The following is a 68,256-nucleotide window of genomic DNA, read 5'->3' on the forward strand; positions in this document are numbered from 1 at the left end:
TGATCTTACTTCCTGAAGCCTCAGGCTCTATCCAGCTCTCCAGTTCCAGAGAACAGACTTAGCCATGCCTCAGCCCTGCCTTCCTCTCCTGGCGACCACCCAGTGCCCCTTGGGAACACATTTGTTCAGACTTTGGTCGCCCCCTCGCATCCTGACCCCACCTCCGGAACCCCTGTCCTTGGTGGTGGAGGTGGGGTACCTCCGGCGCCAGACGCTCTCCCCAGGACAGCTGCAGCCTGGGGTGAGAGGGGGCGCTCCGAATGCATTCTCTCCGGTCACTTCCTCGCAGCTGGGCATGGGGCTATCAGGAAGGCCAAGACCCCATCCGCGGAGGCACGGAGGGCACAGCCACCTCCCCATATCCGATGCTGGGAAATGCTTCCCACACGTTCCAGCCCACCCCCGGACAGCTGCCCCCATTCAGGTTCGGGGTTGGAGAGGCAAGGGTAGGGCAGGCTGGGAAAGGCGGTCACCGGCTCCCTGCAGAGAAGGTTCAGCCTCCTTCCAAAAGGTTCAAGCCTTCCATCAGAAAGTTTCTGCCGCCTGCACACCCCCGCCCCCGCCGCCCCCGCCTGGGATTCCCTAAAAACCCCCAACCCCCCGCCCCAATCCCTTTCGCCTCTTCAGGCGCCCAAAAGAAATCCGGAATTCCGCAGTGGGCAGAAGAGGAGGGAAGGGGCGGCAGGTCGCGAGTGCCGGGGACTTAGGTTATCTGCAGACTTAGAGCCTCCAGAAGGGTCATGACCCCCAGGACCCCATCCCACCCCGCCCCCTCCTTCCTTCCTCCCCTGTCGCGCGGCCCCTTTAAGCTCAGAGCCGACCGGTCCTCAGTGGCTGCGAGCCGGCGACAGTGTGTGTGAGTGTGCGGGGAGGGGGCGGGCGCAGTGTCTCCATGGCGACGCGGCGGTGACGTCGCCGGCCGGGGGGCGTGGGCGTCCCGGCCCCGGAGTGCGATATTAACCCGGGAGGCGGCGGCGGGGAGGGGAGAGGCTCTGAGAGGCGAGGCCGGGTGAAGCGGCGAGGGCGGCCCGACGGGCGCGGGACGGGACGGGGCAGCGCGGGCGCCGGGAGCTGCGGCCCGGAGTCGGGGCGCCTCGCCCCGGGCCCCCCAGCATGAAGACCCCGGCGGACACAGGTGGGGGCGGGGGCAGCACGTGTGGGGGAGACTTGTTGCCCCGGGAAACCAGGCTGAGAAACTTTGGGGGGGGCTGAAGGTTGCCGGGGGAGCCTAAGTGATCCCCAGTTCCGGGGGACCCCCAGGCACTCGAGACCTGTTGCTTCTCGCGGCGCGAGCGAGGGGTGTTGCATGGGACCCCCAATTCCAGGCTCCGAGCGGAGTGGCGTGGGTGCTGCGAGTCCCGGTCCGCTCCCTGCTTGGATTCCCCCGAACTGGGCTCTCACCCACTCCCATGATCCACGGGGGTGGCGGGGTCCCTCCCCGCCGCTCTGTCACGTTGCACTCGGGGGACCGGGACGTGCGCGGGGTGTGGGGGGGGCTGTCCACGGGGCCCGCTATTCCCGGTTTCGCGCTGCGCGGTCCGGCCGGTGACCTTCACCGCGGCGCGTGTCCCGCACTGCTTCAGAGGGGGATACGGGCTGGCCTCTCGGAGGACGGCGTGAGTGGGGAGCCCCGGACTCGGGGTCCGGGCTGCGCCGCCCCTCCCCCGCCCGGCTTCTCGCTCCCCCGCCCGCGCCGAGTCGCAAAGTTCCAAAGCGCAGCCCGAACGTTCGAAAAAGGAACTTTTTGTTTCCGACCTTAGAACGCGCGGCTTTAAGGTGGCTCCGGGGAGACCTGGTTATCCTCCTCCCGCGCCGCCGGGGGCCCGGGGTGGAGGAGGGTGGGGAAGATGGGGGGGACGCGGAGGCTCCCCCCTCCCTCCCCAGCTCTTCTCTTTCAACGGGCCGTCTTTTCCCTCCGCCCCCTTCTTCCCCGCCAACTTGCTCCTCCTTAAGGGGCCAAGGTTCCCCTCCCCCCCACGCGGGTCGGCGGGCGGGGGGCAGCGGAATTAACCCCCTCCCACTCGGACTTTCCCCCCTCCCCTCCCCCGCTGCCCCCGGGCTCGCGCGGGCTGGACTTTGCGCCGGAGCGCGCCGGGGGGAGGGGTCCCAGCCGCCCCCTGCCCGTCTACCCCGTCGGAATCCGGCCCGGGGCGGGGACGGGGGAGGGGAAGGGGGCCGGGCGCCGCTGTTCAAACTTGTTTCCTTCCCCCGGCGGCGGCCGCGGCTGGGGCTCCTGTGTGCGGGTGTGTGCCCCGACCGGCCCACCCACCCCGCCCCCCCGCTCGGCGGGTGGGGGCGGCTCTTAAAGGGCTCCGAGCCGGGCTCCGGCGGCGCCTGGGGATCGGGGCCGAGGAGGGGGGGCTGGGGAGGTGGGGCCGGGGTGCGGAGTGCTGTAGGGTCAGTCACGTGCGTCCCACAGACTCTCCAGCTCCCACCGGCTCCGGGGCCGGGGGGCCTGGCGGGGTGGGCTGCGGGAGCCTCCCCTCGCCCGAGGAGGGGGCCGAGGCACCCAGACAACCCCGCCTCGTCTCCCCTCCCTCTACGGGTCTGTGCCTGGTGGGACCGGCTGGGCCGCTCCCCCAACCCTGTCTCGGGGCCGAGCCGGGTGTGGGTTCTCCGAGTGGGGGAATGGGCGGGGGGGGGGGCGCCTAGAACGGCCTCCGCGCCGGCTGTCTGTCCGTGTGTCCGTAGGCCAGACTGCTGGCCGGCCCCGCGCCCCTCCATCCGATTCTCCATCCCGGCCCGTCTCCTCGGCCGCGGCTGCTTCCCACTTCCTGTTTTCTTCCCGGCTCTGGCGCCACCGAGGGCTGCCTGGAGTGGGGGAGGTGGTGGGCCCCCCAGGAGGCCCGAGTGCTCTTCCTCCCATCACTCCTCCCTTCCGACCCCCCGGAGTCCCTGACAAAAAGTTTGGCCGGTCACGTGAATTTGGTGGGGTGCCCAGGACTTGGGCTGTTTCCCCCCACCCCCAGGTTTCCGCAGTCTGGGAGAATCCTGTCCTGGCCCTGCCCCCGTGGGAGCCAGGTGTGCCTGCTGGGATCCCCTTACCCCCCAAGCTAGCCCTTCCTGTCTGCTGCGCCTCTCCGCCCTGCCCTATCAGCTGCTCTCCCTGCTTCTCAGGCCCGCACCCCCTCCAAGCTCTCTTCTCTTGGTCCAGGCCTGGTGACTCCCGGTTTAAACACGTGGACCCATGCACAGCACACTCACACATGTTCCCTTTGCCCGTGCCTGGCTCCTGGCTTCAGGGCCTGGGGAACAGAGCCCCATTGAGACGCCCTGACGTCACTCCCTCCTTTTCCTTCTCCCCCCAAAGCCAGGAACAGGCCCTCGTGTATGCTGTGTCCGATGAGGGAAGCCTGCACTGGGGTGGCCCCGGGAGTGGGGAGGCTCCCTGCAGCGGTGGCCGCGGGGGACCTGGCCTCTGAGGGACTTGCTCGAGGAGGGGACATCTGAGGCCTGGGACAGCCCCCCGGAATGCTGCTCCAGGCCTGTGCGGAGCCCCCCACCTCCCTTCCAGTTCCCTTTGTGTTGCGCATAGTCGCTCTCACTCCTTCTCTTCTGCAAAGTTTATTTTTAGCCGCCTGCTCCCCCGCTCCCAGGACTGTCGCTGCACACACGTTGCCTGGTTACCGGGACAAGGAGGCTGGGGCGGGTGGGCTGGGAAGGCTGGCTTTAATTTGGGGGGGAGGGTGGAAGTCAGTCCACCCCCCCAACCCCAAACTGATGTCTCAGGGGCTGGGTCCCCCGCCCCTCCGGGACCTGAGAGGCAGATCGGGAGGTAGGTGGGAGGATCGCGGAGCTTACTGCTTTGAAGAGGACCAGGAGCTTTGGGAGGGGCCCTGAGGGTCCCTTGGCTTCCCGACCATCCCTGGACCCCAAAGCCCACCCTGAGGCCTCTGTTTTCTTGACAGGAGTCAGAGGGGGTGAACCTGCATTCCCAGGAGTGGAATGGGCCACATGGGTCCGTGGAAGGCGCTCTCCCCGGCTGTCACATCCAGGACAGTGCTGGGGAGCTGTTGTAATGTGGCATCCTGGGCCCATGTCCTGGAGCCCACAGGCTGCTCTGAGGCGGTGTGCAGGAGGCCACCAGGGGAGGCTGTCCTAGGCCAGGATGAGGGTGTCCCATCCTGGGCGCAGAGCCTGCTTTGGACTTAGAGGGCGCCGGTTTTCCCCATTGCCCTCGTCCCCAAGGGGACAGACCCATTCCCTGAATGCCAGAAGACCAGGTTGCTTCTGGGGTGAGGCGCAGGGGTACCCTCGCCCCTCTGCCCAAGACTGGGGACCCGCCTGGCTTGCTGACCAGTTCAGTCTTCTCCCTCTAGCGGCATCGTGCCCCTGCCCCGCTCCCCCTTCTCTTCCTCCCTCTCTCCTCCCACCCCTCCATTACCGGCTGCCTGGTGCTGAATTATTGATGGCCCCTGATTACCCGGGGGTTTGGGAAATGACAACAACCGCAGCCCCCTCATCCCCCCCCCCACCCGGCTGCCCACCCCCTCCCGGGACCAGCCAGCCCACCACCAACCTCTACCCAAGGTTAATGCTGGGGCGGGCAGGCAGGTGGGTCTGGAGGAAGCTGAGCTTGAGAAGACAGAAGGGTGGGAGGCAGGGTGACAAGAGTCGGGGGGCCTGTTGAGCCTCACCTCGAGGTGGGGCCGGGGTGCCTGGGCCTGGGGAGCCCAAAGGGTCCAGAGCTGCAGGGGGGCGGAGTGGGGGCTCTCAGACAGTCTGGGTTTCACTCTCCAGGGAAGACAGAAGCTTCTGTGTGTGCAGGCGCTGACCTCATCCGCAACCAGCCACCCCACCCCTCCTGGTCCTTTTAAGAAAAAAAAAAAAAGCTCTCGGGTCGGTCTTGGGGTGGGGGTGAAGGCTCTGTGAGCCTCTGGAGAGAGCTGGTTTCAGGCTCATGCTCTGAGGAAGGGGATCAGAGAAACTGAAGGGGCGGGTGGCTGGCCCTGAGTGCTATTGGGGAGCCTGGGGAGTCACCCCAACTGGCCACACGTGCCCCTTCCTGCCCCTCCCCCCACTGGCAGCCCTGCCCGTCGGCCTGGCTTGGTGCCTGGCCCCCTGGCACTGGCCCCGGGACCCGCCGCCGACGGTTTCCTGTTTCTCCTGGTGTCCCTGGAGCCGGCTCCAGCTTCCCCTCCCCCCTGCTCCTGTCTAGCCCCCCTCACACACACAGACACCCACTGTCTTCCTCTCACCCAGGTCCTGACTTGGCAGAGGGGAGACGGATTTCCCTCTGGGGAAGGGTGGGGTAGGGAGTGGACCCTGTGATGGGGATCCAGGGATACCCCCCCCCACCCTGCCAGCCAGTTTGGGCATCCTGACCCCGGCCGCTCCCCGGCCTCCTCTGCCCCCCAGGCTTCGCCTTCCCCGACTGGGCCTATAAGCCCGAGTCCTCGCCGGGCTCCAGGCAGATCCAGCTGTGGCACTTTATCCTGGAGCTGCTGCGCAAGGAGGAGTACCAGGGGGTCATCGCCTGGCAGGGGGACTACGGGGAGTTCGTCATCAAGGACCCGGATGAGGTGGCTCGGCTCTGGGGCGTCCGCAAGTGCAAGCCCCAGATGAACTACGACAAGCTGAGCCGGGCCCTGCGGTGAGCAGGGCAGAGGCCCCCTGGGCAGATGTGGGTGGCCCCAATGGCCGGTGCTGGGCTGCATGTGGACCCCCTGACCCATGGAGCTCCTGAGCCTGACTCCTGGTTCTGCTGTCGCCCCTTTCTGAGCCTGTTGATCACATGGCAGCCATGTTGCGAAGAAGGGAAGGGAGGAGAGAAGTCGGTCCTGGCGAGCCTCCAGCCTGATCTCTAGCATGCGGGGTCCCTGATACCTCATGCGGGCCCACCAGTTTGGGGAGCCATGCTGCCTGTCCATCTGGTCTGGAGGCGGGGTCACTCGTGTCCCAGGTGACTGATGATCTCTCCATGTCCCCTTGTGCCTGCAGCTATTACTATAACAAACGCATCCTGCACAAGACCAAGGGCAAACGGTTCACCTACAAGTTCAACTTCAACAAACTGGTGCTGGTCAATTACCCCTTCATCGATGTGGGTTTGGCTGGTGAGTGGCCAGGGGGTGGGCCCAGCGGGGGGTGAAGGGGACCTGGATGTCCTGGGGAGGTGGAGGGTCTTGACCCAAGTCTCCCCCTCCTACCAGGCGGGGCGGTGCCCCAGAGTGCCCCACCTGTGCCCACGGGTGGCAGCCACTTCCGCTTCCCTCCCTCGACACCCTCCGAGGTGCTCTCCCCGACTGAGGACCCCCGCTCACCCCCTGCCTGCTCGTCATCCTCCTCGTCCCTCTTCTCGGCTGTGGTGGCGCGCCGCCTGGGCCGGGGCTCGGTCAGCGACTGCAGCGATGGCACTTCAGAACTGGAGGAGCCCTTGGGAGAGGACCCCCGGGCCCGCCCGCCAGGCCCCCCGGAACTGGGTGCCTTCCGAGGGCCTCCGCTGGCCCGCTTGCCCCATGACCCTGGCATCTTCCGCGTCTACCCCCGACCCCGGGGGGGTCCCGAGCCCCTCAGCCCCTTCCCTGTCTCGCCCCTGGCCGGGCCTGGCTCCTTGCTGCCCCCGCAGCTCTCGCCAGCTCTACCCATGACGCCCACCCACCTGGCCTACACCCCCTCGCCCACGCTGAGCCCCATGTACCCCAGCGGTGGTGGCGGCCCCAGTGGCTCAGGGGGGGGCTCCCACTTCTCCTTCAGCCCCGAGGACATGAAGCGGTACCTGCAGGCCCACACCCAAAGCGTCTACAACTACCACCTCAGCCCCCGCGCCTTCCTGCACTACCCGGGGCTGGTGGTGCCCCAGCCCCAGCGCCCTGACAAGTGCCCACTGCCGCCCCTGGCCCCAGACACCCCGCCGGTCCCTTCCTCGGCCTCCTCCTCTTCCTCCTCCTCTTCCTCCCCCTTCAAGTTTAAGCTGCAGCCGCCCCCATTGGGACGCCGGCAGCGGGCATCTGGGGAGAAGGCCCCAGCAAGCGCTGACAAAAGTGGGGGCAGCGGCTCAGGCGGGATGGCTGAGGGTGGGGGCACCCTGGCCCCACCGCCGCCTCCGCAGATCAAGGTGGAGCCTATCTCCGAAGGCGAGTCGGAGGAGGTGGAGGTGACTGACATCAGTGACGAGGACGAAGAGGACGGGGAGGTGTTCAAGACGCCCCGCGCCCCGCCTGCGCCCACAAAGCCGGAGCCCGGGGAGGCCCCTGGAGCTGCACAGTGCATGCCCCTCAAGCTGCGCTTTAAGCGGCGCTGGAGCGAAGACTGTCGCCTGGAGGGGGGCGGGGGCCCGGCCGGGGGCCTTGAGGATGAGGGCGAGGACAAGAAGGTGCGTGGGGAGGGGCCCGGGGAGACCGGGGGGCCCCTCACCCCAAGGCGAGTGAGCTCCGACCTCCAGCACGCTACAGCCCAGCTCTCTCTGGAGCATCGAGATTCCTGAGGGCTGTGGGCCAGGGGACCCCTGTTACACCCCTCCCCATGCTTCTTTTGCTGCCTTAACCCCCCCAATATCCCTGAGGTGAGGGCAGCCCTCTAGCCTCCTCCCTGCCCCCTCCTTTCCCATTCCCCCTTGTTTTGTATACAACTTTTCATTTTTTTTTTAAATGGTGTGGGTGGGTGGGTGCCCTGGGACAGGGGGGCTGTCTCTGTCCCTGGGTTTCTAAGCTCGGGGCAAAGTGGTGGTGGGGGGGGGAGGGGGGAGGGGGGAGATAAAGGGGCCCCCTCCATTCTGGGGAATTTATATTGAACCGAGGCTCTGGCCTCAATGCCCAGGAACTTTTTTAATTACAATCTCTTAGGAAGTAAAGCCTTGTTCCCCCTTCTTGGTCCTCTGCCTCCTGCCCCCACACCCTACACCCCTCCCCAGTTCTTCCCTGTCCATCATCACCCTACTGCCCTTAGCCCCAATCCTGCCTTCCCCTGCCCCTCCAGGGGCCATGAGTGCCTGGGTTTCTCATATCCCACAAGGTCACAGCAGGGGAGGGGGGACATTTTATGATGAACCAAAAATTCCGTGGGGGGGGTTGGAGGAGGGGGAGGGTGCCACCCGGAGGCCACAAGTCTACAAGTGCCTGCTATCCCTCCCCCACTCCCAGCCCAGTGCGACCCCATCACCCCCAGCTGCTCCTAGGACTTAGCCCATAGACAGGCGGGTGGGGCGGTGGGGAGGGGGTACCCTGAAACCAAACTGGAAGCCCCCTCTGCCTCCCAGCTGGGGCCCCTGGGGTGGGGGTCTGTGGTCAAGCCTTATTCTGTATGGGGGATGGAGGGAGGGGTGGGAGTCGGGAGACTGCTGGAGAATGTATTCGAAACAATAAAAACTTTGGACCTTTGGGTGTTGCAGCCATTATAGGGGTGGGGTGGGCGAGGTCAGGGATAGCCTGGCCACCACTGGCTTCATGGCCTGAGGGCCCTGCCGAAGGGGTCAGATCTAGACCTGAGGACAGACTGGAGCCAGGGACACAACCCTCAGGGCCCCTAAATGTGGGCTCTCAGGCCTGCCTCGCCCCTCCTGGGGGATCTGCCGTCCTTGGAAGCACTCTCCTCGCCCGGCACCACTGTGCAGCCAAAGCCCTTGCTCTTCCAATTCCCTGAAATGCTTTCCCTCCCTGGCTGTGAATTCCCGGTCCTGAAAGTCACTTGCCATGGCTCTCTTTAGGGCTCTTTGGAATTAATGGGGCCTTGGTGCAGAGATGGTGCAGAGACCTTCACATGTTGGCTGGACCTAGAGGCCACCGACATGAGAAGGGGCTGGCTCAAGTGGGATCTGGAGAGGAGGGCTACGTGGCATACAGCCAACCAGGTCTGTGGGCCCCAAACAAAAAGTTCACCTACTGGGTGTCAGGCACTCAGGACTTGTAGGTGGTGGCGGACTTGTAGGTGGTGGCGTGCATTTGTTCCCGTCGCCATCCAGCAAGGGAGGAGCAGGCAGCTTGGTTCGATTCCTTCCACGGCCCAGAGCATTGTTGGGGAGACAGGGCATGTGGTGCCAGGGATCAAACCCAGACAAAGCAGGTGCGTTTCCACTTGAGCTATTCTTTGGCCTAAGCCCTTCACATGAAGCCTCTCTCTGAAGCCCACGTTCTTTCAACGACTCTAGAGTTTTCCTCCTCAAGCCAAGAGCATTGGCTATAAACCAGGATCTCGAGATTGTAGTCTGAGAGAAGAGCTCCTAAAGTTAGCAGCAGAGCTTGGAGATCACAAATCAGGAGTGAGAGCAACAGGAGGAATCCGGACCGCCTGTGGTGGTAGAGATAGCCCAACCCTTCTAGGGCAGGTGAGATGCCTGAGACCCTAAGAGGAGGAGTTTCTCCAAGGCTATACAGCAGCTTGGGCAGAGGAATGGGAATTTGGGGGCTCAGGGCATGTTGGATTGGCTTCCTGAAACCCGACCCTGCTCAATTGAAGGGGGGGGGAAGGAACTGGCAACTGCTACCCAGTCTGGCTTCATCCTCAAGTGTGCCAGCCCAGGGTGGGTGGTCCCAGATGAGGCTGGTTGGCAATGAAGAGAAGCTTGGGCTGGGGTACTGGCAGGAAACCCAGGCTCCTGTGGCAGCCTGTGGGCAACTGCTCCCTCTCCTGGGTGATGTAAGTCACTCCCTGGGGGTGGGGGCTGCTGGGCTATTTCTGGAAGTTGGGATGAGGCGCGTCTCCTGGCAACATGGATGCTGCTGAGTTGGTGGTGGTGTGATGGAGAAGGGGATGTCATCTTAGCTGGAGGAGGGGACCCTGACGCGCGTTCTGAGCCGCATCCCAGGCCTTTCATAGCACCACAAAGCAGGTTTCACGTGGATTTACAGGGGCTGGGGGCCAGGTCACGGGGAGGGGATTGGTGGCCCAGATTCTTGCAGAGTGGGATGTCACTGGCGGCATCTGGTCTTGCAAACCCCAGTATGCTCATTCTATTTTAAGGGCTCCCCAAAATGTATGGGAGGTTTCTGCAAGACTTTTTCAGTCCTTGCTTTTCACAGCCTCTGATGGGGAAGCAGACAGGCCTTTCTAGAGGTCTCAGGACACAAGTCAGTGATTCTATTAGAGACCCTCATCACCCCCCAGACTCCCCAGCACTCCCTGACCATCGAAGCACCTTCCCCATGCCTTTCAGCGATGTGCTCAGTCACCAGTCTCCCTCAGACCTTTCAACGACCACCCTCTGGTCGTCAATCATGATTTTCGGGTGTCCTTATCCCAGAAAAGACCCCTTTCACCTCTCCACGACTCCCCTGAGCACTCCATACCCCCCAGACGCTTCGGATACTTAGTGCTCCGTGGTAAACGTTCTCAGTCCCAACCAACAACCTAGGACTCCCTCAGGCTGTAGCCCGGATCCCTGGATCCCTCAATACTCCCATGGAAGTTGCCCACGTGCGACCCACTGCGCATGGCCCACGGGTTTTGGCCGTTAACTAACCGCCGCTATGTCACCCCGCTTCATTGTCCTGGTGGGCATCTTGGTCCACTTGGATACCCCAGATTTGAGGGCTTGACTCAGATTTTTACTTTATGCCTCTGAGTGGCCGTCAGAGGGCACCAGGCACCACTAGGTTCGAAAACTACGACTCCCAGAAACACCCGCTCCGAACTGTGTGCCATGTGGCCGCAATCGCCGAGCAAGGAGCGGAAGTGCAGTCGCGCTTTGCCTTCTGGATAATGTAGTCCGAGGAGCCTAGTGTTCCTGTCGGTCTTACCCTAGGCCCTGCGTCTTCTGGGCCCATCAGTCATCCCCACTTGCTGTGACTTAAAAGATCCCACTTTCAGACTTTTAAGAAAGGCAGTACAGACGAACCCAGGGTCAGGTTAAAGTGAAGTCTAGAAACTCCATTCCCATCAGGCTGCGAGGCAGATGAGCGCGAAGGGGAGGTTTCATTTTAATCCCAAGCACTTCCGGGCTTCCCCCACCCCGCCCCATTTAATTGATAAATGGACAACATAATGCGTGCACAAATCCCAAGCCTCCGCCTAGCGAACGCTACCCCACCTTTAACGCTCCAGGATCCCGTAATTTAGGAACTGGAGGACGCCGAAATTCGCAAGTGGATTCAATACCGCAATTCTATTTCCTTGTTGGACAATTTCGTTTCATTCATCTGGTGTAAACCACATTGCTAGAAAAGAAGAAATTGCCTCCCGAGGCTGTAGTGTTGTGAGACGCCGCCGGAAGTTTCCCAGATCATTCCCGGGGAGTGGGGGCGGCATTTCCTTCCCTATCTGTGTCACTTGCGACTTGAATGTTTGGATTTATTTTCCGGTGGTCCCCTGTGGCTCTTAAATCTGAGGGCCGTGAGGAAGGAACTGAAAAATACTTCAGTCTCCCCCCCGGGGACTTCTGTTTTCCACCTTGAGCGCACTCTCGCCACAGGTACCCTCGGACTTTACTTTCTGGCAAAACTCCGCCGTCTCGATTCACAAAGGGCCGCGATCCGGTCCGGGGTATTCCCTAGCACGCGTCGGACGCCGAGCAGTAACAACGGGTCGGGTTCCTCGGACTCCATTTCCCAGAAGACACTAGGGGCGTGCTCCGGAGCCGCCGCGCCGAAGCCTTGGTGTAGACTACATTTCCCGGCGGGGCTGCGGCCAGGCGTGCGAAGAAGGCGGTGCGCCAGCCTCGCTCCATTTCCTAGCCGAGCTCCAAAACTGCCGTAAAGGGGCCGGAGGCTCACACGGGGACTCCATTTCCCGGCGTGCCTTGAGAGCCGTTTCACACCCGCAATGCGGTGAGGGCGTGGCGACGACTCCATTTCCCGGCTTGCCTCGCGGCCCTACAATTGTCGTTCCACGGGCGCAGACTCAGTTTCCCAGCGTGCAGCCGGCACCGGTGGCCTACCACAGCCAATCGGCTAAGGGAGCGACCGAACTCCATTTCCCGGCGTGCCTAGGGCCCGGGGAGCCCGCGGACGAGTGGCTGCTACGCGGAAGCGCATCAAGGCGCCCGCTGTGGCCGCAGTGGAGTGAGCGGTCGCTCCCGATTCCGCTTCCCCAAGCGCTTCGGGGTCCAGTCGTTGCACAGCGGGCCGGTTCATTGACCAGGACTCCATTTCCCGACCTGCAGTGCGACTCGACGCCCCGCCCCACGAGCGCGTCCGCGGCCGTCGCGGACTTCATTTCCCGGAGTGCCACGCGGCTCTCCGTGCGGGCTGCGGGCGGCGACGGCGGCGCGCAGGGCAGGCGGACTGCATCTCCCGGCGTGCCCCGCGGCGGGCGCTGGGCCGCAGCCGGAGCCCGAGCCCGAGCGGCGCGGCCTGGGAAAGGCCGGAGCCCGGGGGAGGCGGCGGCAGCAGCGGCGGCGGGGGCAGCCCGAGCCCCGCGGCCTGGGCCTACGCTCGGCGCCATGAGCGGCGGCGGGCCTTCGGCGGGCGGCCCTGGGGGCTCGGGACGGGCGCGAACGAGTTCGTTCGCAGAGCCTGGTGGCGGAGGCGGCAGTGGCGGCGGCGGCGGCGGCGGTGGCGGCCCGGGGGGTTCGTCCTCCGGCCCAGTCGGTAGCAGCAGCGGCGGGAAGGCGTCGGTCGGAGCCATGGGTGGGGGAGTGGTGACCGCGGTCTCCGGGGGTGGCCCCAGCGGCAGCGGCGGAGGAGGCAGCGGCGGCCCTGGCGCGGGGACCAGCTTCCCGCCGCCTGGAGTGAAGCTGGGCCGTGAGTATAGCAGCGCCCGTGGTGGGGTGGGGTTCGGGGTCGCGAAGCCCCCCGGGCCATCGATGGGTTCCTTTGGCTTGCCCGGGTCGGCGCGCGAGGTCACTGTGCCTCCCCCAGACTGAGACCTGACTTTTTCCCCCTCTCAGAGATGAGATTGGGGCAGGGGGTGAGGGGGCGGGGGAGGGGGTGGCGGCGGAGCGGCGGCGCGGTGACGGTCGCTTGGAGTTTAGAATGACCGACCCTCCGAGAAACAGGGCACATGGGGTCGTGTCTTTCCCGAGAGACTGGATTTTTGAACCTTAGAACTAGGCATTTGCTGTTGTCATCCTTTGGAGTAGATGGTCAGGGCCATCCTAGGTTGGAGGGGGGGTCTTGAACTGTTTTGTTCTCAGGGAGAACTAGCATCAAGTCTCCACCCCCCCAAAGAAAAGTGGGGATCTGAATGTGCACCCCTTTAGAAGATGGGAGCTTGAAGAAGCAGGGGTTTGGATAACTGTGTGCCCAAAGAGCAAGGCCAGAAGGAGGAAAGGATTTCCACCATTCAGAGCCCCAAGTGGGCACCCTCTTTATCCATCCTGGGTAGCACTGGCCCGCCTGCCCTGGCCCTCCACCCTCCTCTTGGGAACAGATGGGTCCTGCTCTTAGGGACCAGGAGAGATTGGCATCCCCTTTCACACAGAGTCGCTGTACTTGAGGAAACGGGGTTTGCTGGGTCTCTTCTTGCAAAAGTGTAATTGAGGGGGCGGTTGTAGTTTTCCTAGGTCTTGGGTCTGAGGATACCATCCCCCTCTCCTTCACCTGAGGTTTGGTGACAGTGACCTGGAAATAGCTATGTGAATCATCTCTTTGCCAAGGAAGAGACCATGAGCCCCTTGAAGTGGGTTTGGCCCCTCAGCGACCTCTTCGGGAAACCTTTCCTCAGTTCCCTTAAAAGAAGAGAGGTCTCTGTCTCCCATGGAGGGCTTCAGGCTTTGCTGCCCTTTGGAGACTGAGGCTCCAGTAGAAGAACCTCAGGGGTAACCCTCTCCCAAAGTGGAAGTGGTTAGGCTAGGCTTTCCCCAATGAGAGCCGTCAGCCTAGGGATGGATTCGACCAGGTGACTTCTCAGACCTGGCGGGACTAGCAGTAGAAATTAGGGGTTACCAGCTTATGAGCAGGAAAGAGGTGGAGGTGCCAGTTTCCTTCCATATGGAGGAGGCTGGATTTAGGGTTCTGTGAAGGAATGACGGGCAAAGACATGGGGAGAGGGACATCTAGCAGACACCTCTCAAAGACAGGTAAGGGACATAGAGGCACCCTGGAGCTTCTGGTCAAGGGTCCCTTCTCCTGCACAGTGCCAAGATATGGTGGAGGCCAGAGGGGAAACGGCTGGTGTGTTCCATTTATTTCCCAGGTGACAGCGGGAAGGTGACCACGGTGGTAGCCACTGTAGGCCAAGGCCCAGAGCGCTCCCAGGAGGTGGCTTACACCGATATCAAAGTCATTGGCAATGGTTCCTTTGGGGTGGTGTACCAGGCCCGGCTGGCAGAAACCAGGGAGCTGGTGGCTATCAAGAAGGTCCTGCAGGACAAGAGGTTCAAGGTACTGTGGTGAAGGGAAATAGGGAAGTTTGGGGATGGGCATAGCATTGGAATATAAGCAGAGAGCTGAACTTGGGGTTCCCCAGGTAATCTGTGTGTGGGCCCAAAGAAGGGGAGACAGCAGGGAAGGAGCTGTGGAAGGGGGAACTGTGAGTCCTCCGAGAGGCCATAGCTGGGGGCATTTGCTCAGAGTGGGCGCTTATAGGCAGGTCCTGGTTCAGGTGACATAAGTGCTCATGGGAAGCTGCAGTCCAGAGATGAGCAGGCTCGATCCAGGCTGGAAGCTGGTGCTTTCCCCTCTGAAAATTCCGGTTCCTGCTGCCCATTGGAGAGACACAGTGGCTTCTGGTGGCGGATGACGAAGGTCGCCCTCTGCCCTGGGTGCCGAGCATGTGTGGGCTGAAATCCAACCTGCCCTGTCCTCTCCCAGCCACGTGCCAGGGGTGGGAGGAAGGGGCGGCCTTTCCTCATCCTTGCTGTCCTGGGAGCTTGTGCCCCTCTGTTTCAGCTGTGGGGGCCAAGAACTCCCAGGGGCTGCACAGCTGAATGTGGGGGTCCTGGAAACTTAGGCACCAGTCAAAGCTTTCTGAGCACACAGTGACCAAAACATTAATTCAGGTGTGTGACAAATCCAAGGTGATGTTGACAGTACCTGCCTATCTGTCCGTGTGCGTCTTCTTGGGGATCATGGTAGAAGAAGGTTCAGAGGCCCCCAGTTAGAGTTGGGTACAAGAGCTCTGAGGCCAGGCTGAGGGAGCCCAGGGTGGCAGTCAGACATGAATCCCTGAAGTTAGGGATCTGAGGAGGGGACTGAGAACTGAGGAAGCAAGTTGGGCGGGCAGGGATGCAGGTGAATGTGTCTTGTCCTGTGTGCCCCCAGGGAGGTAGGCCTCAGGGGCCCCATTGCTTTCCAAAGAAGCTGGGGAAGGGGCTCTCCACGCAGAATCATTGGGTTTTCCAGTGTTGATAGTCGATGGGAGGTTTTTAAAAAGCAGATGAAGAAAGCCTCTTGGCTTTAGCCACCTCGGCTCCCAGCTGGTGTGTGAGGACAATGGATTAGGGCTGAGGGGTTGGGGTCGCCCAGGGAGACTCGGGAAGAAGTAGCTTCCTGACTTTGTTAGCAGGAGTTAGGGATAGTGGTGCCGAGGAACAGAGGCCGGGGAGTCAGTGTGTGGTGGAGCTCTGCCTTTGCCTTCCCAGAACCGGGAGCTGCAGATCATGCGCAAACTGGACCACTGCAACATCGTCAGGCTGAGATACTTCTTCTACTCCAGCGGGGAGAAGGTGTGCTCCAGCTGGGGGGCCACCCCCTGGGTCCTTCCCCCACATTTCCCCCACACCTTTCCTCCCCGCCTGCTCCCTTTTTCTCACCACGCCTCACACCTCTCCTTCGCTTTGCTCTGCAGAAAGATGAGCTTTACCTGAATCTAGTGCTGGAGTACGTGCCTGAGACTGTGTACCGCGTGGCCCGCCACTTCACCAAGGCCAAGCTCACCATCCCGATCATCTACGTCAAGGTGGGCCAGCAGGCAGGCCTGGGGCCTGGGCCCTGCTTTCTGAGGGGACCCTCATCCTTGTTTGCTTTGGTCTCTTGCCCCTATTCACCCAGAGATAGAGTTTGCCACTCCCACAGGAGCCAAAACGAAGCCAGAAGGTGGGTTTCGTGGGTAGTGGGGAGTGCAGTGACCCCAGTCGTGTGGGTGTGGTCAACTCAGCCTTGAGGTGCTCAGTTTTAGCCTGGAGACTGCAGGGGGCACATTCTAAGATTGATCTCTTGGCAGAGCAGGTCGGAGGGGGCAGGGCAGGAGGCAAGCAAGTGTCCGCAGGGCCTGGAATGCCTCTTCTTTGTCTGTGCAGGCTTGTTCCCCACTGCCTGGTGCCATGGCCTGGGTGGTACAGACCCTCTGGAGGTGTTTGAATGAATGAGTGAATGAATGAATGATTCGTCCAGGCATGGTGGAGCACAGAGCAGACTGCTGCCCTGGGAGGAGGTGGGTGGGTTCAAGTTTGCTGGAGGCGGTGTGGGGAGCCCTAATCCACTGTCCTCCAACTATTCTCCTGCTGGCTTGAAGTGCTTGGTTTCTCAATGGCCTGGCCTCCACCAGTGATTGGGTGTTGGGGAACCTGGTAGGAGGGGCCTTTTTAGTTTGGTGGAGCCCTGGGTAGTGCCAGAGTTGGTGGTTGAGACCCAGGCCTTTCGCAGGAGCAGTTTGGCAGGGGAGATACGTGTGCCCAGAATATAAATCTAGCACCTGCCATACCATGAAAAGTCCTGAGGATTCTGGAAGCTGGAGGCCCCTAGCTAATCTGCTTTGGGGAACAAGAAGGTTCAGGGCAGCTGGAATGATAATATAGCGGGTAGGGCATTTGCCCTGTGCACTGTCAACCCAGATTCGATCCCTGGCATCCCAAATGGTCCCCCGAGCACCGCCAGGAGTAATTCCTGAGTGCAGAGCCAGGTGTAACCCTTGAGCATTGTCGATTGTGACCCAAAAAGCAAAAAAAAAAAAAAAAAAAGAAGGGTCAAGGAAGGTTTCCAAGAGAAGCTCTGGCACAGGGCGAGAACGTAGTATCTCTGGCCAAGGATAGGAGGGCACAGGCAGTAGCATCCCAGGAAATGAAGCTTGTGAGTGCTGGGGAAATCTCGCGCTTTCCCTATTGCCTGGTACTGGCATCAGCCCAGGATGCAGCTGAGAGGAAAACCTGAAGCTTCCTGTATGCTGGGCAGTTGTGTTCTCAGCAGTGAGAGGGAGAGTGGTGGGAAACCGAGGGGCTGACACTGGTGGCTGGGGTGAGACTGTGCCCTCCTGTGGCTGGTGACTTTGGTGGGGGCTGCAGGGTGTGGCAGGTGACGGAAGTGACGGAACCAGTGCATGGCTGGGAGATGGCTTGACCCAGCCCTCCTAGTGGCCCCAGCTCGTGCTGAAATTGGAGAAGTGAGGGATCTACAGGAGAGGAGCTGGCACTGTGCTTTGAGGGCAGTGGGTGGCACCCGGCTATAGTTCTCCTCTCCCCACCTGCCCAGGTGTACATGTACCAGCTCTTCCGGAGCCTGGCCTACATCCACTCCCAGGGCGTGTGTCACCGGGACATCAAGCCCCAGAATCTGCTGGTGGACCCTGACACGGCTGTCCTCAAGCTCTGTGATTTTGGCAGGTGGGCCTGTCTCAGCTGTGCCGGGTGGTTGACGGGGCGCTTCTGGTCCCCGCCTGGTCTTTACTCCTGCTCCTCTCTGCCCACAGTGCAAAGCAGTTGGTCCGGGGGGAGCCCAATGTCTCCTACATCTGTTCCCGCTACTACCGGGCCCCGGAGCTGATCTTCGGAGCCACCGATTACACCTCCTCCATCGGTCAGGGTTGTGGGAGGTGGCGGGGCGGCCAGTGGGGCCATTGGTGCGAGCTGAGCCAGCTGCTCACTCTGGTCAAAGTGGCACTCTGTCCTGGCTGGTTGGGCACCCACTCAGGCTTCTGCCCCGCAGCTGTCCTGGGCCTGAGGCCTCCGCCCTCTGTACACTGACAGGGAGGGGCTGGCAGTGACCTTGGAGGCCCATCTGAGGCACTGCCACCATGGGGGTGTGAACAGTTCACAACACCTGGCCCTTGCTGTTGGTGGGAATGACAGCGCCACCTCTACAACCTCAGGAGAGGGCTCGAACGGGAGAGGGAGAGAACTTTTAATGGCAGCTGGAAGCAAGTGTCAGTGCATGGTCTTGGGTGCGAGCTTGGGCTGGGGGAGTACTGAGGGAGGCCGCCCTGTAGACAGGACAGAGCACCCAGTCCCGCCTCCACCTGTTGGTCTTTCCTCTGAGTAAGGTGGAGTAAGGGTTATCGGGGTCACGGAACTGAAAAGTTTGATCCCTGGAACCAAGTCTGGGGCAGAGGAGCAGTTAGGTCCAGTGCTGTTTGTGACTGGAGCACGCCCAAGATTGGGACTCCAGCCCTCCAAGGGGCAGGGGAGGGGTCAGCAGAGGGGCTGGGCGCCTTGGCCCTGACACCCCATTTTCCCCTGCAGACGTGTGGTCGGCAGGTTGCGTCCTGGCCGAGCTGCTCTTGGGCCAGCCCATCTTCCCCGGGGACAGCGGGGTCGACCAGCTGGTGGAGATCATCAAGGTGAGGGCACGGCAGATCGGGGGTGGGGTGGGCACTGAGGGCTCCCCGCTGACACCTCTTTCTCACAGGTGCTGGGAACGCCAACCCGGGAGCAGATCCGAGAAATGAACCCCAACTACACGGAATTCAAGTTCCCCCAGATTAAAGCTCACCCCTGGTCGAAGGTGGGACTGGCCGCACGGCTCGGGCAGCTGGGCACAGTGGCACCAGGGCATTGTGGAGGGGCTCAGCTTGCAGTTTATGGAATTTGTTTCCCACTCACTGTCCCCCTCACCTGTGACTTCCTGTTTGGAGTGGGGTTGGGGAGCTCTTGGTGTACTTTGGAAACTGGATTTGTAGGAAGCAGGGTGTGCTGCAGCCATGAGGGAAGCCTCTCAACCTTGTGGCCCCCACTGCCCTCAGGTGTTCAAGTCCCGGACGCCGCCCGAGGCCATCGCGCTCTGCTCCAGCCTGCTGGAGTACACACCGTCTTCCAGGCTCTCCCCACTGGAAGCCTGTGCCCACAGCTTCTTCGATGAACTGCGAAGTCCTGGAACCCAGCTCCCCAACAACCGCCCTCTCCCCCCACTCTTCAATTTCAGTCCTGGTGGTGAGGACCCTGCTTTGGGAGCTGGGAAGTGGGACTTGGGTCGGGGAGAGGAGTGGGGAGCTTTGGGAAGACCAGGAAGTCAAGAGCTTGGGAGATGGGGCCCCTGCCAGGTTCAGGGATGCCCGAGTGGCTTCATGGACATGTCCTTGTCAGCCTGTACCAGGTGCACAGTGGTTTTTCACTGAGTGGCCAGGGCAATTGTTCACTCTCAAGCAGCCTTGCCAACATCTGGGGCCCATATGGTGTTGCTTTTTCCTTGCACTGGGACTGCAGGCACCTTGCCTTACACCCTTACCAGCTATGTCCCTTCTTGTCCCTAGAACTTGCCATCCAGCCATCTCTCAATGCCATTCTCGTCCCTCCTCACTTGAGGACCCAGGGGAGTACTACTACCCTCACCTCATCTTCACAAGGTACGTCAAAGCCATCTGCTGTGGTTAGAACCACATTTTCAGGGGTGTAGCCCTGAGTCCCTGCAGGTGTGGGAAAGTGGGAGGGCACAGGAAGGGCCTGCAGACCTGGGAGTGGCCCCTGAATTGGGCCTCATGTGTGACTAAACACATCTGAAGAGGGTGCACACAGAGCAGGGCTAAGGCACATGCCTTGCATGCTGCCGACCTTGGTTCAGTTCAAGGCACTACATGATCCCTGGAGCGTCCCCAGCACTGCTGGTGTTTAGGAATAGCACTGCAAGGCCTGAGCAGCTCCCTTTGTTTTACCTGAGCATTGGCCCGGTGGCCGCGTTGGCCGCGAAATCCTGGGAGGGGCTTCTGGTCCCTCCAGAACAAATGTTGGTCAGAAAAGCCAAGGATCTTGTTGGGCCCACACTGCCAGTTGGTTTGTTGCCTGAATGAAAGGGGCCTTTGCGGGTAAAAATGCTAATTTTTCTTGGGCTGGAGAGATAGTACAGTGGGTAGGGCACTTGCCTTGTGCGCTGCTGACCTGGATTCCATCCTTGGTATCCCACGTGCTCCCCTGAGCATGACCAGGAATGATTTCTGAGTGCAGAGCCAGGAGTAACCCCTGAGCACTGCTGGGTGTGGCTCAACCCCCCCCACCCACAAAAGAAACGGGGTTGGGTGGGAGCTGATTTCCTGTTTCTCTATGGTATGTCTGGAAATCAGGACTGTACTAGGCCTTCCCTTTCCTTGGCAGTGCTGGGGTTCCATCACCCCTCTTGGGTGGCCCCTTTTGGGTGCAGACAGTATGTGATGCACCTGGTTCTTCGCATTTTGGGGTCTGTACCCCACCTCATCCCTGACTTTAGTGACATCCTCCAATTCTGCTCTTGGGGGAAGGGGGGCGTCTTAAAGACCAGGCTGACCCCTATCCCTTCTTCTCATTCTAGCTTTAAGTGAGACTTCGCCCAGCTCCGACTGGCAGTCGCCGGATTCCACAGCATCCCTCTCTAACTCCTCCTGAGGGCCCTACCAGCCACCCTTCCATCCGGGAGCCCCCAGTGGGGCTGGGAAGGGGGGCCATAGCCCATCAAGCTCCTGCCCTTGGCTGGGCCCCTAGACTAGAGGGCAGAGGTAAATGAGTCCCTGTCCCCACCTCCAGTCCCCCCTCCCCAGCCTCACCCCTGGGTGGGCTTTTAAAGAGGATTTTAACTGGTTATGGGGAGGGAAGTGAAGGAAGGAAGACAGGGGTGGGGGGACCGAGGATCTCCTTCCCCTGGCCCCTTGCCTCCCCCCAGGTCTCCACCTCCTCCTCCCCTCCCCTTCCCAACCCTCCCTTCTCCTGTCCCATGTAAATAGAACCAGACCAGCCCCTCTTGTCTTCCCTTTCCCGGCCCCGGGTGTAAATAGATTGTTATAATTTTTTTCTTAAAGAAAACGTCCATTCGCACCTCCAGCCTTTCCCCATCCTACAGCTCTGCCCCCTTCTCCTGTCCTCTGCCCTTAGGGTCTCCTCTCTTCTCTCCCCACCCGGGAGGGCCGGGGGCGTGGGGGAAACTCCTGATGTCTTAGTTTCCACAGTAAGGTTTGCCTGTGTACAGACCTCCGTTCAATAAATTATTGGCATGAAAACCTGCTTCCCGGCTGGCTGCCTGTGTCTGTCGCACAGGGAGGGGACACCCCCTTGAGGGGGCTGGAGGCTCCTGGGTACTGGCTTGCTGTAGTGGAGTTAGCTCCATGAACCTGACATAAAGCAGCCACTGGCCTCCAGAGGGGTAGGCTCTGGCCTCCAGGGGCTGGGGAGCAGTGGCCACATCCACCACGTCAACATGAGCTGCCTGCTGCTTCAGGGGCCCAGGGACCTCCCCTGGACTGGAACCTTAGGTCCAAACTTCCATCTGGACAGATTCTTAGGTAGAGACAGGGGTGACCCGAGTCTTGGCAGACCCTCAAACCTGAAGTCCATGAATTCAGCCAGAGATTCACCTGGCCCATCTCTTGGTTGCAGAAGGTTAGTGCCCAGAGCTTGGCCTAACTGCAGATACGCGGGGCTGGGCAGAGGGACATGCCTTCATGTGGCATCTGCAGGCATAACGCTCAGATGTGCATGAAGGTCTGGGAGTGAGGAGCAGTCCTTGGGCTCTGTGGTACCCTTCGTCCCCACTGCTTCCATCTGGGCAGCCCTAAGCCAGGCTCCCCCCTCAGCCCACCTCCCAGCTCTGCTCAACCTCCTCCAGAGATGGTGTGGTCTGCTGCAGGGCCTTTTGCTTCTCGGAATAAATGTAGGATTTCTTCCTGTTGCCCATACCTCCAACCTTTCCAAGGCCTGCCTGTCCCCACATGCTATGACCCCACTCACGCCCTGCAGTCACAATCACTTACTGGGTTTCCACACCCTGGGAGTTGTGTGGCCTCTGCTAGCTCCCTGGAAGAGCTGTTCATTTCCTTTGGATCACAGTGTGATCTCACAAGCCCAAGTGGAGCATAATCCCTGCACTGGATGCCAGGCAAGTCTCCAAGTGAATAAAAACTCGTTCTTCCCTTAATGAGTCTGCCTGGATCATCCTCCTTACCACTCACTGACTGCTGCTGCTTTAGCAGTCAGTGTACTGGACTCAGACTGATAGTATAGTGAGTAGAATGCTTGGTTTAACCCAAGTTCGATTCCTGATATCCTATCTGGTCTGTGGAGCCCCAGCAGAAGTAATTCCTGAGCTCAGAGCCAGGAGTAAGGCCTGAGCACCATTGCATATGGACCCCAGATACATCTTCTCTGGAGCCTCTGACTTCCCACCACAGGTGGCCTGTGGTGGCTTCCTGCTCTCCTCATACCCTTGAGGAATTGGCTCTGCTTCTGGGGCTCTTGGGGCCTAGCACCCCCCTGGCATGAGAGGAAGGTCTCAGGGAAGGAGGCTGAGGGATCTAGGATATCTATTCATCGCCAGGTGTGCCCCCAAAACAAGAAAAAAAAGGGGAGGTACAAAAATTTCCATCAGTGGGCAAAGCCTACTTCTAGATGCCCAGAGCACAGGGAAGGGTAGGGGCAGGAGGGTAAGATGAAAAGGTGCCGGTAATGGTGCCCAGCACCAACCTGGCACTTGCTCGGGGCTCAGAAAATGGCTGACCTTGCAGAACCCAGAGGTGCTGAGCACAGATCATAGAACAGGATGACCTGAAACGGACCATGTGACACCCCAGAGCCACAGGTTCCCATCAGTTTCCCATCAGGGACTGGGGAAACCTCTGGGACAGAGCACATGCCAGGGCCAGAACCTGTTATGCAGTGAGCACTACAGTGGGTTGTCGGGGTAGTTAGCCTTCTCTCCAGAGGTACCCACACTTGCAGCTGCAACCAAACGCTTTTATTGCTGCTCTCCTGCTCTCTGGCTCACTCGAAGGCTGTGTCCAACTGCAGCAGCCCGCCCGCCTCGCTGGCCCCCAGCGCTGCCTGGCACAGCTGTAGCGTGTCCTCTAGTGCCAGCGGCTGTGAGGTCTCGATGATGGCAATGGTCTCCCCAAGCTCTGTGCACATGATTGTCTGCTGGGGCTCGGGGGGTGGGGGCGGTGCAGGGGGTGGGGAGCGGGGGTGCGGAGGGATTGGCAGAGTCCGGGTGCGAGAGTGGACACGCTGGTGCAGCCGCAGGCCGGCCAGGGCACGGAACCAGCGGCCGCAGGTACTGCAGTAGTAGGGACTCTTGTTGTAGAGGCCAGCGATGGGCAGGCGGGGCGCACGGGCGAAGGCCACAGGCCGCAGGTGCAGCCGGCGGTGCTGCTGCAGGTTGGAGCTCTGGGTGAAGCGCTTGCCGCAGTCCAGGCACTGGTAGGGCCGCACGCCCGTGTGCGTCAGCTGGTGGCGGCTGAGGTTGGCCAGAGAGGCGAAGGTCTTGCCGCATGAGTGGCACTGGAAGGGCCGCTCGCCCGTGTGCGTGCGCAGGTGGTTGTGCACGTGCACCAGCTTCTTAAAGCCCCGACCGCAGATGCCGCAGCGGTGCCGCCGCTCAGGGGGCCCGTGGACTGAGCGCCGGTGTCGGGAGAGCCGGGAGGCTGAGGCAAAGGACTTGGAGCACTGAGGGCAGGGCAGCTGCACAGGTGGGGCTGGGACTGGAGGTGGGGGTGGGGGTGCAGGCTCAGGGGGTGCTGGGGAGCCTGCCGTGGTGGTGGGGGGTACTCCACTCTTGCCAGAGTGAGTACGCCGGTGGTAGAGGAACTTGGTCATGTTGCTGAAGGTTTTGCCACAGCGGCAGCGGTGCAGCGGGTTGGCGGTGTGTGCCCGCCGATGCGCCACTAGCGTGAGCTCAGTACCAAATCCGCGGCCGCAGTCCACACACAGGTACCGGGCCTCGCCACGGTGCAGCCGCACGTGCTGCTCCAGGGAAGCGGCTTTCTTGAACACCTTGGAGCAGGCGGGGCACTCATGTGTGCCCCCCACGTGGGCCCGCCCGTGGGCCAACAGCCGGTTGGCAGAGCTGAAGCTACGCTGGCACTGGCCGCAGTGAAAGGGGTGGGTGGCCGTGGCGGGGCCCCTAGATGCCCGCCGGTGTCGCCGGCGTACCCCACTGGAGGTCCTGTGTTGGAGACAATCCCCACAGCCCGGGGCCTGGCCTGCAGTGGCCTTGTTCCCTCCTAAAGCATCATCGCCTACCTCCGTGGCTGCCTCCTCATCCCCTGTCTCTTCCTCCTCCTCATCTTCCTCCTCTTCCTCCAGCCCATTGCGCTCTTCTTTCTCTAGGGAGTCAAAGTGGGTGCCTTGGTGTTCTAGAAACTCCTCCGGGGTGGCACACAGGGCTGAACACTCAGGACATTCATAGGGCTCCATCTTTAGTTCAGGAGGTGCAGGGGGTGTTGGCGGTGGCAGGGGAAGGGGCCCTGGAGGCTCTGCCACCGGCACTGCCGGCAGATGCTGGGTTTGGCGATGGGCCATCCACAGTTCTGGAGAGGGGAACAGCTCCTGGCAGTCCCCGCACTGGTACTGGATCTGGCTGGTGGACTCCCGAAGGTGGGCATCCTGGTGAGCTAGCAGCTCAGTGGGGGAGAGGATGAGCTGGCTGCACTCACAGCATTGGAAAGGCCCATCCTCAAGGCTGCCAGGCTCTAGACTGGCCTCGTGTGTGGCCAGCGGAGCTGTGTCCAGTGTGGCAGGCACGTGCTGCTCCTGGTGGGAGAGGACATCCTCCAGTGTGTTGTAGAGGCTCCCGCACTCAGAGCACATGAACTGGTGGTGCTGGAAGAAGAGGGAGGAGGCCAGGGCCTCCCCAGGGGTCATTTCAGTCACCCCTGCGGACATCTCCATTATCTCTCCAAGGGGCAGGGTAGACACCTCCAGGGCTGCTGGGGACATCTGTGTGGGAATCTCGGTGCCCTCAGTTGCCACTTCAGCCATCATAGGGAGGGTGGCAGAGCCTGGGGAAAGAGAAAAGGTCTGGTGAGACAGCAGGAGCCCGAGGGGTATCCCTTGTCCCTCTTGCCTGCTGTCAGCAGGTCTGAAGTCAGTGCTCCCGCTGCAGTCTTCAATGAGTTGACATAGGCCAGACAGAGGCCTGTAGGAGTCAGCACCCTTCGGCCGGCCTCAAGGCTGCCACGGTTCCCCAGAGGGGGCAGGTCTGACCCCAATCCTCCCCCTCCAACACTTTCTTCCTACGCAAACACAGAGATACAGCAAAGTGTTCAAGAACCACCTGCCCTGGGCTCTGCAAGTCCCACCACTCACTTCCTCTCTCTGGAACCGTTTTTCACCTCTGAATTAGGAGCAGAAGCAATATCTGCAGCAGAGATACCTGGTCCTTGATCAAGGTTAGAGAGCCCAGGGGTTTGAAGTTTTCTAGCAAAGGCACTGTTGGACCGTAAGTCATGGACACCGCCTTCTGTTCTGTGCCATCCCCCACTTTAAAAAAAAAAAAAATAGAGGCTTCTCTCCTGGTCTAGAAACCATGTCCGCAGCATTTTCTGTCCTAGAGCCTTTCCTAACGCCTCTTCTTAAGAGGATGGCCACACGCCCCTTGGGGCACCTGTGCCATCTCCATCACAGCAAAAAGCAAAGGGTGGGACAGGGAACTGAATGTTGGGCCTTCACAGTATTGCCCCCAATTATTAGTGTTGGGGCTCAATTGGACCCAGCTCTCTTCATAAAGCAGGGGCTCCACATTTCTGGAAGCTAAGTACAGGTCTGTATCCCCAGTGTTAAGATGCCAGCAAGCAGCTGCGGTCCTATACAAACTCCCCCTCTCCTCCTCCACCACCACTCCCAACAGCATGCAGTTCCTAGGAACTGCAGTGACACTCCCTCCAGGAAGTCTGGCCCTGAGTGTCACTGTTCCTGGGCGCTTTCAACTTCTCCCACCAGATGGACTCTGCAGTTAAAGACACTTCTCCCAAATAACACCGCCCAGGGCCCTGCTGTCAGCCGGTGCTCAAGAAAACAGAGCAAATGATTCATCCAAAAAGTCCTGGGTCTTCACTGCCCTTAAACACCGACTTCAAGCCTATTTTTGAGTGGCAAGTTTTTATTCCTTGAAAAATCATCACGTAAAGGATCTTTCTGGAGAGACTCAACACAGATTGGCAGGGCTCAACCCTTTCTCCAGGGGTGTGTGTGTGTGTGTGTGTGTGTGTGTGTGTGTGTGATATCTTTACCGTGTGTGTGTGTGTGTGTGTGTGGTATCTTTACCATCTCGTGTGTGTGTGTGTGTGTGTGGTATCTTTACCATCTCACTCCGGACACCTCCCCGCTAGGGTGAGGTCCTGCGTCTGATGCAAGGCTCACAGCAGGGTCAGAAATGATGTTCAGATGTTCACACCACCTCGGGAAAGTGGTCCGGGAGAGCTGACTTCTCCGTCTGCGTTCCCAATCTTGGACTGTGTGAACTAGTCGGAGGTGAGTGCGGGGCTCTACATAAAGTAGATTAAGTCCTTTCGGAAGGAACCCACCTGAGGCCTGTTAGTTCAACTTCCCGGCTACACATCCCTTCTCTCAGGTTCCTCTTAAGTCTGCAGCCTGAGAGCTCACTGCGAGGCGGGCAGCGGGGCAGCGAGCTCCAGAGAGACGGTCGTGCGCAGCGCCGGAGTTCGTTCAATCCGTGCTCCCGGGCACGGGACGGAGGAGCGCTCCCCTTCCGCTCTGGCCCGAGCGCGGGCCCCAAAGCTCCTCGACCCCGGGGAGTTCCTCCCTTTCTTTCTCCCTCTGCCCTCTCGGTACGCCCAGCGCTCTCTTCCCCCGCCCGCCCCGCGGCGCCCTCACCCGTCTCTCTCACCTCTCACAGCCCCCGCCGCTCTTGACACAGACCCTCTGCTCCAGGCGTGTGGGACCCCTCACTATCCTCACCTCCCATTGGGCGGCGCCCTTCAGCGAGCTGGCCAATGGGAACCGGCAGCGAAGGGCACGCGCCCTTGCGCGTGCGCACTGGCAGCCAGGCGGGGCGCGGGGCGTTTCTCCACGCAAGCAACCGTGCCCCGTGGGCGGGGCTCCGAGAGGCGCCTGCGCACTTCTCCCAGGCCGCTCCAAGCTTCTCCCGTTGGAGAAAAGTGGGTGTCGCTGGGAAACAAGGACCTGTGGAGTGGGGCGGCGGGAGACCTTGACCGAGATCTTATTTCATAGCTGAAGAGACGACGCGTCTTCAGGAACACAGCTTGGGATACTTACTCATCTCTGAAGCTCACTTTTATTTTATTGGCGGGTGGGGAGTGTTGGGTCTCACCCGACCGTGTTCAGGGCTTCTTCCTGGCTCTGTGCTCAGAGCCAGGCGGGGCCTGGGATCGAACCCTTCAAGCGCCTTACCTGTCGCCCTCTCTCATGGGCCTCGGGGCCTCACTTTTACTCCTGTATGAAATGGATTTTGGATCTCTCAACTCTTCAAAGGCTGCGAGTGGCTGGGTTCAAACACGTACAAATTCAATATTCGAGAGCCTCATACCACGTAGTGCCCACTGTAACTCATTTAACAAGGACATAGTTCTAGTTTGTCAACTTGCTTTCTCTCTCCTGCTTTTCTATTGACTTAGTGATATTCATTTACTGGGTACTCAACAGTGTTTCTCCCCCCGGCACCAGGTTTCAGTCTGATAGCTGGTTGCTAAATTGCTTCGGCTCGTGACTCAGACAGCCGCGTCCCTGTTGTCCCACGTCCTGACCTGCTGAAACTATTCATCAGATGATTGTCATCTGTTTCACGGGTGGGGAAACAGGCCTAGAAAGAGGAAGAGACTCTTCTGAGGCTACTGCTGCACTAACATTGCTGCTGAACAAGTTCCAAGCAGGACCCTGGCCTCTCCCTACCCCAGGGATATATAAATCCGGGGGCGAGAACCGGTCTGGGAAGGAGACTTGTATCTGGACACGTGCAGATTCATTTAAGTAGGGGGCGGAGGCGGTGCGGACTACACCCAAGTCTTGCAAGGAAGGACTCCGGGAAACCACAGCCTCAAATATTCTTTTTTTGTTGTTGCTTTATTTTTTGTTTTTGGGCCACACCTGACAATGCTCAGGCTTACTCTGGCTCTGCACTCACTAGTTACTCATGGCGATGTTCAGGGTACCATAAGGGATGCCACAGATACAACCCAGGTTGGCCTTGTGTAAAACAAGCACCTTATATGCTATATAGTATCTCTCTCGCCCTCAAAATTCTTTTAATAGAGAATCTACCACTTTCAACACACTGAAATTCTCTGCTGCAGGTTCTAAGTGTGCTACTGTGGAGGACAGGGTAGTGTCAACTGAAATGGCCTCTGAACAAATTGAATGCTAGGAGAAGCGCAGTTGAGATGAAAGAGCCTATTCCAATTAGGAAGGAGGTAGCAGTTCCCAACGTAGGTGAGGGTTCTTTGAGGTGAGGCAGTAAGTTGGGGCAGGGGACGGTCTGGATCATTGAGATGGTGCGGCTGGGATAGTTTCCTGGATGCCATTAAAGGGAAGGGGTAGGGGAAGAGCGAGGCTATAGTGGGTAAAGTGCTTTGTACACAGCGTAGGTTCCAGTTCAATCCCACGAGCACAGCCGAGTGTGGCTCAAAATGCAATAAAAAATAAAAGGAAGTGGGAGTTTAACGGAGTCACGATCATACCGGGTGCTAGTTGGAGCCATTGGTATGGGCAGCCAAAGAGTATTGTGAGCATCTAAGTTGTGACAAGGAGGGTGCTGTAACTTATAAAATGAATAGTCCCAACAGGCCGTGACATTGGGCAACAAGGACGCGGTCGCACTTGCGTCACGGACAGGAAGCGGTAACCCGGCAGCGGAGGACCAGTTCCAGCCCAGACGCTGCGTCGCACAAGTTCTGCGCAGGCGCCGCACGGCCCGGCGAGACGCTACGGTTGGGGGCGGTCCCGGGAGGCCCAGAGGGGCGGGGCTTAGAGGCCGCTTCTGCGCGTGCGCGTGAGGGGCGTGGCGGTCGCACCTGCGCGAGTTGGGGGAAGGAGGAGGGGCGAGGTGACGCAGGCGTAATAATAGAGAAGGTGCCAGAAGATCCAAAACAAGTGGCTGCGGCCGTCGCCCAGGAGTCCTCGGACGCCGGGATCCGGTAAGGCTCCAGGGCGGCCTAAAGGTGACCGGTAGAGGGTCGCTGGGACCGCTTGACTGCGGGGGACCAGGCGGTACCGCCCGTACAGCGCGAGGAGGTCGGGTTCGGACAGTACCACCTGTGTAGAGCGAAGGGCTGCTTTGATCTGTCCCACTTCTAGGGGGCAGAGGGTCACCCTCAGACGGTACCACTTGGGTGGAGCCGAGGGGCTGGTCGGACGGTACCACTGGACCGAGAGCCAAGGGGCACGTCGGTACGGTGCTGCCCGAGTCAAAGGGCAGTTGGCACGGTGCCCCAGGATGGGCCCTGGGCTTGTTCGGGCAGAATCACATAGTCGGGTCGGGAGACTGGTATGTTCGGAACAGATCACCTGAGGAGGAGCGTTTGGGCCGCCCGAGGGCCCGAGGGGTCGGAGGACTAGCGGGGTTTGGCGTCCCGGCTGGTTACTAGGGGATCTCGGGCGATACCATCCGGTTCCGGGGGCGGGGGGCGCGGAGGGCGCCGGTATGGGAGTGGGCGATTGGGGCGGGCCGGCGCGGGGGCGCCTCTCCGGCCGCGGGGAGGCCCGGGCGCCCGCGCCGCTGACCGCTGCCCCGGTCCTCGGCCGGGTGGGTTCCAGGTCCTGGTTCCGAGCTTGTTCCGCCCCCTCGCCTGGTCATGGCGCAGTCCGGGTCGACCCCGGCCCCGAGCTGGGAGGAGGACGAGTGCCTGGACTACTACGGGATGCTGTCGCTCCACCGTATGTTCGAGGTGGTGGGCGGGCAGCTGACCGAGTGTGAACTGGAGTTGCTGGCCTTCCTGTTGGACGAGGCTCCCGGTGCCGCCGGCGGCCTGGCTCGCGCCCGAAGCGGCCTGGAACTGCTGCTGGAGCTGGAGCGCCGCGGGCAGTGCGACGAGAGCAACCCGCGGCTGCTGGGGCAGCTCCTGCGCGTGCTGGCCCGCCACGATCTGCTGCCGCACCTGGCGCGCAAGCGGCGCCGGCCAGGTACGTGTGCTGGCTGGGGGACCGACTTCCGGTGGGGGAGAGGGCTTACTGGTACCCAGTTGGCCCCAATCTGTGTCCAGATCAACACAGTGCCCTAGACAGCCAGGGCCCTATCCTGCTTCCCTTGCCCCGCTTGGGAAATCATTAAGAAACGCCAGAGGGAGGAGGACTGACTTGAAGGTGTCCTGGTGAACTTTAGGATTCAGCCACAGGCATAACGATCGAGCAGCCGCTGTTCTTGGCAGGCAGAGAGCTAAGCCCCTCATGTGAACTGTCGCCTTCTGTCCTCCCGGTAATCCCAGGCCCCACTGTGGGGGGAGAACAGTGGCTTCAGAGCGGCTAAGCAGCTTGTCACATGTCAGCACTGAATGAATCCCCAGGGCTGGGCCCTGGGGATGCAGACATGATGAGACTGACACCCGTGTGTTCTGTGGAGCTTAGGCTGGCTGGGGAAACCCAAGAGTAAAGCAGCTAAACAGGGAATTTGATTTCTCGATAGGGTGCTAAAGAGTTGAAGTGATGGGCTAGAGAGCAAGCCGGAGTGGGGGTGCTTCAGAGTGAAGGGCTCACCATTCAGGACCTTCCTGACAAGGGGTCGCTTCTGAGACTGCATGGGCGCTATTGCAAGATCTTAGGAAAGAAAATTCCCGACTAGGCAAAGACAAACTCTCTAGCCTAGCGGCAGGATTGAATTTGGCCTCTTCAGAGGCTAGTGTGGCTGGAGCAGGGGGGACAGAAGCCAGGGCAGAGTTAGGTGAGAAGCCAGGTCCTAGCAGCTTGCAGAAAAACCAGCTAGGAAGTGTGGGAGCCAGGATTCAGACCCAGCTGGGTTCTCTCCACATCTGTGCTCGTAGCCCTCCTGTGGTCCTAAACAGGTGAGGGGCTGTGAGGGCTGTAGGTCCAGGAGCCAGGCAGGCATGGGCCGACTTTGGGCTGGCAGCTTTTAGCTTGGGGAGGTGTGGAGTCCCTTTAGCTTCTTCCACCCACCCAGGGCAAGCCCATGAGAATTAATTAACCAGAAGGGCTAGAAAGAACAGGCAGAAGTTTGGGGTACCTGGGTCTGGAGGAGAGCCTGTGGAGAGGCCTATTTTCTCCTTGGGACCTCAGGAGAGCTTAGACCCTTGGCTCATGGCAGCATGGTCAGGCTCCTGACCACAATCCTTGTTAACAGTGACCCTAATGGAGCTGCTGTACACTGGGTTAGGTGCCCTGGGGGACAAGGACCTTTAGCTGGGGAGGCTCCAGTCATGCTCTGGACTGGGAGCGGGTTTCTGGGCCCTCCAGCTCTGTGGAGCAGGTGTTCTTCTCTGTGTGGGGTGCAAAGCTCTGAACGTGTTTTTTTCCTCCTTCTCCACTCTCCAGTTTCACCTGAACGCTACAGCTACGGCACCTCCAGCTCTTCTTCAAAGAGGACTGAGGGCAGCTGTCGGCGCCGGCGCCAATCAGGCAGTCCTCTGGATGCTCAGCAGGGCCAGTGGGAGACAGGTGGGCTCCAGGGGCTGAGGGCCCTCTCCTCTTCCAGCTTGAGCCTGCACAATGGGGTGCCCAGGCACTCGGTCTACGTCTTGCCATGTGTTTATGCTTGCTACAGAAGCTTGTGTCCAGATGTAACACATCATGTTGTTTCTTGTGGTTTTCTGTTTCATCTCACTGGCATGGCCTTGTGGGCGGCACGCTTCACCGGATGGCCCTTGTGGCTGGGTTTCTGGTGGTGTTCCGATGGAATAGCTCTCGCAGACTCCCTTCCGATGCTCTGCTCTTCCCCATGCTCAAATCTCACACCTACATACAGTCCCCTACATACAGTCAGTCCTTTCTATACTGTCAGTTCCCTATGTACGGTCAGTTCCTTATATATGGTCAGTTCGGTACAGTCAGTCCCCTTATATCACTCACCTACAGACACCTTCATACAGTCAGTTCCCTGTTTGCAGTGAGCTCCCTCCTTAGTAATCTCCATGCCAGTCCTCTACATAGTCCGCCACACAGTCTCCTACAGTCAGTACACTCCATATAGTTGGTCACTTCCATATAGCCAGTCCCTTACATACAAGCACTCCCCTACAGTCACTCCCCACCATACAGTCCGTTACCTCCGTACAGTCGGTCACCTATATAGGGTCCTCTACATACAGTCAGTCCCCTACATACAGCCTGTTCCCTATGGCCAGCCCTTTACATACAGCCAGTCATTTGAACATTTTACCCCTTTTGCTATGACTATCTCAAGCAGTCCTGGGGTCTTGCCACCTCTGTTTGACATGACTTGCAGCCCCCAGACCACTTAGCTTTGTCTTGGCGGCCTGTGCCTGAGTGTGAGTCTTCATTTCTCCTGACGATCGTCCTCATGTCTTGGAAAGGAACCACAGGGCCAGCCTCTGTCTCCCTGCCTCCCTGCCAGGGCCTACTCTGTGCCCAGCTGCTGCTCATATCCCCCCCCGCCTCCACCTTTTTCAGTCCTCAGCGTGGCTGTGCCAGCCATGTGTCCCAGTGCCACTGTGTTGCTGGGCATTCTGCTGGGAGGAGGTTCTGATTAGTTTTTCCTGGGGTGCTTTGGCTTCTTTCTGTTTGAGGTGGGACTTGAGTTTGGAGAGGGCTGAGGTATTCATTGGTTCCCAGAATGCTCTGTGCTGACTCTCAGTCCTGGGAAGTGGCTCAGGGGGCTGGGAGTGAGGTTTTCCTCTTGATTCGCTTGATTAAGTGGAGTCTGCTGTAGCTATTTTTTGGTCAGGGGGAAACACACCTGTGGTCCTCGGGCTCACTCCTGGCTCTGGGATGCTGGAGATTGAACCACAGTTGCAGTTGGCCACATGCAAGGCAAGCACTGTCCCCACTATATGATCGCACTGTCCTGAGATATCAGTTGTAGGCATTATTGCCAAACTCAGTTCCTTCTGTTGTCACTTAGCGACCTTCTTGTTTTTTCTTTCCTTTTTCTACCTCTAATGGGAGCTTCTTTCTGGAGGAGCTTTCTGTTTTTTTTTTTTTTTGGGGGGGGGTCACACCCAGCAATGCTCAGGGACTACTACTGGCTCTGCATTCAGAAATTACTCTGGTGGTGCTTGGAGTAACATGTGGAATGCCGGGGATCAAAAATTCAGGTCGGCCACGTTTAAGGCAAAAATCCTACCCACTGTATTACCTACCGCTCTGGCCCCAAATGTGTATTTTTTTTCTTTTTTATCTTTTTGGGTCACACCTGGCAATGCTCAGGGGTTACTCCTGGCTCATGCACTCAGGAATTGCTCCTGGCGGTGCTCGGGGAACCATATGGGATACTGGGAATCGAACCTGTGTTGGCCATGTTGGCCGCGTGCAAGGCAAACGCCTTACCCACTGTGCTATCGCTCCAGCCCCGCAAATGTGTATTTTTGTTTCTTTGCTGTGTGGTGTCAGTTTGTATTCTTCTGAGCTTCCCACTGGCTAAATTACCCTGGGTCTCTTTGATATGTCTCTGCATTGTTACTACAGGGGTGCATCATGTTCATGTGCCTGGGCTCCTGTGTGCTTGCCCTGCTCCCTGCCCTGGCAGCAGCTGTTTGGGGGGAGCCTGTTTTGTTTTGTTTTGGGGACACACCCAGTGATGTTTAGAGTTTACTCCAGGCTCTGAACTTAATGCTCATTTCTGCCAGTGCTCAGGGGACCATAGATAGGGTGGTGGGATTGAATCCTGGTCAGTTGTATGCAGGACAAGTGACTGATCCCTTGTATCAGTATCTAGTCCCAGGGAGGCTGATTTCTTTCAGAAGCAAGGCTCTTCCCCGTCCAGTTGTTGGGATGCTGCATGGGTATAGTTCCTGGACTTTTTCAATGAACTAAGAATTATAGCTCTGTTCATTTTGCAGGAGCTGGAGTGATAGTACAGAGGGTAGGACATTTGCCTTGCACACAGCCAAACTGGGTTCAATTCCTGGCACTCTGTATGGTCCCTCAAGCCCACCAAGAGTGATCCCTGAGTGTAGGGCCAAGAGTAAGCCGTGAGTACCACTGGGTGTGTCCCCTCAAAACCAGAAAATGTTTATTTTTTGGGGGGCCAGAGTGATAGTAGAGCAGGTAGGTCTCTTGCCTTACACACAGCTGACCCTGGCACCCCACATGGACCCCAGCACCTCAGGAGTAATTCCTGAGTCAGGAGTAACTCATGAGCATTGCCAGGTGTAGTCAATCCCCCTCTCCCCCACAAAAAAAAAACCCCAAAATTTTAATTTAAAAAAGTTTATTTTGAGAAGCTGGAGGTGAGTCCCTGGGTTTGATCCCAGTTCCAAAAATAATTGGTAAAAAAACCCCAAAAGGTAAAGATTTTAAAAGTACATATTTGTATTTTTCAATTCAAAATGAAACATATAAGGACTTGTTTTCTCTACCATTAAAATCTTCATTCTTAATTGAGATAGGAACGTATCTGTTTCCTTTTAGGATAAAAATAAAGAGCACCAGGCCTCTGCTGGTCCTTTCTACGGAATGAAATGATTTATCTGTAGTTCTTCCTGTCCTCAGTGTACACCCTACTTGAGGATTTAGTTAGAATGTTTCTTTAAGTTACTTAAAATAACTTACCCCAATTGTTTTTGCCCAAAATTTTGTCCACAGTTAGATATATTTGTTTCTGTTCCTGTTTGATTTTATGACTTGTTTCTTTGTTTCTTTAATGTTTTGAAAGTTTAAGAAGAACTGCAAGCTTCAGAAGTCAAAGCTAGGACAAGATGGCTAGGATAGAGGTTGAGACACTGGGATCAGTTCCTGGCACCAAACTTAGGGTTGCACCCATTCCCCCCCACCAAATATGGGGAGACCCCCCCGCCTTTCCCAATAATGGGTCCTTCACCCTTCCTCACCTTTATATCCTATAAAACTAAAGAATATAAAGGAGTTTTCTTAGAGGCATTAATTACACTGTTGTTCTGCCCCCCCACCTCCAAAAAAGCTAATCATTCCTAAATGTTCCTTTGCACCCAGCAAAATAGCAAATACACATGTGTTGCGTCTCCTTTGCAGTTGTGTGGATATTGCTGTGGACGTTGATCTTGACCTGCTTTATTTCACTGAACAGTCTTACCTGACTAATTACTGGATTCTCTTTGTCTGACCTATATTGTTTTCCAATCTGCAGGTTATGGACTATAAAAGTGGGGAGATAATAAGGCGTAAACAATGACTGTGGTTGTAAAACACACAGTGTCCCAGAGACTGTTGTCATGTCTGTCTCTGGGGACTGGGGTTTCTCTAGGGTCACTCTTGGCAGCGGGGCTGCAGCTGTGTACTGGGCTGTGTTCACCAGCCCTTACAGGGGCACCCCCTCCTGTGGACAGGCTTTGTGGGGCTCTGGCCTGAGACTAGACTCAGGGTCTTTCCTGGGGCTTTGCCTTGTTTATCTATCCTCTCTTTCCATTGGGGATGTGGGTCGGGTGGAGTGGGATGAGCCATACCCTGCAAAGCTCAGGGGTCGCTTCTGTCTCAGTGCTCAGGAGTCACTCCCAGATCTCTTGGGACCCACTGGTGCCAGGTCCAGGCCCCTGGGCATCTGTTTGGTGCTTCGTTTGTCATCCTGGTTCTCATGCACCCCATCTTTCTCCTCTCAGGCTCCCCACCAACGAAGCGACAGCGGCGGAGTCGGGGCCGGCCCAGTGGTGGTGCCAGGCGGCGGCGGCGAGGGAGCCCCGCTACCCCCCAGCAACAGCAGGAAACGAGCAGGCCAGCCTCCGAAGGCAAAGTGACCTGTGGTAGGTGTCTGGGGCCCTGGGAGAGCTTTATTGTGGTGACAGACTCAGCCCCAAGACCGCTCAGCCCTCCACTCAGCACAGTGCTGGCCTTACCCTTCCTCCTGCCATTTTGTTTATCTGTCTACTACACATAAGTGAAGGTCATGTTACCTCCTCCAGTAAGCCTTCCCTGACAACTTCCTGTTCCGAGTTGCATTTCATTATCTAGTAAACATTGCAGGGGTTACTTACTCAGCAGTTTTTCCTTCTGCAGTTTAGAATAATACAGAGTTAAAGCCAAGGATATCATGACAGCTGTCTGATTCACATCCTAGCACTGGTACTTAGCTGTGGTGTCTGACCCTGGGCAGGTGACTGATTGCCTCCGTGCCTCAGTTTCCACATTGTAAATTGAAACTAGAAATGGTGATTTCTGGCAGCATTGCTAGAAGAGAAAATGCTTTGACCCATAAAGTACACTTGAGCAGGCTCCCTCTCAGGGTTCCAGCTCTCGAACCTGCTAAGTGTGCTTGGGACAGGAACATTGGTGTGGGAGCTGCCCTTGGGGGCCATGATAGAGAGAAATGGCCTGAGGAGAGGATGTTGTGAGTGGTTGGTCTGCGTGGGTGTTTGATTTCATTTGGTCACGTGTTGTTCCAGTGGTTTACTGGGGAGTCAAGTGATCCAGTGTGTATGTGTGTGTGTTTGTGTGTGTATGTCTTTGTGTCTGTGGGGATTGAACCGGGGCTTTCTTTTTTGTAAGGCAGACATTTTATTTGTGAACCTCATTCCTGACTTCTGATACCTGTTTTATTATTTTGGAGAGAACTGGCAGTCTGATACTCATTTTTCTTTGGTGGCGGGCACTCTTAGTAGTGCTGTGGGATGTTCCCTGTTGTGGTACTCGCAGGATCATGGGTGCTGGGGATTAAACCTAGGTCCCCATATACACATTCTGCAGTTCACCTCTATGTTTAGTTTTTGGTGAAGGTTGCGGGGGGGGGGGGGGCGGGGGCTGCTTTTTAGGTCAAATTGGGCGATGCTAGGGGTTACTCCTCACCCTGCACTCAGGAATTATTCCTGTCAGTGCTCAGGTACTATATGGGATGCCAGGGATTGAACCCGGATTGTTAATGTGCAAAGCAAACTTCCTACCTGCTGTACTATCGCTCCAGTTCCTGCATTCACCTCTTGAATTGTCTCCTTACCCCATAAAAACTTTTGGTTTTGGGATCACACTCAAACGACTAAATGTAGAGCAGTGCTCTGGGTTGCTCCCTGCAGTCCTTGGGGTGCTATGCGGTGCTGAGGATTGAACCTGGGCCTTCAGCACACAGAGCATATACTCCAATACTACTTTGAGTCTCCCCCCTCCAGGCCTGCACTGGTAACTGATTTTACTTAATTTGGATTTTTGGGTAACATCTGGCTGTGTAAAGTCCGCCCTGCTCAGTACCAGGAGGCTGTTCTTGCCAGGTGCAGAAGATCACGTAGTGATGGCAAGGTCTGAAAGGTCTGAGCTCTGACCCAACCAGCTCGCTCACTCTCTTACCGAGTAACTACTTTTTTTTTTTTTGACCACACCCAGTTGTGTTAGGACTTACTCCTTCTCTGTGGTCATGGATCACTCTTGGTGATGCAGGGGATTTGTGGCACTGGGGATTGAACCTGGGTCAGCAGTATGCAGAACAAGTCCCTTACTATACTATCTTTCCACTCCCATAACTCTCTTATTACTATTTTTAGGAGGGCTTAGGTGTGCACCTGGCAGTGTTCCAGGGTCATTCCTGGCAGTGGAGCTGGGGATGAACCCTGGCCCTCCAGCGTACAGAGCAAGCCTTCCAACTTGCTGAGGATTCTGGAGCTCCCAGCAACAGTTTCTTTTTACTTTCCTTTTTTTTAAAAAAAATTTAATTTTACGTTTTTGCTCTTTTGGGGTCACACTCATCGATACTCAGGGGTTACTCTTGGCTTTGCACTCAGGAATTACTCCTGGCAGTGCTTGGGGGACCATATGGGAAGCTGGGGATTGAATGAGGTTGGTCACGTGCGAGGCAAATGCTTGTACTATTACTCTGGTGTCTTATTTTTTAAATTAATGTATCTTTTTTACTTAGTCACCATAAAAGTACAAATTTTTCTGACTTGGGTGAGAGGCATATAATGAATATTTCAACCCCTATCTCCTTAACAGTGTTCACTTAACCTCCACCACCCTGTCTACTTATCTCTACTACCTGGTAGTAGTTTTTAAAGGAACCCTGAACTGATCTCAAAAATCACCTGATGAGTTGTGATTTCAAAGTATGCCAAGGCCCTGGGCTCAAGTTCTTACTGTTGTGAGGCCCAGGTGACTGCTGGTGGGGTTGCAGGGGCTGAGGAAGCAGGAAGTCTGCACCTGCAGACAGTGAGAGGCTCTAGCAGTGGGGTGCATGCTCGGCGCTCACCTTCTGAATATTCCGCCTTTCCTTAGAGAGGAGCAGGCAAGGTGGACTCTCTCACACACCCACACTCTCAGGTACCACCTCCTCAGATTGAATGACACTGCTGAGAGCTGCACCCTGTCAGTTGTCGAGAATGGGGATTGCAGGTGGGAAGTTGGGAACGGGACGTCAGTTAGTTGCCAGAGGCCCTGTGCCTGGTGTGCTCGCTTGTTATCTGCTGAGCTTGCCTGTCCCCTGGAACCTGTCCTCTGTCTTTCTCAGTGCCCGAGTGACCCATGAGACTGGTGCTGCTATAGGGACAGATGTCAGAACCCCATGGGCTGTGGGGGCCCGTACCTGTGATTGTTCCCAGTGACCTGGCTGTCAGGATAGTCTGTGAGTCCCTGCCTGCTGATCAGGGAACCTGAGGAAGGCCTGCGTGCCCAGAGCCTTCCGGTCTCCTTCTGCAGGGCAGGGCCTGGCTGGGAGGTTGTTAAGCAAGTGTGGGTGTGACGTTAGGGGGCTGGAACAGGTCTGACTGCTGACTCACCAGGCCAGGTTGGGCTAGCTGGTTCTGAAAAAGGGAATGCCTCCCTACCCCGATTCCCAGGTGTGGAGGCCCTTCTACCTTCCAACCCATCTGGGGAGGTGTCACCTTGTAGCAGCAGTGGGGGGACTGAACCTTGCACAGGGGAATTGGGATGTGCCTTCCTATCTGAGACCATGAGCGGGTGGGGTGCTGGTCCTGGGAGGAGTCCTGGGCGGGCACACCCTCAGGGTCATGCCTGAGAGGGGTGCTACTCACAGGCCCGCCCTCCAGGTCCACAGACAGCTGTGGAGGAGATGAGGTGATAAACCCTGTGGGGAGGTGGAAACCAGCTGAGGGAAGGGAGGCCATGAGTCCAGTGGCAGGCCTAACCTCACCAGGAGGTTCTGGGTGGTTCGTGTGTGCCCCAGAGGCCTTGGGCTGCCCCATGGGTCATGGCTTCTGTTAGGCTGGGCTGCCAGAAACCAAGTCAGACTCCACTTGCAAGCGAGAAGAAGCTTTATTGAGAGGAAAATGATGCAGGACAGACGTTTGTAGAGCAAAGGTGCTGTGCTGAGGGGACTGGGTGAACTCTTCACTCTTAAGTTGCAAGAGGAGGGAGCCCCAGGTTTGCTTCAGCATGAACCCTAGCACATTGCCAGGAACGACCCCTAAGCACTGAGCCAGGAGAGGTCCCTGAGCACCATCATATATAGGCAAACAGTGTCAGGGTTGGGAGGGGTCTCAGCCTGGCACTGCACTCTCTGCTAGGATCACCAGGTATGGTCTTGGAGATCTCTAGCACTGTTGGTGCTGACAACAGAACTGTCAGGCTGCACAGCTGTGCCAAGCACTGCCATACAGGTATCCTAGGCCCTGAGCACTGTTGGGGAGCCCTGGGCCACAGCTCTAGAGCGCTGCTGTCTCCTGCCCTCACTTCTGCCCCAAGTTCACTCTACCCACCTACCACCTTACCCTCCAGTGCTCCCCAGACCTTGCTCCCTGAGCCCTCTCTATTTGGAACATTCTCCTAGTCGGCCTCACTCTGGCCACCTCTCTGAACCCCACTTTCCATCATCTTCTTGGCTCATGCTTTCCCTCACAGCTGATTGAGGAAGTTCCTCTCTTTCTCCCCACACTGGAAGCCATAAAGTGGGACCCCGCTGGCCACCACCTGTGGTGGCAGAAAGATGTGGGTAGCAGGTTTTCTGAGAAAGAGGAACAGAGCAGTGGTGAAACAGTTAAGCCCCTGAGAAAAAAAGAAACGAAACATTCCTGAAATTATTAAGCTCCAGCTAGGTATGAACATCTGGGCTGCTGGTGGTCGCCTGTGGGGATGGGGGGGTCCAGACTTCCTGCCAGGCCCCCCTTCACTAAGCCTGGCAGCTGGGCCCTCCCCCCGGGGACAGCCCAGGCCCATCTGATGCCCTCCCTGGGTATGCCCATCTCTCTGGCTCCACCTACTTGTAATTTGCATGTCTCTGCCAGTGTCATTTCCTGCAGAGGCTTTCTGGTCACTGCCACTGCAATTACAGGCACACACTGTCATTTTCCCTGGCCCTGGGGATGGCCTCTAATTAGGCCTTACACATCGGGCTGGCTGGTGGGTGGGCAGATTGGCGGAAGTGGAGGCAAGCAGGTCAGGTGGCTCCGAGCTTGGGCTCTGAGTCTGAAGCAGGGCCCCTCAGTGGGAATTCCAGCTCTACCACTTCCTAGCTAGGTGACTCAGGTTGGGAGCCTCAGTTTCCTCCCAGGAAAATGGGACAGTAGCTCAGGCCCCTAGTGTGGCCAGGGATGATCAGAGGCACATGCCGAGCAGTGTATGCCCATCCTAGGAAACAGTGTGGAGACTGCACATGAGACTAGGATAGGACCCACTGTGGGTCCCCCGGGTGCCACATGGACTGTGGACTGGTCTGCTGGAAGCTTTCCCCCACTGCCATGGTGTGATAGGAGACTGTGAGGCCCTGTGGGCTAGCTTGGGAGATCTCCCCAGTGGGTTACTGTTTCCCTACTGGCCCAGGTGGTTGGCTGTTCATGTCGTCGTGGGTATTTTGGCCACCCAGTGTCCGTCATCAGGGATAAACCCACACATCCTGTCTTCTTTCTTCCCCCTGTTGGTGGTGTTCTGGGAGGATGTGGGGCTTTGTGAGCTGGTCTTGTGCATGGGGGGCACAAGTGGTAGCCTGGTCATTCCTGAGGAAGAGGGCAGCTAAGAGCACTCGTCGTGGACTGCAGGGCAGGGAGGATGGGGCTGGGATAAAGAGAGCCATTGAGGCGTTGCTCAGTAGCCCAGGTGACAGGTCATGGGTTGGGCCCAGACCATGAGGTAGAGGCGGGTATTAAGATCAGTCCTGACTTCTGGTGCCTTTCGGTCCTGATTATTGGATCAAGACCTATATGAGCTTTGCCTCATTTAATTCTCATGATCCCACCATGTAGCAGGGACCCTCTTGTTTATGTTTTTCAGATGGGGAAACTGAGGCTCAGAAAGGTGAGGTCACATGTCCAAGGCCCCACAGCTAGAGAGTGGCAGAGCCTGGACTCACCTCAAGGTCTGTGGGATGCTGCCGCCTGTCTGTGTAGGTGCCATTGGTGGCCTTGGACGGGTGCTGCTCTTCCCGGCCTGCTCCTGGCCTCCGCTGATGGCACGCATGCTGCACTCTAGGGCCATGGGGTCCTGGGGCTAAGTGGCTCCTTATGCAGAGGGACCTGTGCAGCGTTTCTTGGGCCTTAAAGAGCGATGCAGAAAGAGCAAGATTGGCAGTTAGGGTGGGGGAAGGAGAAGGTGGAACTGCTGAGAAATCATGTAATGAGCTAGAAACCCCTCTTTGCCTCGGTCTGTAAAAGGTGAAGAGTGTCTGATCCCACCCTTCCTCTCTCAGAGCTCTGTGTCCTCATGGGCCACTTGTGGTCCCTGCCCAAAGGTTTATCTGTTTTCCTGGGGTAAAGCATCTGCCCTATCAGTGTGGAGATGGCTGTGTTCCTGGAAATCCCAGGAGGCCTTGCACGAGCACTGGCCTTTGCCCCTCCGAGCCCTCTTCACAGTCCTTTGCAGCGGGCAGCAGGGCCAGGCCACACAGCACATGCTGAAGGCTCCTGGCTTGGAATCGACTGCAGTGGCCTGAGGCTGCCAGGCACTGCCTGACTGTGACCTTGGCCACTCACTTCACACCTCTTTGCTTATTTCCTCATCTTTATGTTTGGGGCTGGGGCAGTGACAGCAAGGCCTGTTCCAAGAAGGAGCAAGTCCAGTATCCAGTCCAGCGGTGCAGCAGTCCTGGCAGGTGTGGGTGTGGGGAGACTATGCTGGTTTCCTGGTGGTGGTCAGTCAGCCCATGGGCTGGGGTGATGGCGGATGGACACCAGCCTAGTTCCTGCCTTCTGGGCAGAGCAACTACCTCCTGTGGGCAGGACAACGACATTCAGCTCAGGCTGACTGAAGAGTGAGTGCTGCTGGTGGCCGATTACCGGGAGAAGGCAGCTCACTCTTGTCCTGTGTCCTGATGTGCTGTAGGCTTTGTGGTCTCAAAAACCAAGGCACTGCATGCTGCCTAATGCCAGCCTGGTGCTTGCTTGGGTGTGGCGGTGTCCATGTGTGAATCTCTGACTTTGGAGGGCAGCACTGGAGGCAGCATTCATTCTCATTGCCTGAGAATGAGCCCCTTGGTTCCTGCAGTGTTCCTTTATCAAATGTATGGAGCGCCTCCTGAGCCACTGGCTCTTCAGATGAGTGGATGCACAGAGAGCCAGTGTGATTTCCCCAGGCATTGCAAGGAAAGATCCCCGAGCACAGAGCAAGGAGCAATCCTGAGCTCTGTGGGTGTGGCCCCAAAGCAAATGAAATAAAAAACTGGCCTTCGGGGTGGAGATGCTGAGCCTGTGTGCAGTGGGGAGTGTCTGGATAGGGAGTGTGGGGTGGGGGCCATTTAAAGGGTGAGGTGGCATTTTAACAAGGACCTGGAGGAAGAGAGGGCGTGGCTCCCTTGGGGGTGCCAGGGTGTCCCCAGCTGAGGCAGAGGCTGGGCCAGGTGGGGCCTCCCTGGGGCCAGCCAGGAGGAGGCGTGGCGAAGGGGGCCACGCAGAGGGAGGAAATAGCGGCTAGGTCAGGAGGTAACAGGCCTGATTGAGCTGAGGGCACTTGGGTGTGGTCAGCAGGAGGAAAAGGAAGTGGAACCCGCAGGCCAGCGACTGGGACCTGTTGTGGGTGCCTGAGGTAGGGGGAGGCCAGTGTGACCCTTGTTCCCTCCAAGTTGCCTGTGAGAGTCGGCCCCTCACTGACCCTTGCCTCCTTTTCCACAGACATCCGACTCCGGGTTCGAGCAGAGTACTGTGAGCATGGGCCCGCCTTGGAGCAGGGTGTGGCGTCTCGGCGGCCTCAGGCACTGGCTCGGCAGCTGGACGTGTTTGGGCAGGCCACAGCTGTGCTGCGCTCCAGAGACCTGGGCTCTGTGGTGTGTGACATCAAGTTCTCTGAGCTCTCCTACCTGGACGCCTTCTGGGGTGACTACCTGAGCGGCGCCCTGCTGCAGGCCCTGCGGGGTGTGTTCCTGACTGAGGCCCTGCGTGAGGCCGTGGGCCGGGAGGCGGTTCGCCTGCTGGTCAGTGTGGACGAGGCTGACTATGAGGCTGGCCGGCGCCGCTTGCTGCTGATGGAGGAGGAGGGGGGCCGGCGCCCCAGTGAGGCCTCCTGATCCTGGCATGGCAGACTGAACCCCCTCCTAGCCTTGGGGCCACGTTCTCCCCTGGACGAGGAAGACCATCTCTGCCCTGAGGACCCACTCCAGCAGTGCTGAGGACTGTGCCTGCCAGCCGGGCCCCTCAGCTGCCACTCCCACAGGATGTGGGTGCTGAGGTCTAAACCACTTCCATCAGAGTGTCTGCCCCCACGCCCACCCCCAGGTGTGTTCCCTCAGCTTTAGGAGGCCAGGGGCTCAGACCTGCAGATCCCCAAAGGGAAGAGCCCCCTCCTCATTCACCAAAGCCCCCCACCCCAGTGTACACACACTGTCCCTGACCCCCCCCTCCCGTGTATACACACTGTTCCTGAACTCCACCCCCAGTGTTTCATACACTATACCAGACCCCCCAATGTGCACACACTGTCCCTGACTCCCCAAGTGTGCAAACACTGTACTTGATCCCCCTTCAGTGTGCACACACTGTACTTGACCCCCCAGTGTGCACACACTGTCCCTGAGTCCCTCCCAGGCCCAGTGTGCACACACTGTCCCTGATATCCCCGCCTCTCCCCTTGTGTACACATTGTCCCTGTATACCCCCTTCCCCACTCCTTTCTTCCTGGGCCGCCCCACACACTTCATTGGCCTAAGGGCTTCTCACTCAGGATCTCTTAATTTTACTGCCCCTAACCTGGGCTTCAGCTACACCCGGGGACACTGGAGCTGGGGTGCCCGCACACCTGCCCACACATCTCGACAGCCAGCCAGGCTTGCCCAGCGTCCACACCCAGACCTCTCTCTGCACCATCCAGCTTCCTAGAGCCAGTTGCAGGCCTCACTGAACCTGCATCCAGATACCTGACTCACTGCAGTATCAGACAGAGGCTTGCTCTGCCAGGGGCCAAGACCAGCCATCAAATGCTTTCTCAGAAAGGGGAGGCAAAGGCTTGTGGGAAAGGTGTTTTACAAATGATATCAATAAAACTGCCCTGAAAGGGGCATCCAGTGGGCATTAATGTTCTCGACTCACTTTCATTCTGATATTGGGGAGATTGAACCCTGGGTTTCACATGCAGGGCACATACTGTACTACTGAGCAGCATCCCAGACCCTAGGACTCTAAGCTGGAGCAAGAAGCTGAAGAGAGCTGCCATGGTGCCAGTCCCAGAATCAGACTGGAGGGAGGACCACTGCTCACCCGCCAGCTGCTGCTTCCACTTGCTCTCCTCTCTGGGCCTCAGTTTTCCCATCTGTCAAAAGAGCAGGTACTGACCTGGAAACATGCTCTCCTGGCCCCATGGACACACGCTTGTTCCCTGCGTGCTCTGGGGAGGAGCAGAACCTTCAGATAGTTTGGTGAGATGAACCATCTGTCTGCAAGGATAAGCCAGCCCAAAGGTTCCAGAGGTTCTCCTGGTGTCCTGCTCCAGGTTCCTATCCTTGCCTCTTCTGCATGCTCATCTTGGGCGTTGGGGGGTGTGGGGGCATTCCCAGCAACATGCAGCATAGCAATGTGGACTGGACAGTTACATACTGTCTAAGCTCAGAGTCTGGGGCCTCAGGCATGCATGGCATGCACTCCCGTCCCTTTTGAGAGATCTCCCTAGCCAATCCCTTCCCTTCTGTTGGTGCTGTTATTCTGACTGGTGCTGTTATTCTTCCAGAGACCACACGTTCTGCTGCCCAGTGGCTCCAGTTGAGGTGGACTGCCCTTTGTCCACCCCTTGTTCAGGAACTTAGGAACCTGCTTCTTACACAATAGCCGGGGTTTTCCTTCCTGAAGGGAAGGATGCCAAGGTTGGGGACCTGGGGGTGGAGAGGGCAGGAATTTCCAGCAGCTGGCCACTACTTGGGGAAGGGATGCACCTGCCACATCAGGGTGCCGGACCCGTGCACACAGGGAGAAGGGCTGAAGTAGAGGTGAGAAGCCTCCAGATTCAAGCCCTGATCCATCTAGTTGCTAAGATGCTCAGACAGGCTGCAGGATACCTAATCACGATAAGCTGAATGCTTAGCTACCCTGGTGAAGCAGGCCTTGGACTCCGTTTCTCACAGGAAATGAGCACAGAGACGGGAAGTGATTGTCTGAGGGCGAAAACCCATGAGGCAGATACAGCTCTTCTTAAAGCTCACAGTTAGGTTAGGGAGGATCTCTCTCCCTTCCCACCAACCAGCTGGGGGAAGTCTGCCCTAGGTCGGCACAGGAATAGGCTTGCTTTCATGACCTTCAAGACTTGAGGCGTCCTCTCCTTAACCTCATCTGTTGGGCAGAATTTCAGCGCCTCCCCTAGAGGCATTGGCCGGCCCCCAGCAACCTGGCTACTGTACAACCTCCAGAGCCCACATGCCGCCATCAGTTTTAGTGACTGGCCCACCTCTTCCATAACAGGCCACGCCCCTTTCTGAAGCCCTTCCTCCCCTCCCCAGCCCTCTGTCCTCATTGGCTGGCAAGTTCATGCCGGAAGTCACAAGTCATGAGGCCTGGATCTGCACATGCGCAATGCATGTCCCGGGCCTGGTGGCGGGAACCTGGAGGCAGAAGCACGCGCCTCCCTCAGCGCCTGTGCGCTAGAGACCACCTGACTGGGCCCCGGCGTGCCTGACAGGCTCTTGCCGCCCAAAAGTGGGCCCTGAGGACAACCCAGCAGCCTCGTAGTTGAGCACGTTTAGGCATGGAGGGCATCCGGCCAAGGGAAAATAGGACCCTGGTTTCACAGAGGCGCCCGGCACAGGCCCTTGAGGCTGACTAGTTCAACGGAATGATCGCGAGTGGACAGTGCGGGCAGAGGACAGCCCTTGCGAAAGCCTTAGGGAACATTACTAAAAGGCTGTAGACCGATGGACAGAGAACCGAAGGTAAGTGGCAGTGCGGCCAGGTGGCCCTCTGGGGCCTGGCATTCACCGCTCAGCTGAGCTGGCACACAGACCCGGGTCCTGCCTTTACTCAGAAGGCAGGGCCCTGAGACCTCCCGCGGGGGCACCCCGAGAGGAAGCTGCCCTGGAGAGCTCCTGGTTTGGCGTGTGAGCCAGACAGGGTGGGGCAGTGTCGATCCCAGCCCCTCGTGGTCAGTGGCTGAAGCAGCCCAGTGGACATGGAGGAAGGGACCCAGGAAAGCTTGAAGAGTGAATTCAGGGCCAGAGGGATAGGGCAGCAGGTAGGGTGTTTGCTTTGCACAGGGCTGACCCAGGTTCCATCCCTGGCACCACATAGGTCCTCTGAGCCCACCAGGAGTGATTCCTGAGCATTGCCAGGTGTGCCTCTCCACCCCCCCCAAAAATAATTCATTCATTCTTTTATTACCAGTTGCACTGTCACTCTCAAGCTGCACTTTAATTGTGTATTGTAACATTCAGCAAAGTCCAGAAAGCAAAGCAAAACAAAACAAACAAAAAACTATAAGTTGTAAAATTACTGTGTGTAAAATAGCATGAAGAAATGCATTCCTGGGGCTGGAGAGATAGTAAGCAGGCAGGGCAGAGCCAGGAGTAATCTTTGAGCTCCTCTGGATGGGGTCCAAAACCAAACAAAACATAAAACTGCATTACTGGGGCTGGAGACTATACAGTTGGTAAGGTGCTGCCTTGCACATGGCCAACACGGGTTCAATTCCCAGCACCCTATAAGGTTCTCTGAGTATCATCAGGGGTGATTTCTGAATACAGAGCTAGAGGTAAGCCCTGAGCACAGCCAGATGCCGCCCTCCACCAAAAAAAAAAAAAAAAAAAGAGAGAGAAAGGGAAAAAATCTTTCCTGAGGGCTTAAGAAGTAGCTCGAAAGTCTCAGATGCTTTGTATGTGGGAGACCAGGTCCCATCAGTCCCCTCCCCACCTCACCCCACCCCTGTCCCAGCACCACCCGGAGCACTACCACCCATGGCTGCAAAGCAACAGAAAACCATTTCTGTGCTGGGTAAATAGCTCAGAGGTGGAGCACATGCTTGGATGCTCTAAGTCTGGAGTTAAATCCACTACACTGCGCAGCCACCCAACATCAGATGCCTCAAAACCACCACATTACCAGGCCTACCCCCCCTGAGCAGAGACTTGCCAGAAATTGTCCTGGAACCCACCACTGCTAGGGAAGTCCCCTTCAAAAAACAGAAAATGTACATGCTGGAGGGACGGATCCCCAGTACTGAACAATCCCTGGACACTACCACGAGTTACCCCTGAGTACTAAACAAATGTGTAAGCACATAAACAAAGCTGCTCTCCCAGTGAGCACCTCAGTTGTTTGCTGGAGCATGGAAATCACATGTGCAATCTCCCAGTCAGGACAACAACAATGGATAGCAGGGAAAGACAAATTACCAGCACCCCAGTCTGTCCCCCTTTTGTTCTGTGCTTTCTCCTCATCACAACCTCCTTTGCCTTAGCTAGGAATGCCAGCCTGGCTTTTCTTTAACTTTCTAGTTTGCAATCACTTGGTGCTGTAGTTCATTTGCTCTCTTCCTAGCCTAGTGATATAAACAGAGTCATGCAACAGTGTTCTTTTTTTGTCCCTGCTAGTATCATTTTTGTGATATTCTTTTTGGTTGTGTCTCTTAGTAGCTACTAATTTTTCCACTATATTTTCTTTATTAAAACCTCTATAATTAATATTTGCATGTTAGTACACTGAGTTCTTTTTTATTTATTATTATTACTTTTTAATTTTTTCATCACTTAATCACTTAATCACTTAACTTCCCGTTAGTCGTCGATTTGCTCGAGCGGGCGCCAGTAACGTCTCCATTTGTCCCTGTCGCGTGCTAGTGTAGCCCAATGGCATCTCTTCGCTCCGGGAACATGGAGGGCCTCAAACCGATCGTTCATGACCTTGACAAAGAAGTCTGACCATCTGGTAGGTGGGCGGCCACGCGGTCTCTTGACATCCCGTGGAATCCAATCAGTAACAGCTCTAGTCCAACGGTCGTCTTTAAATCTCATTACGTGACCAGCCCATCTGATTTTCGACACCTTGGCATATGAGACAGCATCCCTGATCCTTGATCGTCGACGGATGTCAGAACTCCGGATTCGTTCTCTCATTTGAGTGAAACGTGATATTCCAAGCATAGCTCTTTCTATTCTTCTTTGGGAGACCTGAATGGCGTTCTCATCTTGTTTGCGTAGGGCCCAGGTCTCTGAGGCATATGTTAATGCAGGAAGAACAGTGGAATCAAAGAGATGTGCCCGGAGCCGGAGGTTCTTCGTCCTCTTAGCTATTTCTTCGACGTTCTTGAAGGCGTTCCAAGCCGCTCTCTTCCTCCTGCGCAGCTCGGGTGCCAGGTCATTTGTCATGTTGACCTCTCGACCTAGGTACACATAGCTGTTGCATTCGGAGATGGTCGTTCCATTGAGAGCGAATGGGGTGTCAGGAACAAGGCTGTTTCTCATAAACATTGTCTTCGTAAGATTCAGCTGTAGTCCTACCTTTCCACACTCACGGTCAAAGTCGGCCAGCATTTGTGCCGCTTGGCTGATGTTTGGTGTTATTAAAACAATGTCATCAGCAAAGCGGAGGTGGTGTAGTTGCCGACCATCTATCTTCACTCCCATTCCTTCCCATTCCAGTCATCGCATGATGTTCTCGAGGGTGGCACTGAAGAGTTTTGGTGAAATGGTATCACCCTGCCGCACCCCTCTCTTGACATCAACGATCACTTCTTTGTAGAATGGTGAGATCCTGGTAGTGAATCCGCAATACAGCTCACGGAGGATCCTGATGTATTGGGCTTGAATGCCCTGATTGGCTAGGGCTTCAATGACCGCTTCCGTCTCAACAGAATCAAAGGCCTTCTTTAAATTTTTAAAGAATTTTTTCATAATTTTATTTATTTTTTTCTTCTTATATTTATTTATTGAATCACTGTGGGAAAAGTTACAAAGCTTTCAGGTTTAAATTTCGGTCATACAATGATCAAACACCTTTCCCTTCACCAGTACTCATTTTTCACCACCAAGAACCCCAATATACCCCCCTCCCGCCCCTCCCAATGCCTGTGAGGCAGATGATTTCCACTTAACTCTTCTCTACATTGTTACATTCATTATTTCGACAAAAGATCATTATTTCATTATTTCGACAAAAGATGCTGGAGCGATAGCACAGTGGTAGGGCGTTCGCCTTACAAGCGGCCAACATGGCCAACCGAGTTCGATTCCTCTGCCCCTCTTGGAGAGCCCGGCAAGCTACCGAGAGTATTCGATATGCCAGACACAGTAACAACAAAGTCTCCAATGGAGACGTTACTGGGCCCGCTCGAGCAAATCGACGATCAACGGGAGGGCCTTTACCTTTACCTTTATTATTGTTAAGAATTCCCCTCCCCCCCGCCCCAACAATCAGGATTGCTGAAAAGGCATTGTGAAATACTTTGTTTTCTATAGCTGGTTTTGAGAATCATATAATGTTGCGTGGCCGCGATAGCCAGATCGCAAAAAGCCAGATAATTACAAGATTGGTTTCTGTGCGTCTGGTGTTATGGCTGTGCCAGAGAGCCACTCGTGGGGGGCAACACGTGACCTTGGTAGGGCGTGAAGGACGCGCCGGTACCGCCCCCCTTCCCATGAGACTGCAGTCGCCCTGTCACCGTGGGCTCATGCCTGGCTTTCCTATAAGCTCTGAGGCAGCGGCCACCTGGCTGCTGGGCGGGGGATGGGGGGAAGGCAGAAGGGAGCAACACCCTTTCCCTCCCGGGGAGGCATAGTGCTGTGGTTTAATGCATGGTCCATTCACTTTTCTGCCACAAGCTGCCGGGCTCTGAATTAAGTCCTTTTGCCTCTGGAACCATGGCTGTGCCGGAGAGTTGCTCATGGGGGGCAACTTGTGACCTCGGTAGGGCGTGAAGGATGAGTACTTTTCAATTTTTTAATGAATCACTGTGAGGTACAGTTACAGATTTACAAACCTTCAGTGCTCACGTTTCAGTCATACAATGATTGAATACCCATCCCTCCAGGGCGTTTGCCTTGCACGCAGCCAACATGGCCGACTCGAGTTTGATTCTTCCGCCCCTCTCGGAGAGCCCGGCAAGCTACCGAGAGTATCTCGCCCACATGGCAGAGCCTGGCAAGCTACCCGTGACGTATTTGATATGCCAAACACAGTAACAACAAAGTCTCACAATGGAGATGTTACTGGGCCCGCTCGAGAAAATCGATGAACAACGGGAGGACAGATAATTTCCAAATTCTAATTTCCAAATTTCCCTCCACCAGTGCTCATTATCCACCACCAATGTTCCCAGTATCCCTCCTGCCCTCCCACTCCCCTCCTCTCCCCCCTCCCCGTCTGTGGCAGGCACACTCCCTTTTACTCTCTCTCTCTCTCCTTTAGGGTATTGTGGTTTGCAATGCAGGTATTAAGTGGCCAGCATGGTCGGTCTATAGTATACTTTCAGCAAGCATCTCCCATCCTGAGCGGGCCCTCCAGGCATCCTTTACTTGGTGGCCCATTCTCTATCTGAGCTGCCTTTTCCCACAGCAGGTGAGGCTAGCTTCCAAGCCGTGGAGCAATCCTCCTGGTCCTTATCTCTACTATCCTTGGGTGTTAGTTTTCCATTCTGTTACTTTATATTCCACAAATGAGTGCAGTCCTTCTATGTCTGTCCCTCTCTTTCTGACTCATTTCACTTAGCATGATAATCTCCGTATTGATCCCCTTATATGCAAATTTCATGACTTCATATTTTCTAACAGCTGCATACTATTCCACTGTGTAGATGTACCAAAGTTTCTTTAACCAATCAACTGTTCTTGGGCACTCAGGTTCTTTCCAGATTCTGGCTCTTGTAAATAGTGCTGCAATGAACATATAAGTGCAGATGTCATTTATACTATACTTTTCTGCATCCCAGAAGTGGTATTGCTGGGTCAATTTCTAATTTTTTGAGAAACGGACTGAACCAGTCGGTATTCCCACCAGCAGTGAAGGAGAGTCCCTTTCTCCCCACATCCGCGCCAACACCAGCTGCTTTTGTTCTTTTGGATGTGGGCCAGTCTCTATGTTGTGAGATGATATCTCATTGTTTTGATCTGTATCTCCCTAATGATTAGTGATAAAGAGCATTTTTTATGTGACTTTTGGATTTTGGATTTCTTCTTTGAGAAAGTTTCTGTTCATGTCATTGCCCCGTTTTCTGATGGGGTTGGATGTTTTCTCTTGTAGAGTTCAACCAGTGCCTTGTATATCCTTGATATCAACCCCTTATCATATGGGTATTGGGTGATTATCCTTTCCCATTCTGTAGATTGTCTTTGTATTCTGGTCACTGTTTCTTTTGAGGTACAGAAGTAGCTACTCATTTTTAAGTTTAATTTAATTTTTTATTAATTCACCATGAGGTATAGTAACAAAAAAATTAATGTTTGAACTTAATACTGTCATCAAACACCCATCCCTTCACCAGTGCATGTTTCCCATCACCAAAATCCCAAGTATCCTCCCCCCCACCCCGCCATTCCACACACCCCCTGCCTGGCAGACAATTTACAAAATACTCTTTCTCTACTTTAGTTACCTTTGATATTTTGAGACCAGTCCGACCACACCTCATACCTGCCAAAAAAGCAATACCATGTGTTTTGTATTGCTTGTTATGGATATAATATAATGTTGTGTGGTCGCTCTTGTGGCCATGCACTCTAGGAATTCTAAGATTTTAATAATTAGGGTCTGAATAAATCGCTGCAGCAAGTTGCTCAGATCTAAGATTCATTTGTGTGTCTCTGGATCGTGGCTGTGTGGGAGCTTAAGTAGATGGTGGGTGGATGTGACGTCATCTCGGAGTCCCATCAGGGTGGGGGGAAAGAGAAGGGCCCACTCCTCTCCTGTCCTGTGAGACTTGGGATTTGCTGTCACCGTGACTCGTACCTGGAGCGTTTCGCTGACTTCTAGAAAATGGTGACTGCCGGAGCTCTTAGAGGGCAGGTGGAGGGACAACACCTACCACCGTCTGGAGCAGCCCAGCAGAGAAGGCCTATTGCAAAGTCCGGGCCATCTTTGCAGCAGGTTGCTCTGGTCCGAGATTCGCTTGTGTGTAGCTACTCATTTTTATGACTATCTCACAGGTGATCTTGTGTTGCACTATTGATGGACATTTGGATAGATTGTTTTTGCTTTGAGACTATTGACGAATAACACTTGTGAGTCTGAACATTTTTGTGCTGTTTTTCATTTTGCTTTTATTTGGAGGTCACACCTAGTGGTGCTCAGGGCTTACTTCTGGCTCTGTGCTCAGGGATTATTCCTGGAGAGCTCAGGGGGTCATATGGGGTTCCTGGGATGGAATCCCGTTCAGCCATGTGGAAGGCAAATACCCTACCCATTCTACTATCTCTCCAGCCTCCTGTGCTGTGTGGATGAAAATCCACATTTCTGTTGAACTGTGTGGAATTGCTGGACGTGGACATCAGAATGTTCAGGTTTGATAGATCTTGCTTGTATTAGTTTCCTGTGACTGATGTGACCAACTATCACAAAGTTGATGGATTAACACAACAGAAATGTATTTTCTCACCATTCTGGCAGCCACTCGAGCAAATAGATGAACAATGGGAGGAAAGCGACAGTGACAGTGACAGTGGAATCAGGATTTTCAGGGTTGTAATCTCTCTAGAGACTCAAGGGATGATTTTATTCTCTCTTCCAAATTCTTCCAACATCTTCCCATGTAGGGAATGCCAACATTCTTGGCTTGTGGTCACCTCTCTAATCTCTGCCTCCAGGATTATTTGCCTCCTCTTCTGTTAAATCTCCAACTGTCTCATTAGGAAGGGGTGATATTTAGTGCCACCTGAATAATCTGGGATAGTCTTAGAATCCCTATTTAAAGCACTTTTTTTGTCACCTAAAATAACATTTACAGTCTGCAGAGATGTGAACATCTTTTAGCGTATATGGTGTCAAACTGTATTTCTGAAGGGTTCGTGTTCGGGGCCTGCCCTACAGTCCTGCAAGCCCTCCTCTTAGTTTGTTTATCAGTCATTAAGTTATTAAGAGTAAAGAGAATGCAGGGAGGGAAATGACACAAAATAAAAATCAAGTTCAATTTGAGATTCTGGCTGAACAGGGCAGGGAGAGAAGCCTGTGGGGCTGTGGTCAGTGAGGGCCTGTCACACCTGGGCTTGGAGCATCGGATACCCTGTGAAAAGCACAAAAAGAAAGCAGAGGGTTGTGTTTAACACCAGGGTTTTAAAGTTCAGGACCCAGGAAGTCTCAGGAAACTTCAGTCTCTGCCACTTTACCAGATGCTTGACCCCCTTTTCTGCTACACTCACCCCCTCCCAAGTTGATCAGCAGCCACTTTGCCATGTGCACCTGTATTGTAGCTACTACACGGTGGGTAAGAGCAAACCCCTTTTATGATCATGATCATGGCTTAGCGGGGTGCAGGATCATGGGGGACTAATTTTTAGAAAAGTTATTTTCTCCCAGATTTCCCCTTGCACTTTATATAAACACTATGGTTTACATAGTTGTTCATGATGATTTGTTTAAGCATTCAATATTCCAACACCAATCCAACCTTTTTTCCACCATTGTCTCCAATTTTTCCAACCACTTCTTAAGCCTCCCCAATTAGCAGGCTCTTAATAATTTATTTAATATTGCTCATTATCAATAATTTGCTAACAGAATGATCAAAAATGTTTCCTTAGAAGAAACTTAGTGAAGATTGTTGTATCTCACCTTGAAGCCAGTATGTTCTTGTATAAGAGATTATTAAGATGTTGTTACAGGTTAAGCTTTCTGTGTTACAACCCATTCAGTCTGCTTTGCGACTCCTAGTTTATCAGTGTTGTAGTTTGAGATGTCACAGGGCCCCATATGAGGTCTGTGCTTCAGGAAGTCCAAAATAATACTGCAGGAGTTAAATTTTGTAACTGGGTAGTGGCTTTGGGGTATGTGTGTGACTGCTGCAGCTTCCAGAAGTACAGGGAGATTGGGGGAGGTACCTATCCCGACTCCATGAAAAGCCTGGAGATTTTGGTCACAAAACACACATACCTGAGATTTCAGCAGATTTCAAGTTCTACGTGGTGCTTGTTCTGAGGGGGTGGAGTGATAGCACAGCGGTAGGGCGTTTGCCTTGCGTGCAGCCAGCCTGGCCGAGCCGGGTTCGATTCCTCCGCTCCTCTCGGAGAGCCCAACAAGCTGCCGAGAGTATTTCGCCCGCACAGCAAAGCCTGGCAAGCTACCCGTGATGTATTCAATATGCCAAAACACAGTAACAACAAGTCTCAAAAAAATGGAGACGTTACTGGGCCTGCTCAAGCAAATCGTTGAACAACAGGAGGACAGTGTTTGGCTTGTTCTGAGCAGGGAGTATGACTAGAAGCATGGTGGCAATTTTGGAGTGTGGGAACTTACAGCCACCGGGACTCTGTTTAGATGGGCCCTGGGCTGGACCCCCATTGGGGGGGCTTCTTGAAGGGTCATCGAGGGACTGAAGAAGCTCAGATGAGTGGACACCAATTCTATATATTGTTTGGGTGTTGGGGCCACACCCAGTGGTGTTCAGGGACAACTCCCAGCTCAGTGCTCAATAGTCCCTCCTGACCATGCTCTGGGGACCCTGTGCTGCTGGGGATAGGACACGGGGCTCCCACATGCCAAGCATCTCTTGGTTGTGTCTGTCAAGCTTGTCATCTGGCTGCACGGGATCCAGTTTTCCTTGGGCAGTGCCCGTAGGTTCTGTCCCCCTTCCCTCCCGCCCAAGACCAATCTCTTAGTGATGTCTGTCCTCCCAGTCACCTGTCCTCTCATCCTCTTTTCACTATATCAGGGCCCTTCTTCCTGCTCAACCGTCTCCTCCTATAACTGATTATTGGACATAGTCATCACCCAAGACTGTGGCAGCCAGAACACCCACCAGCCGAGTTTGGCCCCGCGCTCACCTACTGTGGATGGTGTTTCTCTCCCGCAGAGCTGCTGTTGGGTGTCAAGCTCCTCACTCCAAGGGGAGGATACATTCTCAGAAGGGGACATCACTCCCTGGGGGGAACATACCTGCCCAGTGCCAGAGACAGGATTGTCCCGTGGGACTTCCAACCTCACGTTTTGTGTGTGTGTGTGTGTGTGTGTGTGTGTGTGTGTGTGTGTGTGTGCAAACCAGCAATGCTCAGGGATTACTCCTGGCTCTTTGTTCCCAGGTCACTCCTGAGGGTGCTTGGGAAATGATATGTGATGTTGTGTATTGAACTGGAGTTGTCCGTATGGAAAGCAGTTACCCCTGTACAATCTCTCTGGCCTTAGGCTGCCCAACATTATTATTACTTTTTATTTTTTGTTTTAGTGTTACAACTGGTGGTGCTCAGGATTAACTACTGGCACTGTGCTCACGGATCACTCCAGACTCTGATCAGGGATCATTCCTGGTTGTGCTTAAGTGATTGTATGGGGTGCCAGGGATCAAACTTAGATCTGATGCAAGACAAATGCCTGACCTGGTGTGCTTTCTCTTGGGCCCCCTATCCAACCACAATCCAATGCTAGCTCCTGTGTTTGCCACCCAATGTCCTGTGCTCTGAGCCCAGACCCTGCCACCCAACCTCGAGTGAACATCCCCTCCCCTGTCTTGCCTGGCTGCCCTTGCTGACCTCTGTTTCCTGGACCACAGGCCGGACCTTCCAATCGCTCTACGAACACCCCAGTGGTGATGGTCTTGGCAGGAGATAAAGGGCACCGTAACAGTTTCCTGGATGCCAATTTGGAGAAGGGGCTGTGGGCAGAGCTGTGGGCAAGGTAGAGGGAACTCCCCAAGGAGACAAAGACCAAAGGAAGTTGTGGGGTCTATGGTGGTGAGGAAAGGAAGCTTCATTAGCATGGCTTCTGCAATGAGAGACTCTGGAGGTGGCAGGGGCACAGCCATGCCACACCATGCCAAAATCCAGAAGGAGAGAGGGAGAGAGAGAGAGAGAGAGAGCGAGCGAGTATGTGAGTGCAGAATTCAAGGTGCTTGTCTTACAGGCAATCCCTGGCACCACATGTGGCCACCCACCCCTCTCTGGCAGTCAGGAGTAAACCCTGAGCATGGTTGGTGTGGAGAAAAGACAGAGGAAGAAGAAAATAAAGAGGGAGAGATGGTGGGAGGGAGGGAAAGAAAGAAAGAAAAAGAAGAAAGGAGGGAGGGAATGAGGGAGGGAGGGAGGAAGGAAGGAAGGAAGGAAGGAAGGAAGGAAGGAAGGAAAGAAGGATAGAATAGAATTGTGGTTGAGACTGGGAGTCAGATAGTACAGAAGTTATGGTGCTTGCCTGCACATGGATGACTCCAACTTGAATCCTAGCCCTCATATGGTCCCCGTGCCTCTCTAGGAGTGATCCCTGGGTGCAGAGCCAGGAGTGAGCCCTGAGCATCCAAAACCAAATAAAAAAGAACTTTGACTGGGCTGTGGGGACACTGGGTGGACACTAGAGGGCGCACTCAGGAGAGGTTTGGGTGAGCTCCTCTGCAAGCTGGGAGATCTTTGTGTACATCTAATGGCTAAGGAGGAGGAGCGAGCAGAGGTGCTGTTGGGACTGAAAAGAAATATGAGTAATATTCAGGAGGTATGATGGGGGAACCAGGCATGGTGGAGATCAGAACGAAGCTCAGGGAAGTGGAGTAAACCTGGGCTTGGATCCGCATGGGTTGCAAGAGGGTGATGGGAATCATGACCAAGGAACTCTCACTTCATTTGCTGAAGGTTGGGGTGAGAGCGAGCATCCATAGGTGAGTAGAGACAGGTGCTGACTGAGTAGCTGGAGAGGCCCCACACATGTGTGGCGCCCCACTCAGAGTCTAGCTCCCCTGGGGTAGAGTGAGTGCTAGTGGATGACATAGAACTGGATGTCAGGACTCAGCAGGGTGGACTGGTCACCTTCAGGTTTGCCCTCTGCCTTCTCCCCCAATGTGGACAACTTGGGCTGAACTCCCTGGTTCCCTGACCTTGCACTGGGGTTCTCCAGAAGGGAAACACGAACACCTTGGGACATTAAAGAGGAGTCCTTCCTTCCTTGCCTGCCTTCTTCCTTCCTTCCTTCCTTCCTTCCTTCCTTCCTTCCTTCCTTCCTTCCTTCCTTCCTTCCTTCCTTCCTTCCTTCCATCTCTCCTTCCCTCATCCCTCCTTCCTTTCCTCCTTCCTCCTTTTCCTTTCTTCTTCCCTTCCTTCTTTCTTACCTCCCCTTCCTTTATTCCTTCCTTTTTTGTGGTTTTGGGGCCACATCTGGCGATCTCAATGTTTACTCCTGACTCTACACTCAATAATTACTCCTGGTGGTGCTCAGAGGACCATATGTGGTGCTGGATTAAATCTGTGTTGGCTGAGTGTAAAATGTGCCTGACCCCTTGTACTCTCTCTCCAGCTCCCGGGAACCTGATTTCATTCAGAAGCAATGCTGTTTCCAACGCCGGGATGCTGTGTGGGCAATATTGCTTGGCTCTTTCAGTCAACTGGAGCGATAGCACAGTGAGTAGGGCATTTGCCTTGCACATGGCCAACCCAGGTTCAATTCCTCTGCCCCTCTCAGAGCCCGACAAGCTACCAAGAGTATCTCGCCCACATGGCAAAGCCTGGCAAGCACCCTGTGATATATTTGATATGCCAAACACAGTAACAACAAGTCTCACAATGGAGATGTTACTGGGCCTGCTCGAGCAAATCAGAGAACAACGGGAGGACAGTGCTACAGTGCTTTCAGTGAACTAAGAGTTACTAGTTCTTAAACAGAGATTTTTAAAAAGTTCATTTTTTTCAGGGACTGGAGCAATAGAAAAGTGGGTAGGGAGTTTGCCTTGCATGCAGCTGACCCAAATTCAATTCCTGCCACCTCATTTAGTCCTGTGAGCCTACCAGGAGTGATCCCTGAGTGCAGTCAGGAGTAAGCCCTGAGCACCACCGGGTGTGGCTCCCCCCAAAACAAATGTTAATTTGGGGGTCACAGTGATAGTACAGGGGTTAGGGTGCTTTCTTTGGACACAGCTGACCTGTGTTTGACCCCTAGCACCCCACATGGTCTACCAGCACCTGAGGAGTAATTCCGGACTGCAGAGTCAGGAGTATTTCCTGAGCATTGCCAGGTGTAGCAAAAAACAAAAGCAAAAACAAAAACAAAAAAACCCGACCCAAACCCAAACAGTTTAATAAAAAAAGGTTCATTTTTGGCTATATGGCTTAGTGGTATTGTTGCATGCCTGGTGTGTGTGAGGCTTTGGGTTTGATCCCAGTCCCAAAAATCAGTGTCACTGTCACTGTCCTGTTGCTCGAGTGGGCACCAGTAATATCTCACAACAAATTGTGAGAACTTGTTGTTACTGTTTTCGGTGTATCGAATACGTCATGGGTAGCTTGCCAGGCTTTGCTCTGCGGACGAACTCTTGGTAGCTTGCTGGGCTCTCAGAGAGGGTTGGAGGAATTGAACCTGGGCCGACCGGGTCAGCCACGTGCAAGGCAAATGCCCTACCCGCTGTGCTATCGCTCTAGCCTAGTTCTAAAAATAATGGAGGAAAAAACCCAAACATAAAGATTTTAATAGTTCATATTCGTATTTTTCAATTCTAAAATAAAATTTATAAGGACTTGTTTTCTCTTCATTAAAATCGTGGTTCTTAATTGAGACAGAGTCATATCTCCTTCTCTTCAATGAAAATAAAAGTTTCCACAATAAATAGAGCACCAGGTCTCTGCTGATCCTTCCGCTGAATAAAATTTTTTTTTTTTTTTGCTTTTTGGGTCACACCCGGCGATGCACAGGGGTTACTCCTGGCTCTGTACTCAGGAGTTACTCCTGGCGGTGCTCAGGGGACCATATGGGATGCTGGGAATCGAACCTGGGTTGGCCTTGTGCAAGGCAAACGCCCTACCCGCTGTGCTATCGCTCCAGCCCCTGAAATTATTTTTCTGAGGTTCTTCCTGTCCTCAGAGAACATTCTACTTGAGAATTTGGTTATAATATTCTTTTAAAGGTAAAGGTAAAGGCCCTCCCGTTGATCGTCGATTTGCTCGAGCGGGCCCAGTAACGTCTCCATTGGAGACTTTGTTGTTACTGTGTTTGGCATATCGAATACGTCACAGGGAGCTTGCCAGGCTCTGCCGTGCGGGCGAGATACTCTCGGTAGCTTGCCGGGCTCTCCGAGAGGGGCGGAGGAATCGAACTCGGGTCGGCCATGTTGGCCACTTGTAAGGCGAACGCCCTACCCGCTGTGCTATCGCTCCAGCCCTACGTATGTCGTATGTCTACGGCCATACCACCCTGAACGCGCCTGATCTCGTCTGATCTCGGAAGCTAAGCAGGGTCGGGCCTGGTTAGTACTTGGATAATATTCTTTTAAGTTACTTGAAATAACTTTACTCCTATTGTTTTTGTCCATAAGTATGTATACACATTTAGATATATTTGTTTCTTTCCTTGTTTGGCTTTATGACTTGTTTATTTGTCTCTTTAATTTTTTGACTGTTTGAAAACAAATGCAAACTTCAGAAGTCAAAAACTAGGCTAGAGGTTGAGGCACTTGCCTTGCACGCATCTGACCCAGGTTCAGTCCTGGACACCAAACTTAAGGTAATGTCTCTCCACCAGATGTGGTCCCCTCTGCCATCCCCAAGAGTGGGCCCACTACCATCCCCACCTTTTTCATATTCTATGAAACTAAAGAACATAAAGTTTTCTTAGAACTATCAATTATATTGTTTTTCTGTCTCCCCTCCCATAAATGGCTAATCATTCTTAAATGTCCCCTATCACCCCAGCAAAATAGCAAATAAGCATGTGTTGCTTCTGTTTTTCTGTTGTGTGGATATTTCTGCGGTGGACATTGTTCTTGTCCTGCTTTATTTCACTGAACAGTCTTCCCTGGCTAATTACTGTATTCGCTTTGTCTGACCTATATTGTTTTCCAATCTGCAGCTTATGGACTATAAAAGTGGGGAGATAATAAACTGTAAACTATGACTGTGGTTGTAAAACACACAGTTTCCCAGCGACTATTGTCATGTCTCTCTCAGGGACAGGGGTTTCTCTAGGGTCACTCTTGGCAGTGGGGCTGCAGCTATGAACTGCGCTGTGTTCACTGGCCCTTATAGCGGCACCCCCACCTGTGGACAGGCTTTGTGGGGCTCTAGCCTGAGACTAGCTGTAAGGTTTGCTCGGCCGAATGGCAGACAGTTGATGAATCCAAGATTGCCCTGCCCCCAGCACTCACAGAAGACAGGACTTAAGACCCACCTGGTGCTAGGAAGCTGCCATTCGCATCCCATGCTTCTTCCCATGACCCCCTACAGATAACAGAAGGCTGGAACAAACGCATGTGTCCCACTGGTCTTTTTTCTCTTTTCCCAACCAAGATAATTTAAAAGCTTGCTTAATCTTTCCCAGGGCAAGATTCAACATCTGCCTGGCAAAGGACAGGTAGGGTACTCCTGGGAGTGCAGCCCAATAAACTCCTGTTTCATCACTTTACAAGTTTCTGTCCTTCTGTCTGCCTGGGTGAGGTCTCTAACCTCTCATGATGCTGGGTGAGGTCTCTAACCTATCACTAGCCTCAGGCTTTTTCCTGGGACTCCACTCTCTTTCCTTTAGGGGTGGGATAGAGTAGTGGGTCATAGCCTGCAAAGCTTAGGGGTTGCTTCTGGGTGCTCAGGAACATGCCCTGGTCTCTAGGGACCAGCTGGTGCTAGGGCTTGGATCCAGGGCTCCTGCATGCAAAGTGTGTGTCCTGGTGCTTAAAGCCAGGTCCTGGCCTCTGGGCATCCACTTGAGACTTTGTCTGTCACCCTGGTTCTCATGCACCCCATCTTTCTCCTCTCAGGCTCCCGCTGTCCAAGTGTCAGTGGTGGAGTTGGGGTTGGCCCAGTTGCAGTGCTAGGTGGTGGCAGTGACAAAGTCTAGCTTCCCCCACAAGCAACAGCAGGAAATAAGCAGGCCAGCCTGAGAAGGCAAAGTGACCTGTGGTAGGTGTCTGTGGCCCTGAGAGAGCTTGTTAGTGTGATTACAGGCTCTCTGCCCCGGGACCACTCAGCCCTCTTCAGCACAGTGCTGTCCTTACCCTTCCTCCTGCATCTTGCTTATCTATCTACTACTCATAACAGAGGGTCACATTACTGTTACCTCCTCCAGGAAGCCTTTCCTGACAACTTCCTGTTCCCAGTTACATTTCATTATTTAGTAAACATTGAAGGGGTTACTTATTTAGCAGTTTTTCCTTCTGCAGTGTGGAATAATACAGAGTTAAAGCCAAGTATGTTGTGATAGCTGCCTGATTCACATCCAAGCTCTGGTACTTCACTGTGGTGTCTGACCCTGGGACACAGTGATTGTCTCTGTGCCTCAGTTTCCACATTGTAAACCAAGACTAGAAATGGTGATTTCTTGCAGCATTGCTTGAGGAGAAAATGCTCTGACCCATTTTCTCTTTGACCCATTTTGACACGTTAATAGACTCTCAGGATCCCAGCTCTCAAACCTGGACAGTGTGCCTGAGACAGGAGCAGCCGTGAGGGAGCTGCCCTTGGGGCCATAATCGAGAGAAGTGGCCTTGGGAGAGGATGGTGTGAGCAGGGGGTCCGGTGGGTGTTCATTTCATTTGGTCAAGTGTTATCCTAGTGGTTAGCTGGGAAGTCAAGTGATCCAATACTTTGTGTGTATGTTTGTGTGTGTGTGTGTGTGTGTGTGTGTGTGTGTGTGTTAGTGGGGATTGAACCCAGAAACTCCTTCTGTGAGGCAGACATTTGACTCATGAACCTCATCCTGACTTCTGTTAACCTGTTTTATTATTTTGGGGAGACCTGACAGTCCTGATACCTGTTTTTCTTGGTAGAGGGGCACCTGGCAATGGTTGCGGCTGCTTTCTGTCATGGTGCTTGCAGGATCATGGGTGCTGGGAATTGAACCTACAACCCATGTTTCCACTCTGAATTCACCTCTTGAACTGTCCCTTGGCCCACTGAAACTTTTTGGTTTTGGGATCACACTCAAATGATTAGATGTTTTGCCCCCTGCAATCCTGGGGGTGCCATGCAGTGGTAGGGATTGGACCTGGGCCTTCAGCACACAGAGCATGTACTCCAGTGATTTGAGTATCCCCTTTCGCAGGCTCCCTCTGTTAAATGACTTTACTTTTTCATTTTGGCACTTTGGGGTCACATCTGGCCGTGTGCAGCCTCCTCCCAGCTCAGTACCAAGAGTTCCTGTCTGTGCAGATCATGGCTCCATCCTGTCTAGCTCTACTCTCTCTGTCCCAGTAATTAACTTTTAGTTTTTTGTTTCTGTTTTGGGCCCATACCCAGTTGTGCTCAAGACTTACTCTTGCTCTGTACTTAGGGGTCACTCCTAGTGGGAAGCAGGGGACTTGATTGAACTTGATTGAACTTGAGTTGCCAGCTCCCCTTACTATACTAGCTTTCCACTCCCATAACTCCTCCTCCTCCTCCTCCTCCTTCTTCTCCTTCTCCTTCTTCTCCTTCCTTCTTCCTTCTTCTTTATTCTTCTTTTACAGCTTGCATGATTTTTTATTTTATTTGTTTTGTTTTTGTTTTTTGATTTTTTTGGGCCACACCCAGTGATGCACAGGAGTTACTCCTGGTTCATGCACTCAGGAATCTCTCCTGGTGGTGCTCGGGGGACTATATGGGATGCTGGGAATCGAACCTGGGTCTGCCGCGTGCAAGGCAAATGCCCTACCTGCTGTGCTATTGCTCCAGCCCCTATTTTATTTGTTTTAATTTTTAAATTTTATTTTCATAAAGTTGTTCACAATAATTGATTACATTCAATATTTCAACACCAATCCCACCACCATTAAACCTTCCCACCATCATTAACTCGAAATGTCCCACCACCACTGAAGCCTGCCCCACAGGCAGATTCAAAATAATTTATTTTATAGCACTGTAGCACCGTCCTTCACATTGTTCATTGATTTGCTCAAGTGGGCACCATTAACGTCTCCATTGTGAGACTTCTTTTTACTGTTTTTGGCATACTGAATATGTCAGGGGTAGTTTACCAGGCTTTGCCGTGCAGGCAGCATACTCTCGGTAGCTTGCCGGGCTCTCTGAGAGGGGCAGAGGAATCAAACCCGTGTTGGCTGCATGCAAGGCAAACGCCCTACCCGCTGTGCTATTTCTCCAGCCCAATTTATTTTGTATTGCTTAAAAACAAAACAAAACAAAAACCCATTATGAGATATTGCACGGCTACTTTTGTGGCCGCATGCTCCTGGAATTCTAAAAATTAAAATATTATTTTTGTTTTGTTTTGGAGTCATATCTGGCGATGCTTAGGTTTTACTCCTGACTCTGCACTCAAGAGTTATTCCGGCAGTGCTCACGGGACCATATAGGATGCTGAGGATCAAACCAAGTTCTGCCGCATGCAAGGAAGACACCCTACCTGCTGTACTATCACTCTGACATCCAAAATTAAAATACTTTCATTCTAGAACCATCTCTGCAGTGAGGTTCTCGGTTCTGGGATTCATTTGTGAGTCTCTCTCTTATTTTTATTTTTAGGAGGGCTCAGGGACACTATGGCCATGCAGTGCTAAGGACAGACCCTGGGCCTCCAGCATACAGAGGACACCCTTCAACTTGGTGAGGACTCTGCAGCCCCCGATAACAGTTTCATTTCCTTGTTTTAATTAGTCTCCATGAAATTACGGAGTTTTCTATTGATTAGGTATCAAGCATATAATGAATGTTTCAACCCCAATCTCCTGACCAGTGTCCACTTCCCTCCACCACCCAGTAACAATTTTGAAAAGAACCCTGATCTCATCTCAAAAATTAGCTAACAGGTGAGTTGTGATTTCACATTGTGTACAAGGCCCTGGGTGAAAGTCTTCACCATTGGGAGGCCCAGAGAACTTCTGGTGGGGGTGCAGGGGCTGAGGAAGCAGGAACTCTCTGCACCTGCAGACAGTGAGAGGCTCTGGCAGTGGGATGCGTGCTCAGTGCTCGCCTTCGGAAGATTCTGCCTGTGCTGAGGGGAGAAACAGGCAAAGTGGATTCTTCTCACACACCCACACTCCTTGGTGCCTCCTCCTCGAATTGAATGAACTGGAGGGTCATGCCCTCCAGGACTCTGCTGTGAGCTGCTCCCTGTCAGTGGCAGAGAGGGGGTATTGCAGGTGGGAAGTTGGAAACGGGACGGCAGTTAGTTCCAAGGGGTCCTGCCCTGGCGTGCTACCTGCCATCTGCTGAGCTTGCCTGTCCCCTGAAGCCTGTCCCCTGCCTTTCTCAGTGCCCAAGTGACCCTCCAGGCTGGTGCCACTATAGGGACAAATGTCAGAGCCCCACAGGCTGTCGCGGCCTGTGCCTGTGACTGTCTCCAGACAGTCACCTGGCTGGCAGGATAGCCTGGGAGTCCCTGCCTACTGATCAGGGATCCTGAGTAAGGCCTGCTGGCACAGAGCCTTCAGGTCCCCTTCTGCAGGGTAGGGCCTAGCTGGGAGGTTGTTAAGCAAGTGTCAGTGTGGTTGGACCTATGTGAGACATAGCAAGAGAGACAGTTACTTTCACCTGATCCGCCTCTGCCCCCCTGACCATCTAGGAAAGCTATGACTGAGTCATAGTCAAGTCTCTGGATGTGCACAGCATGGGCTAGAGCCGTGCCAGTTCAATCAGATGACTATCAAGTCATACGTGACATCTGCTTGGTCTTCTTGACATGGGATTTAATTCCCATCACCCAGTTTCTCTGGGAGTCACAGATTCAGGTTGGAGCAAAAACTGCTCTTTGCAGGAAATGAAAGCCATTCCTAGATCTTACCCAGGGTTTTCAGGACTTTGTCCTATTTCACATACAGGAATTTCAGGAGGAAAGGAGCAGTGAAGTAAAAACAGATTTTATTTGGAGGCCTTTAGGAAGAAGAAGGAGGAAGAGTAAAGTAATGCAAAGTAATGCGCTCAAAAGAGAATGCTGGGTTTCTCCAGAGAGGGAGAGAGCCCCAGTACACATCTCATGAGAGGAGAGGCAGGCTACATATGTGTTTAGGCATGGGGGCATAAGTAGCAAACCTGGGACTTCTGCCTAGGTCAAAGTCCATTGTTAGAGAGGTTGCCAAGGGGATAGAGTTGGAGTGGTTAATGGTCTTCTTTGAAATTCTTTCCCTGGTAAGAAATGTGAAGTGAAACAAGGAAAGCTTCTTCAACAAGTGGTAATGGAAAACTGGATAGATACCTGCAAAAAAAATGAACTCTGACCTCTGTCTAACACCAGGCACAAAAGTCAGATCAAAGTGGATTAAAGACCTTAATATCAGACATGAATCCATAAGGTACCTTGGGGGAAAATGTGGGCAGAACCCTCCGTGACATTGAAGCAAAAAGCATCTTTAAGGATGAAACACCACTGACCAAGAAAGTGGAAACAAGATTTAACAAATGGGACTACAAACTAAGAAGTTTCTGCACCTCAAAAGAAACAGTAACCAAAATACAGAGAGAGCCCACAGAATGGGTAAGAATATTTACCCAATACCCATCTGATAAGGGATTCATATCTAGGATATACAAGACACTAGTAGAATTCTACAAGAAAAAAACTCCAACCCCTTCAACAAATGTGGAGAAGAAATGAACAGAAGCTTCCTCAAAAAAGAAATACAAATGTCCAAAAGTCACATGAAAAAATTTTCCACATAGCTAATCATCAGGGAGATGCAAATCAAAACAACAATGTGATATCATCTCATATCACAAAGACCGGCACATATCGAAAAGAACAAAAGCAACCAGTGCTGGTGTGGATAGCGGGGGGGGGGGGGGGGGGGGGGGGGGGGAGGATGCTCTTTCATTGTTGGTGGGAATTCCGGCTGGTCCAACCTGTTTGAAAAAAAATATGGACATTCCTTCAAAAACTAGAAATTGAGTTTCTATATGACCCCAAAGTACCACTTCTGGGAATATATCCCGAGGGTGCAAAAAAGCACAGTAGAAATGCACCTATATGTTCATTTCAGCACTGTTCACAATAGCCAGAATCTGGAAACAACCCAAGTGCCTGAGAACAGATGGTTAAAGAAACTTTGGTACATCTACACAATGGAATACTATGCAGCTGTTAGGAGAGATAAAGTCATGAAATTTGCTTATAAGTGGATGGACATGGGGAGTATCATGCTAAGTGAAATGAGTCAGAAAGAGAGGGATGGACATAGAAGGACTGCACTCATTTGTGGACTATAAAATAGCATAATATGAGACTGACATCCAAGGACAGTAGACACAAGGTCCAGGAATATTGCCCCACAGTTGGAAGTCTGTCTCACGAGCTGGGGAGAAGGCAGATGGAATATATAGGGGATCACTAAGACAATGATGGTTGGAAGGATCATTCGGGATGGGAGATGTGTGCTGAAAGTAGATAAAGGACCAAACGTGATAACCTCTTAGTATCTGCATTTCAAACCATAATGCCCAAAAGTAGAGAGAGTATGGGGGAAATTGTCTGCCATAGAGGCAGGGGAGGGAAAGGGGGGTATACTGGGGACATTGGTGGTGGAGAATGTACACTGGTGAAGGGATGGGTGTTTGATATTGTATGATTGAAACTCAAACATGAAAGATTATAACTATCTCACAGTGATTCAATAAAAAAAGAGAAAAAGAAAGAAAGAAAGAAAGAAAGAAAGAAAGGAAATTCCTTTTCTTACCTTTGTTTCTGCTGGAGCTTATCTTGGAGGTCCAGCCTTTTCTGGGAGTCTTGGTGCCAAGTGAAGTCTTATGAAGTCTTATCAGGCCTTAGCTCCTGTGTCCTCAAGGAGGGATTTTGGCAGCCTTAGGCTATTGGGTTTCTTACTTTCTAGGAATTCCATTGCCATGGGCTCTTCCCTACATCAGGGGGCCATAAATGATTTGACTGCTGCCTCAGGCAGGGTGGGGCTGGCTCACTTTGAAAAGGGGAAGCCTCCCTACCCAGAATTCCCTGGTGTGGCAGCCCCCCCCTCCACCTCCCACCATGTCTGCGGAGGTGTCACCCCATAACAGCGATGGGGGACTGAGCCTTGCACAGGGAAATGGAGGATGCTTAGGGCCGCGCCTGAGAGGGCTACTACTCACTGGCTCACCCTCCAGGTCCACAGACAGTTTTGAGATGGGGCGACAGCCCCTGTAGGGAGGCAGAATCAGGCTGAGGGAAGGGAGGCTGTGAGTTCGTTGGCAGGCCCAGCCTCACCAGGAGGTTCTGGGACGTTCGCATGTGCCCTGAAGGCCTCGGGCCTGCCTGATGGGGCTTGGCTTCTGTTAGACTGGACTGCCAGAAACCAGGCTGGATTCCACTTACAAATGAGAAAAAGTTTTATTGAAAACTGTCAGGCTGATACTTGTAGAGCAAAGTGGCTGTGCTGAGGGGACTGGGTGAACTCTTTGGTCTGAAGTTGCAGGAGGAGGAAAGGAAACTTAACCCTTAAGCACCAATAACCCAGATGTTCACACCTAGCTGGGGCTTAATGATTTCAGGAGTGTTCCTTTTCTTTTTTTCTTACAACTGAGGCTTAATGGCTTGACCAATTCTCTGTTCCTCTTAGAAAACATATTAATATCTTCCTGCCACCACAGATGGCCAGGTCCTGCAGCTGTCTGGTGGATCCACGAGCTTCCAGTCGGGGGAGAAAGAGAGGAATTTCCCCAGTCAGCTGTGAGAGGAGGCAAGGACTGAGGGGGTGATGGAAAGTGGGGTTTGTGAGGCTGACTAGGAGAATGTTTCAAATAGAGGACTCAGGCCGAGGCTGGGAGCACTGGGGGGAGCAGGGTCACAAGGGGGTAGAGAGAGCTTGGGACAGAGGTTGGGGGGGAGACAGCAGTGCTCTGGAGTTGTGGGCCAGGATTCCACAGCAGGGCTAGGGGTCCAGCAGGGCTTGGCCCAGCTCTGCAGCCTGACAGTTCTGTTGTCAGCACCAACAGACCTTCAAGACCATACCTGGTGGTCCTGGAGGACATGAATTGCTGGGGACTCAGCCCCCACCAAGACCTGACAGTGTCTGTGTTTGCCCACACCTGGTCATGCACAGGGACTGCTCCTGTCTCAGTGCTTGGGGGGGGTCAGTCCTGGAGGTGTGCCAGGGCCTGTGCTGGAGCCTACCTAGGGCTACTGCACGGAGCACCTGCCCCCTGCTGCCATCTCCCCAACCCCTCAGTCTCTCCTAACTGATTCTCATTCACATTTTTTGGGAGGGTGTTA

At 54.8% G+C, this 68,256-nt stretch overlaps 4 protein-coding genes across 5 annotated transcripts; 3 read left to right on the forward strand and 1 right to left on the reverse strand.

Annotated features, from left to right (window-relative positions):
* The first annotated feature begins 968 nt into the window (after window positions 1-968).
* On the forward strand, window positions 969-7,603 carry ERF (ETS2 repressor factor). The gene is made up of 4 exons (XM_056135919.1): window positions 969-1,135; window positions 5,359-5,593; window positions 5,941-6,056; window positions 6,153-7,603. Exons 1-4 carry the CDS (start codon window positions 1,114-1,116, stop codon window positions 7,424-7,426), a joined length of 1,647 nt encoding a protein of 548 aa, XP_055991894.1. The 5' UTR covers window positions 969-1,113; the 3' UTR covers window positions 7,427-7,603.
* A 4,560-nt stretch (window positions 7,604-12,163) lies between these two features.
* Window positions 12,164-20,926, forward strand: GSK3A (glycogen synthase kinase 3 alpha). Its single transcript, XM_056135920.1, has 11 exons — window positions 12,164-12,614; window positions 14,008-14,195; window positions 15,395-15,478; window positions 15,601-15,711; window positions 17,220-17,350; window positions 17,437-17,543; window positions 18,206-18,303; window positions 18,372-18,467; window positions 18,706-18,892; window positions 19,213-19,305; window positions 20,241-20,926. The coding sequence occupies exons 1-11, from the start codon at window positions 12,314-12,316 to the stop codon at window positions 20,312-20,314; spliced, it is 1,470 nt and encodes a 489-aa protein (XP_055991895.1). The 5' UTR covers window positions 12,164-12,313; the 3' UTR covers window positions 20,315-20,926.
* A 1,711-nt stretch (window positions 20,927-22,637) lies between these two features.
* On the reverse strand, window positions 22,638-26,607 carry ZNF526 (zinc finger protein 526). 2 transcript variants are annotated; one of them, XM_056135918.1, is made up of 2 exons: window positions 26,538-26,607; window positions 22,638-24,690 (listed from the first exon to the last, which is right to left on the reverse strand). In XM_056135918.1, the coding sequence occupies exon 2, from the start codon at window positions 24,671-24,673 to the stop codon at window positions 22,679-22,681; it is 1,995 nt and encodes a 664-aa protein (XP_055991893.1). In that variant the 5' UTR covers window positions 24,674-24,690; window positions 26,538-26,607; the 3' UTR covers window positions 22,638-22,678. The 2 variants fall into 2 exon arrangements, with proteins under 2 accessions (XP_055991893.1, XP_055991892.1); XM_056135917.1 differs by having other exon boundaries at window positions 26,215-26,590.
* Window positions 26,608-28,663: 2,056 nt separating this feature from the next.
* DEDD2 (death effector domain containing 2) lies at window positions 28,664-44,127 on the forward strand. The gene is made up of 5 exons (XM_056135921.1): window positions 28,664-28,800; window positions 29,420-29,785; window positions 31,148-31,270; window positions 35,365-35,505; window positions 42,736-44,127. Exons 2-5 carry the CDS (start codon window positions 29,458-29,460, stop codon window positions 43,125-43,127), a joined length of 984 nt encoding a protein of 327 aa, XP_055991896.1. The 5' UTR covers window positions 28,664-28,800; window positions 29,420-29,457; the 3' UTR covers window positions 43,128-44,127.
* Window positions 44,128-68,256: the final 24,129 nt, after the last annotated feature.

Source organism: Sorex fumeus, unplaced genomic scaffold, assembly GCF_029834395.1.
Source record: "Sorex fumeus unplaced genomic scaffold, SorFum_2.1 ptg000122l, whole genome shotgun sequence".
NCBI lineage: Eukaryota > Metazoa > Chordata > Mammalia > Eulipotyphla > Soricidae > Sorex > Sorex fumeus.

Excerpts from the sequence above, each read along its gene's own strand:
- GSK3A (XM_056135920.1), top strand. The coding sequence starts at position 12,314 with ATGAGCGGCGGCGGGCCTTCGGCGGGCGGCCCTGGGGGCTCGGGACGG. Across the intron at positions 14,196-15,394 it reads TGCAGGACAAGAGGTTCAAG|AACCGGGAGCTGCAGATCAT; the intron begins GTACTGTGGTGA and ends TTGCCTTCCCAG. Across the intron at positions 15,712-17,219 it reads TCCCGATCATCTACGTCAAG|GTGTACATGTACCAGCTCTT; the intron begins GTGGGCCAGCAG and ends CCACCTGCCCAG.
- ERF (XM_056135919.1), top strand. The coding sequence starts at position 1,114 with ATGAAGACCCCGGCGGACACAG. Across the intron at positions 5,594-5,940 it reads AAGCTGAGCCGGGCCCTGCG|CTATTACTATAACAAACGCA; the intron begins GTGAGCAGGGCA and ends TTGTGCCTGCAG. Across the intron at positions 6,057-6,152 it reads CATCGATGTGGGTTTGGCTG|GCGGGGCGGTGCCCCAGAGT; the intron begins GTGAGTGGCCAG and ends CCCTCCTACCAG.
- DEDD2 (XM_056135921.1), top strand. The coding sequence starts at position 29,458 with ATGGCGCAGTCCGGGTCGACCCCGGCCCCGAGCTGGGAGGAGGACGAG. Across the intron at positions 29,786-31,147 it reads GCGCAAGCGGCGCCGGCCAG|TTTCACCTGAACGCTACAGC; the intron begins GTACGTGTGCTG and ends TCCACTCTCCAG. Across the intron at positions 31,271-35,364 it reads GCAGGGCCAGTGGGAGACAG|GCTCCCCACCAACGAAGCGA; the intron begins GTGGGCTCCAGG and ends TTCTCCTCTCAG.
- ZNF526 (XM_056135918.1), bottom strand. The coding sequence starts at position 24,673 with ATGATGGCTGAAGTGGCAACTGAGGGCACCGAGATTCCCACACAGATG.